This window comes from Ptychodera flava, chromosome 16, assembly GCF_041260155.1.
Source record: "Ptychodera flava strain L36383 chromosome 16, AS_Pfla_20210202, whole genome shotgun sequence".
In the NCBI taxonomy this organism is placed as follows: Eukaryota; Metazoa; Hemichordata; class Enteropneusta; family Ptychoderidae; genus Ptychodera; species Ptychodera flava.
Window position 1 is genome coordinate 26,489,442 of NC_091943.1, and position 60,948 is coordinate 26,550,389.

General features: G+C 39.1%; 4 protein-coding genes across 13 annotated transcripts in view; 2 read left to right on the plus strand and 2 right to left on the minus strand.

The window, feature by feature from the left end:
* LOC139114430 (GTPase-activating Rap/Ran-GAP domain-like protein 3) overlaps positions 1-1,837 on the plus strand; it is a 288,529-nt gene extending 286,692 nt beyond the window's left edge. For all 8 annotated transcript variants that reach the window (XM_070676162.1, XM_070676161.1, XM_070676168.1 and 5 more), the window contains exon 27: positions 1-1,837. This exon is cut by the window's left edge and continues 2,554 nt beyond it. The gene's annotated coding sequence lies outside the window, so the exon portion shown is untranslated.
* A 4,393-nt stretch (positions 1,838-6,230) lies between these two features.
* Positions 6,231-39,477, minus strand: LOC139114431 (protein transport protein Sec16A-like). 2 transcript variants are annotated; one of them, XM_070676169.1, is made up of 24 exons: positions 39,227-39,477; positions 37,093-37,140; positions 34,518-35,957; positions 29,497-32,094; positions 28,680-28,908; positions 27,874-28,082; positions 27,211-27,359; positions 26,610-26,671; positions 25,496-25,634; positions 24,173-24,595; positions 23,625-23,739; positions 23,180-23,291; positions 22,437-22,596; positions 21,709-21,795; positions 21,181-21,285; positions 20,258-20,498; positions 19,390-19,806; positions 18,928-19,212; positions 18,253-18,457; positions 17,504-17,641; positions 17,021-17,163; positions 15,902-16,303; positions 13,674-13,748; positions 6,231-9,300 (listed from the first exon to the last, which is right to left on the minus strand). In XM_070676169.1, exons 2-17 carry the CDS (start codon positions 37,127-37,129, stop codon positions 19,571-19,573), a joined length of 6,342 nt encoding a protein of 2,113 aa, XP_070532270.1. In that variant the 5' UTR covers positions 37,130-37,140; positions 39,227-39,477; the 3' UTR covers positions 6,231-9,300; positions 13,674-13,748; positions 15,902-16,303; positions 17,021-17,163; positions 17,504-17,641; positions 18,253-18,457; positions 18,928-19,212; positions 19,390-19,570. The 2 variants fall into 2 exon arrangements, with proteins under 2 accessions (XP_070532270.1, XP_070532271.1); XM_070676170.1 differs by lacking the exon at positions 13,674-13,748.
* Positions 9,124-19,569, minus strand: LOC139113960 (mastermind-like protein 2). The gene is made up of 7 exons (XM_070675434.1): positions 19,390-19,569; positions 18,928-19,212; positions 18,253-18,457; positions 17,504-17,641; positions 17,021-17,163; positions 15,902-16,303; positions 9,124-9,300 (listed from the first exon to the last, which is right to left on the minus strand). The coding sequence occupies exons 1-7, from the start codon at positions 19,567-19,569 to the stop codon at positions 9,124-9,126; spliced, it is 1,530 nt and encodes a 509-aa protein (XP_070531535.1).
* Positions 39,478-39,690: 213 nt separating the features above from the next.
* Positions 39,691-58,223, plus strand: LOC139114432 (vesicle-trafficking protein SEC22b-like). 2 transcript variants are annotated; one of them, XM_070676171.1, is made up of 6 exons: positions 39,736-39,959; positions 44,629-44,757; positions 46,925-47,031; positions 53,663-53,823; positions 54,732-54,878; positions 55,717-58,223. In XM_070676171.1, exons 1-6 carry the CDS (start codon positions 39,882-39,884, stop codon positions 55,869-55,871), a joined length of 777 nt encoding a protein of 258 aa, XP_070532272.1. In that variant the 5' UTR covers positions 39,736-39,881; the 3' UTR covers positions 55,872-58,223. The 2 variants fall into 2 exon arrangements, with proteins under 2 accessions (XP_070532273.1, XP_070532272.1); XM_070676172.1 differs by lacking the exon at positions 44,629-44,757 and having other exon boundaries at positions 39,691-39,959.
* Positions 58,224-60,948: the final 2,725 nt, after the last annotated feature.

Here is a 60,948-nt window from a genome sequence, read left to right on the forward strand (position 1 = left end):
TCCACTCGTTACTGGCAACTTGAAGCTTTCTTAAATTAGGAAAACTTTAAATATTGTAAGGGGGAAATCGAAAGACAAGCTCACTCTTTCGATACTCTGCTCAAATCTTAGGTACCGCAATAAGTATACGTCTGCCCTTTCGTAAATCAGCTGGGGTCAAAGTTCGCGATTCTGCTCCAAGTTTAGCGGTTACCGCGAATTTGCATCTTGTCTATACATGGTTAAAAAGGCATTTTGGCCTTGTTTATTTAATCACGTTAATGAAGATGTCAGTAGCGATGTACAGTCTTAGCGCCCGCTTTTTCATGCGTGGCTCCCAAATGAAAATCAATATTTGGCTACTGTTTAACGTCAGGTTGTGTCCAGAAACGTATCCATGTTGACCCCGATTTTCCATGAGTCATATGAGGCCAAATGTTGTACCGTTTTTCAAACAAAGATTTTTTTAAGTGTACATCAATATTAATCCATTTGCTTTACATATGTAGTCATAATTATAGCAACGTTAAAAAAGTTAAAAACATATCCTTGAGCATATGATCGTATCGGTTATCCCTGAACGATAACAAAGAAACAAGAAACGGGCTGTATACGTATTTTCTTCTTTGAAGTGTGGATATTAAGGCATGTTAATTTGCTGTTAAGGGAATCTTGTTTCCCCTGAACGATAACAGATGGAAGAATTGCACCTCGTTTCATTTCATAAGCGGGTGAAGTTGTTTCGTACAAAATACAGCCAAACCTTTTCACCAAAAAATAATATTTGTACGTACGAAACAAAATGGGTTTTTACTGTAGGAAGGAGAGTGCAACTCGATACTTCGTTTTGGAGAGGCACTTTTGTGTACAATTCAATTAAGGTGATTTATTCAGAAGTGTAAAGATATTTTTATGAGTACAATATCATGTTTCCTTGTCGTATTGTTTGTGGTGACAATTATCTCTTGCTAACTTGTATATGTCACCGAATAAAGTTTTGTAGGAGTAATTTTACATGTATCCGGAAAAGGAAAAGGGTTTACAGAAAACGTTGCCAATCGAGGGAGGATTCGAGTTTTTACTCGAGTTTTTACTCATTGCCTGTCAGTTAAACTTCGAGAACATTGTGAAAAGACGTTCATTTTGCACCTACTGTAACACTCCCTCCCTGAAATTTCCAGTGTAAAAGTCTAGCCTCACGTACAGGTTGTGAAAGATGAAACCAAAACTTGTAGAACACAAAGTCACAGAAAAAAAAAACTTTTAAAACTCGAATTTGGCAATTTCCTCTGCGTAATCGGGTTTGTTTCCATGGACCGGCGCTCTGCATACATTTAGATTTAATTTATAAAGATCTCCCTTCCGGGAAAAAATTCTGTAAATACAGTTACTTATGTTCCGTGTTGTTTTATCAGAGGTATTCGTGATGTTTTTTGTTTTGTTCTCGGCTTTGATCAAGCCCGTAATCACATCGGTAAAATGCCTTTTGGGGTTTTTCTATCTACCAGAGCGTCCTCCAGGGCTTTGTTCAAGAGAACAGACCTGATTTTGGATGGCACAAACCAGTTCCAAAAAAAATGGGTGCTCATTCTGAATCAACACTGCATAATATCTGTTTTACATTTCGAGTGCATAGAAGAAACAAAGACAGCAATCGGTTTGCCCGTTGATGGCGCTCTAGTACTATCAGTTGTATATTTTTTGGTTTTTCGTTACATATTGACGTATTTCAGAGACCCTTTATCATCACAACTATGGATATTTGTTGAATTTATTACGTAATATTTGTGTTGTCGAGATCTGTTAAGTTTAAGTTGTCGAATTTGGAGTCGAAATAAATGTGCCTTTTACTCCCAAATAGTCTTTGTGACCGATTCTTTTAGTAACATATCCCTTGTTTCCAACGTTTTGTCTCAGCTCCTCACTACCTCGTAAACTTATTCTGTCAATTACTCCATAGTAATTTTAGAGTAATTTTTAGAACAATAAATCAAGATTTTGTAAGAAAGGAACTTTTGTCGATAGCGTGCTTGGGTCAATCTCCACCATGACTCAAAATATCTATTGATCGACGTTTTTGTCCTTCTGTGATCTTTGTCGACTTCTTACACGTGGTGTAATTCAGAGTACACGTACTAGATAAGACTGAAGAACGCTAGGCTGTAGTAAGCTGGAGTAAAGTTAAACACTATTCTAGGGAGTATGCCTGCATTCATTCATCACTTTAGGAGGACGCCCTCAGACCAGTTACATCATAAGGATAGAGTCGCCCATCGTTTTTCAGGTACGAGGTGTGTAAAACGTCTTTGTCACGTACAAAAAGCGTGGCCGTGGCCGTTTATCTTGTCTCTGACCTAAAAACATTTTGCCCACGTAAACTTTGTTCGGCACACGCCATTCTCTCACACACTAGAAAACATTTCAGTGCACCGTGACGCTTACCAAGCTTTCATTCGCATTATAAAAGCCGTGACCTGGCTTTAATAGTAACTTTAAACCAACTATTTACTTGTTTTTGCCGTACAGAGGAGTGCTGAATTTAAAAAACTACTCAAATAATGGCGACAAAAATTTGCCCCAATATTATCATTGAGAAGATCATACAGAGGGTATAACGGGCACCGGAAATGTCGCACTGACTGTGACAGTTATACTTTGTACTTTAACATACATTTTAACCCTTTGAGCGCTGTAATTCTTCCCACCAAAATTTTAGTGCAACATTTTACCAAATTTTAGGAATTTTTCTGTAATGTTTTTGATAATTTTGGACCAAATGGAAATCACATTTCCTTGACTACAGTTCCTTATCAAAATTTTGGCAAAAATCTGAGAAAAATTGACTGTGAAGGCATCAAAAATTGGTGCTCAAAGGGTTAACTTATTATTTGCGCATGCATTCAATTTAAATGACATGTTACAGCTGATTGGGTATGAGAGTAAAGTTCATCCTGAAGTCGCTTAAACATTTGCACATATTTTTGAGAGGAGCGATCACATTAAACTGGAAAAGCTATATACACTGGAGTTTGCAACCACTAGGTTATCACTAGGTCGATGAAATTACAACTTGTAAACTCAGTTTGAAAAACGACCATTCATTGGACGCGTGTACTTAATAGTCTAAGTGTTATTTTCACGGTTGATAGCACGTGCCATGTGAGTTATCATTGCAGAATAAGATGAATTTATATTAACATTATAGTGAACATGATTGGAACTAATTTGGGATAATTGGATGGTGAAGTAATGTCGATTTCATCCACAAATGTAATCTCATCTACTTTTCTTTTTACACTACACACTTGTTTTTATGAGTAATTTGTAATATTGCGACATTCAACTAAAGGGCACCTAACATTTTTGCGAAATTTGAAAAATATGAAAATCCAATTATCCAAAATTAGTTCCAATCGCGTTAATGATAGCCGTATATCGACGATGTCTTCTTCATTCGCGATGAAATGTACACAAATTTTCGAAAAAGCTCTCTCGAATGCTCTTGGAATACATCTACAGTTATGCACATAGCCTGGTATCAAAACTTTGCAAAGAGTCTGACATACTGGATCTTACGGTTATCTTAATCTCGGTGAAAAGATTACGTGTACACGGGGTAGCAGTTCAAAAGAAGAGTTTTCAAAGGCGATTTCTAGACGGGTAACTTTTTCTCGTACTAGTATCATGGGGAGGCAATGGGCCTACGGCTCATATTTTATCACTTTTGTGCGGGATTCATTAGCTTCGAGGGTAATTTTCGGAAACCAAATGGTAGGAAAGAGAGTAAAATTCGGTTGTCTTGCAGGGTTTGTTGGTGGTTAATATTTATTTGCCGGTGGGAAGAGAAATATCGAAAGAGGACATTGGAGAGGTGTTGTACGGGGAAGCTTCTGTTACAGGGATTTCCCTGATGGACTATGGGACTGCAAAATACTAGATTTCGAGTTTTCGAACTGGCGGGAACAGTCATGATCTGCTTCAACTTTCCCTGGGTCCCTCTAAATGTAGTTTAATATACTTAGAACTAGATCTACATGTAAGTTTGTAGACTGAAAGATCCGTCGCTCGAGGGCGCCCTCTACGCTCCCCCCCCTTCACGAGAGAGCGCCCTCGAGCGACGGATCTTTCAGTCTAGTAGATGGCACCCGAGTAAGCTGTGTTGTTGGATGCATACACAATTCAATGACCGGGATGCAATCAAGTTACTGAATTCACGGTCACCTTTTCAAGCTTTTACTGATCTCCATCTTTCAGAAAAATTTGCGATATATAATTTCTATAAGGTAAAATGCGCCTGGGGATAGATATTTGGACTCAAACTTTTACAATATTCATTTGGCCTACCATTTGGAGGGGGGGGGGGGGTCATTTTGAAGCTTACGATGAACATACAGGTTAATTTGGCTTAGTTTTCATGTGAATTCCTTTCTTCATTCATTTGTAGCAATAAAAATACCGTCAAGGACACTATGTGCTCACATTCGGTTTGAATTGGTCCATTCAAGAAATATTTAAACCAGGAAAACAAGAATGACAAAAGCAAATAAGGTCTGCAACTTAGGTACTGGAGGTCATCTTTAGGAACATGCATATCAACTTCTATAGCAATAGGACAAGCAGATCCTAAATACATAGGCAAATGTCAACAAAAAAAATCAGCCAGAGAAGGTTTGACAAAAATAGAAAGGTGGGAGAGTGGGGAAAAATAAAGAGTTGAGAAAAATGTACAAAGGGTCTGGTAAAAAATAATGCTACCTCATCAATCTTCTAGACCCTACCACCTCCTGAATATCAAATGTTTCACCCCTTGGTATTGACCATGTTTACATAAGGAGCTACAATAGCCAGATGGCAGGAAATGTATTTACAACCTTGGGAATTTTTTAATTAATGCTATAAGTGCTATCATTCAAATGTAAACTGCTCTTAAGTTAGTTACAGATAGTCATGCCTTCCACTGTGGGGGGTGATTACGACATCTGGAATTATCCTGGATCCAAATTTCTCACCAGTTCTTGTGTGTCTTACATGGAAAAGTTGCAAAATTTGGTCCGCAATGAAAAAATTAACCTCAGCTTTGTTTTCTGGATCAAATTTTACTACAAACTGATACCAAATATGACAAAATTATGTTCACAGCCTTTGAAACTGTCTCACAACATATCCTGGGTTGGTGTACATTATTTAAGGTCACAAACTGAGAAAATTCCCTAAAATATACAAATATGGGGGTTTCCCAACACTTTGAGCAGAAAATTTATCTAATAACATCCCTCGGGACTTTTTACAAAATTACAAAGCTATCAGATGAGCAATTTTGAGAACAAGTTTGCTTGACCAAAATTGACAAAATTGTCATAAAAATACAAATTTGTTATTTCAGGACAATTTCCACATATCTAACTATTGTCATCCCTGGACATCTGTACACCAAATATAAAAGCTGTTTGTCCAGCGGCTTTAAAAAGAAAATATTTTTTAAAGATTTTTTGACCAAAAGTGACAAAATTGCCATAAAACAGTAATTTTTCCAATTTTATCCTAATTTCAACAAATTCAAAGTGTTGCACCCTTGCAAACATCCAACCCAAATTTGAGAGCAATTGGGCGGGTGATTTCCGAGAAGAATAATTTTTACTTAAGATGAGAAAAATAACCACAAAATTCAGCAAAAAATACAAAATTCAAGTTATATTCACAATATTCATCAAACTGTATAAGGTTCACCTCAGGTACTTGCACACAAATTTTCAAAGCAATCAAAACAGCGGTTTTTGAGTTATTAATTCTTGACCATTTTCACATTTTTTGAGCTCATTTGCATAATTTTGGCAATGCAAACTTCATTTGAACAAAATCCCATCCATAGCCCATGAAAAATTGCAGTGGTTCGCGAGTTTTTGATGTTGACGGACATGTTATACGTACACACACACACATACTTACATATATACATACATACATACATACACACACAAATACATACAGACGCCACCGACTTCACCTTATACGAAAACCTCACATTGGTATACCAAATGTGAGCTAAAAACAGCCTTATAAGTTCTATTTCCAAGCGTATGTGTCAACAGCATTGCATGCATTGTTCAGGATGGCAAGTCATTCCATACACAGGAAGATCTGTCACTTGAGGGCGCTCTGTGTGCCCCGGTGGGCAGGGGGGCATAGGGAGTACCATCGAGTGACCGATCTTCAAGTCTAGATATTCCACTAACAAGAATAACGCTCGAGCATTCCATTTATAAGTGACATCTTTATTTCAGGAAATCTGTCGATACAGATATCAAAGGATCACGCTCACAAAAAAAGAGAGGCTAAAAATTTTGAGAAAAATCTGCCCCTTTTTTTTCTTCAATAAATAGACATCCAGTTTGTGTCTGAGCACAGTACTGTGTGTCTCTCTGTAAAAGTCAGTAATCTGACCAATCAATTATTCTTTAGGCTAAATTACACTGAGATAGTATGAATGGATACCTGGAATTCTCAGAGAAAAAAAGGAAAAGAAAGATCTTGCAGAAAATTGACTGTTTAACTACACATTGTTAGTTCACAATCACAGACTGGCATTTGTGTTGTTGATGCAAAGCCATGTTAGAATACAAAATCACACGTAGTTTATGTACTTTGTTTCTTGTCAAAGAAGGTATCTATGACATAGAAAGGACAGAATTAGCACAAAAATTCTTGAAAATTACACAAGACTGTAAAAATATCATATGTTGTGGTGCACAGAGAGAATTATTTCCTTTGATATTGTGGCATCGAGGAGGGTGGTTATAAGATATTTATGTGATAAAATATCAGGAAAAGAAGCGTTCTTGGTCTATGATATACAAACACAGAGCAAGCAATTACAAGCAATGCAGATTATTAAAGACACAGTGTTACTCTCTAGCCTCGTAAGTAACTTATCTGTCATGAAATGTACATTCTATGTTCACTTTAGTATTATGCAGACTTTTCACATATGAATTTTTTCTTCTGTTACCTTAAGGATTTATGTACGTGCATTTGAAAACTGTGCTACATGGTCCTGATAAAGAATACCCCCTAGCATGGGTAACATTGACTTGTCATGCCTTTGATGACTTGCCTGCAGTTTTAAAAGCTAGCACACCTACGTTCATTGGCCTAGGCAAATCACATCTCCTCCTCCCCCTCCCTCAATGAACTGGTTATGAGAACAAAAATAAATCCATTTAATATCAGAACTTCAGTAACATTATAGAAATTTCACACAAGGCAATAATATCTCAATATTCATTTTGTTTGACCAGTTTGAGATCCCTATTTTCATCCATCTTTCACTGTGAATAACACTAAAAATACCCGGACACTCGGCACATTCACAATCTGTGCCTGACCATACCAAGTATCGACCAAACACAGGGGTGTACGACAAGAGCATGAAATGAACACGGCATTTTCAACCCTTGTAAAAAGAGTGTGAATCAGATGTATGTGCATCACACATTGTAATATGAAAGGTTACAAAGCAAAAGAAATCATACATGTTTCCGTTTTTCTAAGTCACAGTGATCGTCTGGTGGTGAAAAACTCCAGAACAGTCCCGTTTTCTCTATGAAAAGGTACGTGGTGACATAGACATTGATATCTTTGACAGCAAAGACACAAAATCAAAACATTATTTATATATAAAAGTATAGTATTGGTAATTACAATGTAGCACAAAAAATTAACAATTTCATCTTTAATGTATCTTGCTACAGTTCACAACACATGGCACTCTTGCTGAAATCTCAATAAATTAAACGCACGTTCCATGAATCCGGAGGAAACTCTAAAATAAAATTTTACAAAGCAGTTTCACAAAAATAGGAATTTTTATAAATTATTTGACTGACATTTAGTGAGAAAAAGAAATCTTCACATTGTCACTCAGACATGGGGCTCTTTTAAAGCTAGGTTTGTTGTAAACATACCTAAGTTCTGGTTAGGCCCCAAAATTAAGCACAGATAATCAAAGTATTCTATTAGACATTATAAATCTGAATATTGTAGCTCTGGAATATTCATCATTTTTTACATTCACAGTGAGTCAAGTCACTTATGACCATATGAATAATTGTGCTTTGATTCCCCTACCCAACCACCACTCCCATTCAAGTGTACAGATCCAAATTTCATACGTATGACGACAAGGTTGCACAACAAGCTTGCTTGTTCAATTTCTCTCTGACAAATGAGCACCATGTGAATGTCGTGGACTCAGAAATGACCTTTTACTGACCTGAAACTCTCCTTAAGAATACATTGCCACTCACCATTGCATAGCAATGGGGGCATGCAAATAAGGTTGTAGTCACGTTCTGCCATTGAGGGCGCTAACAAAAGTTGGGCATCGACATGAAACAGAGAGAGAGGCTAAAGCACATTGGCTTGGACACTTCTCAGGTCTACAACCATGATGAAATTTTATATGAACACGAAATGTCGAAATAATGTGCATTTTTCCTACATTCCATAAGTACAGGTTACAGATGCAGCACTTTGGCACGCAAAGCACAAAAGGCAAAGCTACACAGTTACAAGCTGTGAAAATAAATCACACAAATTTTTTAGCTAACATACTGAAGCAGTTTCATTTGAAAAGGAAATTTCTGCAGAAAAAAAGAAGTTATTCTAGATATCAGAGTGTTGTAAATTAGGCATTTATTATTGTGCACACACATAAAGAACAGAATTTTCAATGTAAATTGGATGTCTTGAAAGGCAAAAGTTTGCCAGGATAATGAAAGCATTTAGGCTGCCAATGGGGAATTAGGGTTTTCAGATGCCATCTTTAAACTCACCATTTGACAGCCACATACTTAAGGGATGCTATCATAAGAAAGTGCTATCTGGCTTTTAAACGTGAAAAAAAAACTCAACAGTGATCAAACAAAGATTTTCTTTCAGTATGGATTTGCCAGTAAATTGACCTGTCCACATAGATTGCTGTTTCTTTCAAACAATTAAATTACAATGACAACTTCACCAAGTCTCTACGTTCAGGTGCCTGATTTGAACAATCACGCTTTGAATTTACAATTTTCTCTCGATAAGACTACATGTCTCCGATCTTATATTTGATATACTTTCCTCTATTCCCTTCACAATATACGACTATCTCTGGGTAGGGTATTTCCTCCTGGCCGTCATACTGTAGCCTCTACGAGCCGCTGGAGCACCTTGCTGGCCGGCTGAAGGCTGAGACGGAGGTCCTGCAAACTGGGATGGGTTGTACATGACAGGTCCTGATGGGACAGGCTCCGGCTGTTGCCAGCTGGACTGGTTTGCAGACTGTATGGAAAGGATAAAATGACCGAGTTATCTGACTGAATATCATAAATCTGGTATCCTAAGAAAATATGCCTTCTTTTTGTTTCCTAAATTTTCTATAGGTGTCACCAATAGGCATGGTCAAAAACTTCAACTTTGCTCTCTTTCAAAATACATTGCCCAAACAAAGACACATAAATCAAATACTGATTATGACAATATGGAAAAGAGCAGATGTTTATGGTTATAGAGAGTGGTTTAGGCCATACTAACTTCTACATTGACATCGTCTGATTTAGTCATTCAGAATACCATCTTTTTTTCCTATTAGGAAAATGTTCATAACACCCACCCATAAAAGAATAGTGAAAATTATACCAATAATGATTTTAAAATATCGCAACATCACAACCCCTTAGAGCTGCATATTGGTATAGGTTTACCAACAGCACCCCCCCCCCCCCCCCCCCGCCCCCCCATGACATCAAACAAAAATATTGTTCCCATGACTGTTAAACCCAGATAGAGTAATGAGGGGTTACTCAAGATGATATGTTAGTGATTTGGAAGTGGTTTAAAAGGTATAGTACACAGAGTTTTAGAAAACAGCACTGAAGTAAGTGTCAACACCACCAAAGCTTACAGGTACATAACGATGACAGTAATCAGTGTATGTGTGATCCTACTACCCAATAGAGGACTGTTTTAACAATTATAGCATTTTGTCCAGTTATTATTTATGAGTCGTGTTGTATTATTAGGGCAGCTTCTGTCAAAACATAAACTGTAGTGTGAACTAAAACTGCTGGTTCTGGCTGAAGAATGAAACAAAATTCATCTACAAGAGACAATCCTAACAATTATCCTAGTCTACATGTACATGAAGAATATGCAGTAATGGTTAGTGAACATTTTGCTACATCTATCTCTAAATAAAGCCAGTCTTGAAAAATGTGGCTCAATGCAAGAATAATTTCAAAGGACAGACGATTAAACCTTTGCCGCGAGATCTTGACAATTTAGACAGCATATTGGCCTTCACGTGTTCATTGATGAAGTGCGAAATACTGCGGGTTATTTGGCTTTCATGTAAACAAACCAGTAATCACTTCTCTGTAAGTTTTTATCTTCCCTTGTATGGGGAGGTTTTGAAAATCATTGCTGTGGAGTGGTTGGGAATGTACTGTGATTCAATGACCAACTGACGAAACTACTGAGTGCAAGACTGTAAATGTAAATATAGTGATTGGACAACTTTGAGGATAGTTTAAACACCGTTGAGAGCAGAAGTGGACAGTAAATGGAGTCAGTTTTGAGTACATAACAATATCAAGATCATGTTAAGATGTAATGCAACATGAATACCTGTGATTTCGTGATCCTAAGACTGCGTGTGTGTGTGGTTAACAAAAATACTTGCAAATACGCCCTAGTATTATTTTTTTCCCCTTCACAATATAACAAGACTGTTTCATGACTGTCACACCACATAAGATATTATATCAGGACAATGTTGCACTACAGAAGATCACACTTCAAAACAGTACATAACATTACTATGTCAGCACAGAGCTACAAGCCACATCACAATTACAACACAGATATTGGGAAAGAGAATTTTGTTTTTTATCACCACATACTGCGGAGAAATCCAACAGGGTGGAAAGCTTCCCAGAATGATTTTTCTAAATAGACAAAAACACAGCGTTAGTATTTTTCGGAGAGGACGTCAAAGCGGTTAAAAAATATCGCTAGACTGCAGAAACGCAATGCATGCACGTTTACTTTGCATAATCAGTACATCTATAAAACCAGCCATCATGCACATCGTCTCTTTATGAAGATTTTCCAATTCTCACTTCCTGATGTACACTGCCCCTATCACCACCTGGTACACTGTTTAAACACTGCTCACATTCAGAAGGTGAACCTCATGCAGGATAAGAAAGGGTAAGCACCACAAGTTTAATCTGTTGCTACATCTGCTCTGACTTGCCTCCTTCAAATTTCACAAACATTCAAACGCTCAGCAGAGTTTGGAATCTTATTTTCTGTTACCGGTAATACATCGAGCAGTTCCCGGGAGTGTCAAAAGCACTATCATATCGAAACAGAAACCACTGCTTTTCACTACATCTCATGGCTGAATCAGTATGACACAAAGAGGACATTCTTGTTTTATTATGAGATTGTCACGGAATGTAATAGTCACAGCGCCCTCTACATGGTAAATCAACTTGCCACGCCTTCACATGTATGCCCTCACATTTGATGAAGTCAGTTTGCTTTCAGGGTGATCTTCTTACTGATATTACAGTTACATGTAAACAAACACCTTACTGACTCTGCTGAAAGCTTTCCTCTACAATGAAATAGCAAGTTAAGGTAGGATGCACCTCAGGGTCAGATATTTGGATACTAAAATTTTTTAAAATTCTTTTCAAATATAGTACTTGTGGCAGCTCATTTTAAAGCTCTTGGAGTAAAAAGGAAACTTTACAGTCATAGTTTTTTTAAAATCAAACAGATTTTTACCAACAGAGTAATAAAGATAAGTAGCCATTTTGAATTTCAAATACCTCTAAATGCTAGGTATTACCGTAATTTGTTTCTCCAGTACCAAAATGTCCAAGGTGACCCTTGATTTTCATTTTTGATTTTGTACGAGAATGGTTTAAACACAAATCAGAGGCACATACTACCTTGAGCAGATATGAGCAGAACAAGTTCAAGGGAAAGTATGGGGGAATTATGCTGGTAGAGTGCGCACAATCTAATGTACAGATCCCAACCCTTGCAATTGATACATAAACCCCTGCCCTGACAGGTGCAAGTCTGTATGATGTAACTTGTATAGACAAGAACTTTGAACAAGCCTAACATCTTGAGTAAAGACAAACCAGCTGTACGTCACATACCCTTTAACATGCATATACTTTTATTACCATATCAGTAAACCCAATCCACCCAGCTAGCAGTCTGTCACTTGAATCAGGCATAGAAATGTCAAGAGATTTTTTGACTACCATAGTTTCAGAGCGCTTCAGTGAAGATGGCAAAGTCACCGCAGTCATATATATGCTATAACAGTCACAATGACCCAAGGTTTCAGCTACCTATGCAATTCTGGAGATGGTATGGGAGGGCAAGCATGAACACTACACCTGGTTACTTGGTTTGAAATGAGTAAACACCCCATATCCTCTCAATGGCAAAACTACCAAATGGAAACACCAATTACTTCTTAGAAGTCTTCACAAACCCTTTCACCCCTCATGTTTTTTCTACAAGTCCGAAATGACCAGGAACAACAAGGAGACCAAGAACAAATCATTGAGTGAAAAGGTACGTGAAAATGAACGTTACCCCTGGCTGCAGCATAAACTCTGCCATACATGGACATTTCTCTCTTGTCATTCCTACTTGTTATTTCTACATTTCAAAACATGAAGGATTTACATTTGATTATCATGCTGAGGAAGAACTTGTAGACAAGTTACATTGTCTGGGCATGCTATGCTTTTACCGCTTTTCAGCAACTTGACCTGATAACAACAGATAAACCAAACAGGGATGGGGATGATATATAATTCAATCTCAAAAACACACATGGAGCCAGTCATATACACTTAGCGATGACATGGTACTATATATCACACATGCGAGTCTCCCTGAACTGTATATTACATGTGTTAACATTGTTTGTAGCGTGTTAAAACTACATGTATTTTCATTTTAATTTACATTTGTATCAAAATTATCCGAGTTTCAAGACATCCTGAGAAACACTTGTCTGAGTCAAAAGAACAGCTTTAAACTGTGACGCAAGGCAGGGCGTACACATACACAGTGCCCTCAACCAGCAAACCCCTACCCATCCTAAATATAGAACAAACCATACCACCCCCTTTACACGATGGCTTAAACCTCTGAGAGGGAAAGAATACGTATGCATAAAAGGTGAAATAGATATACTGCTGAGGAACAGTCTCTACCACTGTTTTACATTCTAAACCCTCCATAAGAATGATTTGTTCCATTTCAATGATTTTCAAAACGGTAGGAAGGATCCATTTGCTGGCAAATAGGGGTGAAAAGGTAACAGACTATACCAAGACAGACAGTCACTCTACTTTCTTACAACTGATGCACATACAGTAGAGCTTATACATGAACACACATGAACATCAAATGTTAGTTTTGAAAAGATGAAAAGTGCCATTAATTTGTTAGTTCCACATTACAAACAAGCTAGGCATACCAGGCTTGGCTTAGCCAATGGCCAAATAGGATATACAATGATACAAGACACAGGGTGAAGAGCAAAGCTGTGAATAAAGGAAGACAAAAACAGAGGACGATACAAGACAAAACAATTTGATATATGCATATACCTGTTCATAGTTGCTGTTACTGAAATGTTGGCTGACTTCATATGAGAGAGAGCTAAGGGAACTGGATCTTGACAGCTATGAAGACGAAAAACCACATACCCCATTAAAAATAAATAAATAAATAAAAACAAAAATAAAAACAAAAACAAACATAGGAGAGACAAAAACATGGTGGTTTTAAAACTGATGAATTAAGAAACTACTGTTGATATCAGAATGATGTGGGTTTTTTGTTCATTCAGAGTGCAATGCACCATGTGACATGCTCACTACAGTGAAATATACATGCCAAGTAAAATCTACATGCATTCGTGCATTTAATTTCCAGTACAAAAAATAGCAACGGTTTCACAGATTTGTAGCTTTGCCATTATTATCTACATATTAAAGTTACTGCGAAGGCAAAGGGGGATACATGTACAAATACTGCAAATATGGCGTATGCTCTTTGTCCGAATTCCCCTTTCAAAACAAGGCTACAGTCCAACTTTGCCACGCCCTATCATGAGGTACGAGCAACATCAACCCTTTCACCACCAAGGTTCAACCTAAAAGGGGTTTGTGGATCTGTTTACAGCAAATTGGGGTGAACAGGTTAAAGAGTTCAAATGGTACTTTGTCTATAAAAATATTCTGAAAGAGTTTGCATAGCATTCAATAGACAAATGGAAATTTACTGTGTACAACAGTATCTGTGGCAAATATCATTTGTAGCCGTTTTTTTCTAAACATGTACTACATGTACTTGCTATCAGTGTGGCATACACACCATCTTTGCAATGCTGCTTTTGCCTGGCAACTGATCATCTATTTTTATAGGCAAACAATTTAAACCAAATAATGTTCTCATACATTTATATGATCATCTTGAGAGCTTTTCCCACAATAGCTGTACTTCTAGCCATGGCAACTGATGCAGCTATATTACCACAGTATTTAAATATATGTCCCTGTCCTCAAACATGGATAGTCAAATGTGTAGTGTGTCTAGAATCAATGAATGTTGACTTTTTCCAGGGGCCATGGGTCATAAAAACATGCACATTATAAATGAAACATACTCCAGGGGTGGAGGGGGTTTAAGCTGTATTCTGATTTTTTGTGCAATTCAGTCTAACTGTATGCTAAGTGACTCTTACACCATGGAAACCATGATGCTGAACAACAATTCAGATTTTGTATCGAAATGATTGCTGTTCAAAAATCTGCCAACAGTTCAAACTTCTAAGCAAACTATTTCAGCAGTTGACTGCGTTTGAAGAAAGTTCAAATAGCAATTCCAACATCAGATTTTTTGCACTTCAAAACTTCTGTTTATAGGGCAAGGGGGGACAGAGGGCTTTGAGGTCAAATGTAACAAGTCTCATTGATAATGTGCATCTTTCATTATCCGTGGTCCCTAACATAATGCTGTACACTGCTTCAGCTTGGATCACAAAACACACACTGCACAATGCAATTCTATATACATTATACAAATATGCAGCATACCGCCAAACAGCCACAATACAACACTACTGACATCTATACACGTACACTATAACCTAAAACATTTAGTTACTAAGACAGACAACTACACATATAGAAAAACACAATCTACATTTCATATGGACACCTTTTAAATTTCCGAAAGATTATTTCTATACTGCATTGGCTCCCTCTGTTCAGGAATTTTATTATTCTACATGAGAAGTTGCATGCATACTACAAGTACTGGGTATTTGAGATTATCCAATGGAACCCCCCCCTCCCCTTCCTCCCACTTCGCTATACTGTCAAACCTAGGAAAAGTCACCAATTCACACTGGACAAAAACAACACTAGAATTTGCAAGAAAATAACCACTCACACTGTCATGTGTGCTAAAGTATGTGACACGTGAATGTTTGTACACTGCTCAAACACCCAACACATATATATCTACCATTCTTTACCAAAAACCTACATGCCAATAAACCATTTTTTGCCCAAACCTACACTAGTCTAGCACAATAAAAATGATGCATTTGTCAAGCCAAAACCCTCTTCTATTCTACTATCCAACAACTGTGATTGCCTCACATAAAACGGGATCTTGTCCAATCCTGGGGCATTAAAATGTATTCACAACAGGAAATGATGAAAAACTTCAAATTGTCACAATATGACAAAATCTCACAATATGTGCACATGCACCCTATGGAAAAACATCAAGTCAATCAACAGTTGATTGGCTATTGTATGCTTACATTGGTTTCCCTTTCCCCGTTCTGTTGAGGTGGCCCTGCATTCTGATCAAACTGCGGTTGTTGTTGCTGCTGTTGAGGCAACGGTTGTTGCTGATGGCCTACAGGTTGCTGCACTGGTTGCTGAGTTGCTTGCTGTTGCTGGGGATCATACTGTGGGGTAAGCTGCTGCTGCTGCTGCTGCTGCTGCTGTTGTTGTTGTTGTTGTTGTTGTTGGCCTACAGGTTGCAGGAGTGGTTGCTGTTGGTTGGGATCGTAGAATGGAGTTTGCTGTGGCTGCTGTTGTTGCTGCGGCAGCTGTTGTTCCCCATGTTGTTGTTGTTGTTGTTGTTGTTGTTGTTGTTGTTGGTAACTAACATTCTGGTCCCATGTCTGTCCTTGATTGAACGTTGTTGGATTGAAAAACTGAAAAAGAAGTTGGTAGGGAGATGAAGACATCACTAACAAAATTTATTGGCTGAGTGAAGACTTCCACAGGATGTCACTGAAGAGTCATCTTGAAGTATGGCAATTAATGATAGGACTCTATGCTGAAGTGAACAAGATAATTGGTATGCAGGAGGAGGCATAACCAGTAATTGGATGTCTCAAACAGCAATTTTATCTGTGCAAGCTGATTAATTTGCCATACACCAGGTTTTGACACCTAGAGCATACTAAAGGTTTGTATAGGTTGCAGCATATTTGACACATTTGCCAACACATTAGCCTGCGTTCATTGACACTACTGGTAATATGGTCCAACACATGGACTTGTTCACCAGAAGTCACCAAATAGCTGTACTGTAAGAAATCTCTCCATTTATCCATTAACCTGTTCACCCCTAATTCAATGTTAACAGGTCTACATTAAGTACTCAAAACAATGGATTTGGGCCAAACCATGGTGGTAAAAGCGTTAAATCATTTGTCATGATTCTAACCATAATGTCTCACCACTTTATTGAGTGCAAATGTATTGGCCATTTAGATGTTCATTTCAGTGTACTGTGGAGGTGGAAGCAATAAGGGCAATGGTGATTTATAATACACTCTGTATATATGTACAAATTTGTAAAATTTACTGACAGAGAAAATATTAGAAAGTATATTCTCACATTAATAAGTAAAATTTGTCTTTACCTGTGGTTTTGATTCAGTTGGTGACGATTCATCTGGGCTAGAAGGTGTGTGTGGCCGTGACCCTGGATTTCCTATTTTGGGTTGCTGGTTATCAGTAACGGTTCCTGATGGGTCTCCCTGGCCCTGCTCTGAGGGCTCTGCCACTGTGTTCATTAGGAGAGATAAGAAACAATATACCTCAATATCTTGATATGCGAATAGTATGATCAATGGACAAATTAAATTCATGCGAGAATTTTCAAAAAGAAGAACTTTCAATATATGTGTGAACAGGGTTCCAACACAGAGGCGAGATATTATCTTGCAAACATACCAGAGTTGTTCTAACTGGCAATATGAAAGGAAATTTTCCAATCAGTGGCGAGAAAGGTATTCAAATCTTTGAAATACCACACTTCGAGCAAAGAAGTAAACATGAGGCACTTGAAGTAATTCAACGTTGCACGGAGCAATATTGTCAGGTCTATGCAAACTTTTACGTACCAGGTTCTGGAATGAAGTAATTGACCGGTGCCGTATTTGAAGTTGGCATCATTGGGAACAGATCAGTTGGTGGCGCTACAGCTGGGGTTGACTTTGTACCACCTGGGTTCATCACATCAACATAATTACCTCGTCCACCTGTGAAGAATAAGTAAAATGTCAAAAACACCAATGCCATCATTTTTATCAACTCCTAATGTCACAGATTATGCTACACGCGTAAGATAAATCTCACTAAATCTTTGATTTATGTAATAACCCTTTGCAGTATCACTGCTACTGTTGTACCATAGACCGTAATGTTATACCCTGAGTGAGATTTCCGTTATATTCAAACAACCACTACACTGTTTCACTACATGTATGTGTCCACTTACGACTGACCAAGTGTTTTTCCCCGACATGATGAAAATTTTGACTGAAATGTGTTTCCTGGTTTCACTGCAAGTTTAAGGTTTTAAACTTCTCTTCTTTCAGTTTTACATGCGGAAACTGAATACAGGCATTCAAATAGAAATTATATTTCTATAAAAGTTGGAATATAAATGCTCTTCAGATTCAGCCATCACATCTAAACAAGTCTGTGCGTGACATGAATTTTTTTCCACAAAAAGACACACTCTCTGCATTTCTAACATGCACTGAAGGTATCACTTTGTATGATAGAGTTGAGATCATTCATTACCCATATTCCAGGCCACACTGCATGGTAGTAGGACACAATCAAAGTTAGGCCCAGGGGTATTTACCTAGTTTTGTCTTCTGTCTCTGAAACCTATTAACTCCTGAAGGAGGTGCTGCTGCCCCTGGCTTGTTGACAGCTGGAGGGTTTGCAGCCGATGAGAAGGACTGACTCAGTTCCAGATCTGTCGGAGGAGGTGCAACGTTAGCGCTATCTTCTTCTCCGTCGTCATCTTCATTCACCCATTTCTTCTTGTCTGGATCCCACTGTATCTGCAGGAATTGAAGAGAGCGCGAGTTGAACGGACAACTGGCAACCTTTCATTATATTCTTTGCAAAGACTGTTGTAGTAATTGATTGTTTGCAAAAGGACCAAACATAGTACGAGGAGAATAAAAGCCGCAGTTTCATTTTGGCAACTTTTTGAAAACCCTTTGGCTACCATCCTTGAGTGCGCATCCTGTTGATAATGTTGATACATGTATACAGAAATGTCGGGAAATCTTATGTTACAAACACCCAACTGACAGTGTGTCTTCAGGTCTCAACATAGATGTGGATTCTATCAGGAATTCATGGTTGTCACATGATACTGGAATAAAAATGTGATGTTTCTCTACTTTTCTATTTTAACAGATATCTGAATATTGTCTTAAACTGAAATCTCAGATTTAACATTTGAAATCAGAACGATTGGATCAAGTCTACGTGTCATAATACAAGGATCTGACTTTGAACTTACAGACTTGTTGGTGTCATCTGGTAGATGTACTTCATTTTTAGCTCTGGGTCTCAATTTACTAAATATACCACCAAACCAACTGGAGCTGCCAGCTGCCTTTACAGTTTTCACTTTCTTCTCTGGTTTTTTCTCCTCTGGCTTGGGTACTGCGACAGGCTGCTTGGCTGGTTCAGGAATTTTTGCCGGTGGTGCAGTCTCTTTGGGAGATTCCGGGGGAGTGAAAGGTGAGTTGGGACTAGATGGTTGGGCTACCGGTGTGGAGTCTCCATCCTGGGTCACTTGGCCCTGAAAAGTGAAAGAAACGGTCAAATTTAGAAATGCACTCAGGGGAAAAAAAAGGTTGCCAGCTACCTGAATTGGACATTGCTCAGTTTAATTGATGAGGGTGCACTTACACTAAGATGGATAGGGCCTAATCGTGTAGCTGAAAACAGATATGTGAGGAAAGTCTGAGAGACTCACATGTTGAACACTGGCAGCATAATAATCAAACTTGGATGAAGCGCCACTCTCTGTAAGCTCTGTGTCCTCTCCGGAGTCTGCAGTACCATCTGTAGTACTGTATTCAGTAATGTTGCTGTTCATTGATGCACCAAGGTCCTGTATCGGCTGATGTGGGTAGTTCTGAAACTGCTGGTACATGTCACCCTGTTGCTGTGGCGGCTGTTGTTGATATTGTTGTCGGCTGCTGCAGCTGCTGATACTGTTGCGGTTGCTGCTGACCTGCTGCATCTGTGGGAATGTACTGCTGTGGTGTTGACTGGTCTGCGGGTGCAGGGACCATGTTGGGATCCTGCTGGTATCCATAGGTGGCCATTCCAGCTGGCGTCTGGCCCCCTGCTGGGGAGTTGCTACTTGCTGTCATGGTAAATCCTGCACCTGTAAAAATTGTTAACGCCAGTCATTATTTTGCCTGAACTTGAACTTTTCAATCTGTTCACCTTAATTTCGTATAAACAGGTCAACTATGACCATTTATGACAACAACCAGGCCAAAACAATGATCATCATGGTGAAAAGGTATTTTAGAGTAAACCAAGGATGTAACAATACAACCACAGAAAACAGTATATAGCCACAGGAAATTACAAGCAAATATGCACAGCACGCTTGTTTAACATAACAGTGTAAAGCAAACGTTTTTGAGCCTAGATAATTTCAAGATTTTGTCAAGCACAACTGTTTTGCAATAATTAATTTGCAAAGTCTCCATCTACATTCTCTTGTCCACATTCACATTTGAATAATCTTGACTGCTATTCAGTTTCCTAACACCTCCAAAAAATTCTCAATCTACTGATCCTGGCCACTTTTCACATATGCAACTGACCTGTCCCCAGCTGATCGGCTGCAAACTGTTGTAAGTCACTCATTCGCTGATTGGCTCTCTGCTGGTTGCCGATGTCAGACATATCAAAGGTGTTGACATAGTCCTGCAGGTTGGCATAGGAGTTGTCCACTGACATGCCGATGATAGGGGTGTCCAGGCTCTCACGACCACTCAGATTGGAGGAAGAGTACACCCATGGCATAGGGGTGTCTGAGGCAGATGGCAACTGGATCAAACCCTCCTGCATTACAAGAGACCGTCGGTCAAAGGTTATGAGTGTTTTCAATGGGGAGTCTACCAAAGTTGACTGGGTAGACAATAACTTAGATCCTCGCAAGGTAAACTAAGATTTATATGTCTCCCTGGCTTTGTTGAAACCAGAATAGATTTTCACCAACAGCTACATCCAGATACTGGTACCACACTGAGCTCAAAGTTTTGTTACTCTGCGTCAGAATTACAAGTTATAATCTCTCAGTACTTTTCATGACAACATGATCATACATTTCATCTGCTTTAGTTGTTTTATTTGCACTTTCTGTCTCACTCTCAGATTGACCCTGAAACTGAGACTGTGCACTACGAGCCAGTTTGCTCTGAGTCTGCAAAAAGAGTCTAGGATAAAATTCCGACAAGTTCGCCCTTGCAATAAATGTATTAAATTGAATTTTCCATGATATATGTACATACATATCTCAATAGAACATGTCACAATCTCACATTTTGCAACCCACAACTCATCCAGTCGTGATGACGTGACCACCCAAACAATTTCGGAAAATTTCTTTATTTTCTCTTACACCTGAACAGGAAGAATCAGCATTATAGGGTTAGACACTGTCTGTAGCGATTGCTCAAGTAATCTTCCAGGATTGTCCCGGATGTTTCTGAAGTAGATGACAACAATGCACCAGTTGTCTTACCTTGATTTGTTGTTGAATCATGCTGAGTTTGAAGAGCCACTGAGGTTCACTGATGTCATTGCCACTGTAGTACTGGGGGTCATGATACTTCAACCGATTACCGAGCTGCAAGGGAGGAGTGGGGAGCACAAATTGAAAAGACACTACTGGTATATATCATTGACGGAAATAATGTTTTGCTTTTGGTGTGGTGTACACAAACAGCAAAGTAGTGGGACTCATTCTTTGAACCTCTGAATTCAGTAATAATCAAGTAATACTGTCCTACAGCATGTGAAAACTGCAATAAGCAAGACTTGATACACATGTATTTTATTGTCAAAATCTCACGATAACAATTACAGCAGATGTTGACATCACAACCAGTGGCATTATATGGAAACAGAAAGCACTTTTAATAGTGAATGTCATTTTTCCGCTGGTATAACATACTATCGGACATCTATGGGACAGCTCTGTGTTTTATTGCATTCAACAAAACTAGACCTGTTTGTCTTGACACTATCCGCAAAGAACAAATTCCCTTACCTCATACAACTGTTCAATAAGCGTCTGGCTAAACATCTGTGGTGCCAGCGTAATAGTGTTGCTGATGGTTTCGCAGTAGTACAAGGACTAAAATACAAATGAAGTAGAAGAAGAAGGGGATTTTGTTTAATACTAGTGTATTAGCACACAAGATTTTCAGAACTTGGGTTGATATACTGAAATTTCATAGGTGAAGAATAAGTGCATCACAGAGACACAATGCCTCAATGACTGCATGTATGATCTGCATCATGCAAAGATATTTGGTACTGCCATTTCATGTACTGAACAGGTTATTACTGTAAACCATTACACACATTTCCCTGTGTATATCCCCTACCACTCTTTAGAAAACTATTGGATTAACCAAAGTTTAGTGGTGAAAGTGTTGACCTGTTCAACCTGCGTCCCAGTGAACAGGTCCATGATCACTGTTGAAAACATTGGGTTTGGGCTGAACCATAGTACTGAAAGGGTTTATGATGTAAGGCTTTTGTGATTAAATAAGACATCCTTTATACTTTTCCTTGCAAAGCAGTCCTTAATATTGCGTAACATCCTGAAATCCTTTTTTTTTTCGTTCTGATTCGTACAGCATGTATAGCCACAGCTGGAAGTCACAGTTTATTTTTTCTCTCTGGCAACAACCATGTCAATAAAAAGATCTCCCTAAACTTCACTTCATAACCATATGCTGAATAGAAACAACCTCTTTGCAATTCACTCACCTGCACAGCAAAGCCGTAGTCAGCCAGCTGAGCCGCATACATGAACTTGTACGCCTGGAAGTTGGGTAGGAGGTAATGCTTGTTGGCCAGCAGCTGGCAGTATTCGTAGACCTCTGTGTGCTGGATTGCGTCATTGGACGCAAACTGTTTGAATGGTTGGCTGCAAGAATGGGTAGGAACAAAGAAGTATATTTTAATACACCCTAAAACCACCAGTAGTTGGTGTAGTCTACATCAATTACAACTGCATGACTGGACCTGCCTGCAGAATTGAAGGAGAGTAAAGTATGTTGGTTGGCTTAGCTTATTTTATATAGAGTTTTCCTATAGTTTCAACTTACTCAACTCCAAACTCTGTCAAACATAGCAATATTTGATCATTGTAGTTTGTCAAATAATGCTACGTATTGTTACTTGTACTTTACAGGATATCATGTTATTGCTTACAAAAATACAGAGTTCTATTTTTCATAGTATTTGAGAAATGAACTACTGAACTTTTAAACTTCCCATTCATACAGAGAATAAAAACTGAGTTCTATTTTTCATAGTATTTGAGAAATGAACTACTGAACTTTTAAACTTCCCATTCATACAGAGAATATATTTTGTTTTCAAATCTTACTCATTCAATCTTTTCACACTCACTAGTACAGGATTTAAATCATAATTCAAAACTGCAATACTGCCATTGGGAAAGCTAAAAGCAAATTCAATGAAATATTTCACTCATTGAGCATTACCTGTGACTTGATCCTAGGAGTACCATCTTGGTGCTTTTCCTGGTGTAGGCACCCAGACCAACTTGAGCCATGATGTAACAGAACTGGGCGGCATGAAGTAAACCTTTAGCACCTGTAAAGAGATATTACACTTATATATTACCCACATGATCAAACTAACTACATGTATCTATCCGCAGGAAAATTTCTCAGAAAACTTCAGACCACATTGACTTAATTTGAAAGAACCAAGATAGACTGAACGTTGGCAATCAGAATTCCCATCCTCTTTTGACAGCTATTTATGTATACAATCTAAATGTTTACATCTATGTAAGCTTGAGTAAGTCTACGAGGAAAAATATTCTATTTGCTACCAAAGGTTGGACTTAGTGGATTTGACGGGGTGGTGAGAAAAAATGAGGGCATAATGAATTCATTGCCGAGTGAGATGAGATTTGCTTACCGAGAGTGTCACCCATTGTCGTGATGGTCTTCCTGTCTACATCACCTTTCTGTATGTTGGAGACAATCATTGCCAGATGAGGTATCCAGTCGCCCCATTTCTCATCAGCACAGCTCTGCAAGTCAAATAAACAGTTAAAAGACAGGCAAATTTTTGGCTTTTCCTTTCATTTTCTGATGTTTTTGTAACATCTGAAACCTGTCATTGCCGGTGACCTCTAATTTGCTAAAATAAAGTGGCATTGAAGATAGGGCGAGTGAGTTCTTTTTGTCGTGAGATTTGCTAATGATAGAAAAAGAAATTTCTAAATCTCAGCAGTGCAAAGGATAACCAGTTCACACAAACACAGCGTACTATGAGCTTTTAACTCTCTGCTGACGTGGCATGACAAACACCATAAATCATCCAGCTAGTTACAGTAAGCATGCCTCTGCCTGCTCTGTGAATCACAAATACACATGACCTCTGCCCTTTGAGCGCTCTCCTTAACAGTGGTAATGGTTCAAATTATGAGCTAGAAAACAGACTTGAAGTAATCTTAAACCTACCGTAGCGGCAGCTGGTTGCCTTCCAGACATCATCTGATACAGAGTCTGCAGTGGGTCATTGATGGGAAGGCTATTGGCAAATCTTGTCATGACATTGGCGTACGTCCTTGAGTCCATCTTGCTGGCTAGCAGCAATGCATGGCCCCACAGGCCACCTCTCATGGCAGACTCCAGGGCGTCCTTCTTCCTGCCGAACAGCAGCACTTCACGGAACCTGCGGATTTCCCTCTCCATGTCCACTCCGCTGGTGGCCAGCTTTGTTCCTGGTTTTGCCGTTGGTATCACGGATGTCTCCAGAGTGGGCAAGGATTCTTGGTTCTCCTCTTCCTCAGTGGGACTGTGTTTCTCCGGACTGTTGTACCCAGACTCCACCATAGGGTGGTCTTTCATCAGTAGTTCTGCTATGTCTGTGCCGTCCACACTCTACAGAATTGAAGAGCACACAGAAATCCTTAAAAATTTTAGGCGGAGCCTCCCTTTAAAAGGACGCCAAGTTATGGCGGCGTTCATTGTGTAAGTGGACACCAAACAGGCAACACGCAGGCACACGCTCCAGAAAATGCAACTTTTTAGTTTTCCCCAGCCGCAAAAACACAGACAGACTGCCAAGCGGTCAGCGCGAAGTTGCTGCCGATCGAACTCTGTGGTTATATTCAAAGTCTAACGCGACTGGAAGACAATTTTTTAGGAAATTCAAGTGTTTGTGGTGGGGAATCAATGACCGTTGGCGATTTGAACCGACCGTCAATCAAAAGCTTGCATAAACTCTGTTTGCAGGATTAGCAAAATGTGACAAAAGGTTGAGATCAGTTTGTGTAATCAATGTTATAGAAATCAAACATCGTACTGGCCAAGCGTTTGACTGGGAGGAGAACTCCACTAATGCGAGAACCTGGGATTGAAAAGTGCGGCTTTAAAAATTTTATACAAAATGAACAATGAGCAAGTATCCCTGTTTTCAGCTACTTTGCCACAGCTAAGTATCTTGCTGATGAACAAGGCGGCAAAAATCAACTGCAAAAATTGATATTTCAATCTGTCTCATGGCTAAGGCACTGATTCAATTCATATTAAACTATACATAACTTCTGCTGGTCATCTATTCCAGTATCCAGGAAGTTTAAATGTGTCTGCCATGGGGTTTAGTGTATCCAAACTTCTGTATTCTCTACAAACCATCCTCGCTGTATAGGACTTACAAATGATATCTTTGCTGTACTTCAAATCAGTTCAAAGCTTTGGGTATGTTCCTCAATCTTGGAATCTTTGTGGATCTACATAAACATAAGAATTTCTGAAGTGAAGCGCATGTATTTGCCTTACCCCATTCTGTCTGCACAGCAGTACCATGAGTTCCCATAGCAGGGCGGCTGAATTCTTGTCTGCGTAGCCTGTGCTGCTCCGACAGGCGGCCGCTTTGTCAGCGGCAAACCTAATCACATCACTCTTGTGGGTGTCATTCCTGTGAACAACAGCAAACAGACAGTGAATTCACTTTAACGACAATGTGTATATCACTGGGATAATGATGTAGACTGAAAGATTCAGTTGTGTATGGGTCTCCGTCAAATCCAACCCAAAGACTGACAGAAAACCCAGTGTTGAATATCTGTTCTCTCACAACTTCTTGTTGGAATCAACCATATCGTATGCTTGAGTTTATTGACAGCACATTGGGTAGGAAGACTGCCTACACAGCTCCTGGAGGAGATAATAGCACTCCTTGTTATTGTGTGACTAGGCTTGATAACTATTCAAATTAAGCCAAAACTTCATTTTGCATGTTTGAGAAGCTTGTTGTGTCAGTTGTGGCCAGCATTTCATTTCTTGGAGTTCACCACAGTAAGCTACACTGCGCCTTCAGTCGTTGTTTGAACTAAGAGTTTGTGCCAGAGTTTTATGGAGACCCACATATGACTGAATCTGTCAGTCTAAGAATGATGCAATAGAAGGCAATCTCTTTATGGAACTAATATACCATATCATAAATATGAGTAGAATGCATTCTCTGAAAATAGAATTTAGCTTCATCTCCCAACTCCATGTCCTTTATGTAAAGAGTGGTTAAGTGCTGTCATAGAACACATTGGAGTTATACTAAACCATAGAAAGGTTGATGATAAAATTATTGCGAAGCAGACTTGAAATATTCACATGTTTCACATCCCTATTGTGACCTTTCAACAATCATGTAAAATGAATGTACAAAAAACTTGGGACAACTCTTAAAAATCAACAAACATGCTTTGTTAAATTAAAATCATCTTTCTACCAGGCTCCACAGACAAACCATGGAAATAAATACCACTTGGGGGAAAGAGAATTAAGAAAGCCATTAACCTCCCCCACCCCCCATTTCAACCTAAATAGGTCCTTATTCACCATTGTAACGGAAAGAGATGGGCTGAACCACTCTCATGAAAGGGTTGACACTCACCTGACTAGAGGGCCTGGGAATGCCTTGAGTTGCTGAGTTTCATCAGTATCTTCTAGCATCACCTACATGAGGAATGAATAAAATGATTTCAAATAACTTAGTCATTTTCATCAAACATGTTGTTTGAGTCAGACAATAAAGTGCAGCAATTTTGGTCAACCCATCAGATTCTATACTTAGGTTGCAAATGACACCCATGATAAACTCTCTGTAAATTAATCTAAAGTCATAGAAAGCGACTGCCTTACATCCTTTCAGAAGTTGACCAACTTTTATATATATTTTGTCCTAATACAGTAAAGGTTTGACCTACAGATTCCTTTGATCACATTTTTGTCAATATATTCCTCTCTTTCAACCTCTAATCTTCTCCTTTTTTTTCAATGGAAACAAAGTTGGAAACATGTCACATGGTAATGGCAAACAGTATATGTATAAGTGTGAGTTTTTTCACAAAAACACCCATGAAACAAAATTAAACTTGCATGCCTAGGCACGTTGTATGTCTTAATTATCAATGAATGGAATAATAAGGAATTCACAGAAATGATAAGATGCAACATTTCACTTTCAGGAATTGTTACTGGGTGAGTGTGGTTACCTCTATTGAGTGCATTTCCACAGTGGCTGTCATGCCATCAGCCGGGTTGTTGGGTAAAACTTTGATCAGGTGACCACTGGAACTGAATCTGGCGACCACATGAGGTATTGCATGCTTCTCTGGGGTCATCCTACCAGGCGCAGGAACCTCTGCAAAAAATGAGAATCAATATAAGTGCACCACATGTTGTCAATGTTTGTACAACAGAAACATTGAAGGGTATTATTCCATATGTCTACCAAACATACACCAGTCATTTGAGCATTGGCTTTACCGGTCCATACAACATGTACATGTATGCATGATATTTAAACGGATAACATAGTACTTCTACACAGAACGTTTCTCAGTAACTACAAAATTGTAAAAGTTTTTCCTTGAGACTTCGCTCTCTCTTTCAAATTTGACCTTCAGTACCACATGGCTGTACATACAAAATTTTGAAATGTCACCAGTTTTTGAAAAGTCAAGTCGCACTATGCTAAAAATCGGAAAGGATATAAACTACATCATCGTGAGAGTGTTTTAAAACAAATGCATTCTTATATTTCTCTTCACTGAACTCGCCTGTCTTCATATTTTCAATGTTTACGAGATCTGCACAGATGAACATTGTGTTGATTATCTCTCTCATTGAGTATTATTATGTCCCCAATGACATACCTTCTGGTTGTGCTTCAGCAGGCCATGATTGTTCGTTAGCACCGTAGCCATACCCTGTAAATGAATCGTATCCGCTTTGTTCCTGCTGTTGTTGCTGTTGCTGTTCGGGTCTGATTTGATTGCCGTACTCGTCGTACAATGGCGCGTACTGGCTACTCTGGTCTCCGCCGTAACTTTCTCCCGTCTGCTGTAAATAAGTCTGTTGCTGACTGAAATACAAATAAGATATCAAAATTCAAAGATAAAAAATTTAGTAGAGGTATGGATTTTCATTGTATCAGGTGTAGGTGGCGCAAGCTTACAGTATATGAAATCCCTAGCTGGTTACAAGAGTGCAGCCTTCACGTCAAACCATGATTTACTTCCATTGCAAAAAGACACGTGGCTAGGTTGTACTAGGGTAGTAAATTGTCAGTTTGGGTGACTCAGTCTTCATACACCATATATATTTACTATTCAAACGACTCATTCTAGAACATGTACTCTTACCGAAGATTGATAAGAATCCAATAAATTTAGGTTTCATGAATAAAGACAAGTGATGTATTTTACAAACTCAGTTCAACCTTGAGTGACAGTCCATGCTGGTTTGACCTTGGTAAAACAGTGGAAGGAAAGGATGCAAGTATCACCCATATACCAACCAAGTGATAATACCTCCAGTTTGACCATTGTAAAACAGTGGAAGGAAAGGATGCAAGTATCACCCATATACCAACCAAGTGATAATACCTCCAGTTTGACCATTGTAAAACAACGGGGAGGGAAGGTCGATTATCACTTACACACTAACCAAGAGATCTTACCTGCCATCAGTGACATCTCCAGACCGATCATGAGACTCTCCATACGACTGTGAATGGTCACCCTGTCTATCATAGCCTTCGTACAGTTCTCTGCTGACATAGCCTGTTTGGGGGTCATAGTATTGCCTCCTATACTCATCCCTATAGGCCTCAGTGTATCTGTAGTCATCGTAGTACCTTCTGTCGTAATAATCCCTAGTCCTATACCCTCGGTAGTAGTCATCATAGTCTGACGAAAGTAAAATAAAGATATAAACTTCCTAATATTTCTTTACATATGTTGGCAAGCTCTTCCAGGGAAGCAAATAATATACTTGTTACTGTACAAAGTATACTATGTATAGGTCGCAACACTGTGATTTACACAAAACAAATGCTTTTGAAATTATTGATAACCGTTGGGTCATCCTATGACTGTGTTAGCCAAATTTGGCTTGTCATTTCAAAAATTGAATCATACATGTAAGTCAACAAAGGACACAGAACTAGCATTGTATTGTGAATGAAGAAACTGGTTCTAAACTTTCTTAAATGGTGATATATTTTATTAATACGTTTAAATGTACTTGACAAACACCTTAGCTTTCAGAATCAACAGTAATTATGAACTAACTACGGTACATGTAAGTATGTTTGAATAAAAATTTTTTTATGATCAATTCACTACAAGTTACCAATTTTATGGCAGTAACTGATTGGGTTCATATTTAAATATATATAGAAATCAGAAGTGAGCATTAACATCCTTCCACTCTGCTAATATTAATGTTACACCTCATGATTGGATATTGACTCAGAAATGAATGGGAAAACTTACCATAGTAACCTCCTCTACCATAGTAATCTCTACCATATGATCTGTTGTAATCTTCATATCCATATCCATAATCACGTCCACCTCGTCCATACCTATCCTGGTCATAGCCTTGCCGTGAGTGGGGCCTATCATATTCCATGCCCTGTCTGGAATACGGCCTGTCTGGATCTCTCCGGCCATACTGGTCATACTGCATTCCGTAACGGTCATCGTAAGGGTCTCTCCTCTGCCTTGAGGGTGGCCTATCATAGCTAGGGTCGTAGTCCTGATGATGGGGCTGGGGATAGCGTCTGTCATCTGGGTACTGCACCGAGCCAGTGGGCGACCCTGTTCTTTCACGTTGGTATGGGGGATATTGTTGATTCCTCACCTCGCGGGATGGAGTTTGATCTTGTTGGGCCTGGGGTTGCTGTGTATTTTGTTGCTGTTGCTGCTGCTGTGGTTGTGCTGGTGGTTGTTGTATGGTTGGTTGAGTTACTTGCTGCTGCTGCTGCTGCTGCTGCTGCTGCGGCTCCGGCTGCTGTTGCAGTTTATTAGTCTCTACTGGTTGCTGCAATGGAATGTTCTGACCCTGTACCGAAGACGGCAATTCTGGTTTCACCTCTGGCACTGCAGGAGCTTGCTTAGCTGGCTGCTGTTGCTGTGTAAATAGAGGCTGTTGCTGTTGCGGCTGCTGCATGGCTTCGGCTGCACCTTTCTGAACAGAACTAGCCGACTGAGATGTTGGCATCTGCATGTGATTGGCACTGCTCAAACTTTCCAAAGGCAAACTGCTGGGTTTATTCATAGTGTTCAGGTTGAGATTTTCAAGTTTTGATGCTGTCTGGTTGACTACACTGTTAGAGGGACCCTGACTGGTCTGTGGCAGTGGCGGCTGAGTAACACCACTGGTTTTGGGAGTCGACGGAGCGCCACTGCTGGCTTGAGAAGTGGAGGATACCGGATTAACTAGAGGACTTCCTAATTCTTTGGTAGAAGGAATGACAGGGAGAATGGGAACTCGGGCTGCAAGGGGTTGTGGCTGTACCTGTGGTGTCTGAGAGGCTGGGAGGAGCAGGAGAGGTCTGGTTTGAGGAAAAGCTTGCACCGCTGTAGGAACCTGTATCCCTTGGTTGTTGGCCAAGGTTGACGCTGCAGGAGGTGCTAGAACAATGGTGCTAGGAAGCGACGGCACATCATCTGTGGCCCAGAGACTTGTTGGTGGAGAGGGAGCCACTGTGGCTCTCAGATTACTTTGTCTGATCTTCTCTGAGGCCGAGGTGGCCGGATGGTGCGGCTTTTCGTGAAAAGACACAGTTGTAGGTGTATGAGTTGTAGGTGGCTGTGATGCAGCTTCTGCTACTGTCTGTTGTGATGTGACATTCTCAAGATTTTCATTACTTGGCTCTGGAGGCGGAATAGGAGGGCTTTCTGTGTTCTGTGGTTGGGTTCCTGAGGAGGGCTGAGTAAGCTGTCTTTGCCCGTGTGAAGTGGGGGGCGGCTGGCCTGGAGGTCCACCTAGAGAGTCCCTCTGGACGTACTGCTCACTTGAATGTAAATTATAGCTTTGAGAAGGCATACCAGGGTGTATGCTCTGTTCAGTTAGAGCTGTACGGCTTTGGTTCACAGGGTATCCAGGCCCAAAAGGCGGCTGGAATGGACTGACAACCCTATTGTGGTTGATGTTCTGGGGTACGTCTCCTCCCAGGGACCTTGGGGTTCCTGGATTCGAGAGTGGCTCACCAGGGACAGCAGTTGCAGTCACTGCTTTCTCAACAGGAATGCTACCAGGCGGTTCCATGCCAGAGACGCTGTGCTCGGAAGTTCCCCCCTGGTTAGCCGTCGGAGGTGGTTGTTGGGCATTTTCTTGTAGAACTGGCTGGGTTTGATCATGAAATGGCTGACGTTCAGGCTGCTGCAAGACAGGTTGTTGCTCCAGCTGCTGCTGCAGAGGCTGAAGTTCCGGATGCTGTAGATGAGGTTCCTCTTGCTGCTGAATGGGATGCTGTTTCTGCGGTTCAAGATCAAGGTTTGGCGGCTGCTGTTCAACTTGTTCAAGTACCGCAGGATGACCTCTCTGTAGCGGATCAGCTGGGTGTATCTCCGCGGGATGGAATGTTTCTTGTTTAGGCTGAAGATCCTGTGGGGCAGGCAGCACTTCTTGATTGGGAAGGGGTGGACACCATGGGCTGATGCGCTGGTGTGGCTGCTGCTGACCTGGGGGTTGTCCTCCAATGAAACTGAGATTCTGCGGCTGATGTCCTGCTCTCGCTTCACCAACAGATAAAGGTGAATCCCTCTGAGCCTGCAGCCTATGACCACTGCCTGTGCTGTGTCCGCTCCTGCTAGAATCAACAGACGAAGTTCTACCATGCCTGAGGACTTGTTCTCCACTTGAGGGGATGATGTCCGCCACTGCCGGACTACTCCTGCTGTGGGATTCCGATGCAGTAAAAGTCACTGGGCCGGTGGAGCTACCAATGCTGCCTGAATCTGAGTGGCCTCCACTCGGGATGCTGTGGTCTCCCTTGGAGTCAACATGCTGAGGAACTTGATTGGGTATGCCTAGGATGAGATCTGGGTTGTAGTACTGAGCTGACTGGGGTGAACTTGGATCATCTATCAATGGAACAACAGTGTCAAAAGTTAATGTGATGGGAAAAAAGTTGGAATATGTTTCAAACGTATGCATGCTGTACTGTTTGTATTCATGAGGAGAGAGGAAATACACATTGCATAACAGCTCTAAAAGGATATCATTTGTCAAATATGTAAAATTTTAAAAACAGCTCTTTTATGATTTATTTAACAGCACACAAACATGTACGAATGGTAGTCTCAAGAAGTTAGCATAACCAAGGTCATTTATCTAAGTTTATTATCAAGTGGAGTTATTATATTCATAACAGATTACCTTGGTCTATCTATGAGTGGGTAAGTACACTGTACTACTGTGTTCCCACTAGCCAACCAACGCCGCCGGTAACTAACGGTTTTGATTGGTAAACACCTGTGGATTAACCCTTAATCTCTACTTATGTCCATACACGGAATTTCCTCCGGTGTTTTGAGGAAAACACCGGTGTTTTGCGCCCTCTACGTTCAATATATGTCTATAGTACAGGTTGGATATAAACAACAATGGCGGATGTCCAGGACGCAACTGTAGCAGCGTGTCTCCTGTATTTTCACCTTCATATGCGATCCAGATGGATTCAACAGTTCAATCGTCGCCTCAGGAATGCCCAGCAACATGGACACAACGTACTTCAGTTTGACCATGACGAGTACGCAAGAATTTTCAAGAACGCCGTAGGCGATCGACCATGCGTTTCATGTAGGCCTACATGCTGCTTCAGGAGGAAATCAGGAGGGCTACTTCATCTTCCGACCAGTTATTTCCCCTGAAAGCTGGAGGGCATTGAACGGGGGCGAGAGATCTGTTGTCTTCCATTGTTCGTGTCGAGTCCAGCTATGCGTACTGTGCACTCGAGCTGATAGGTCAGAGGTAATGTTTTGGACAAAAGTCGTCGCGAGAGGGCGTTTACACCGTCGTTAACCGTTCTGACACACAATTTGCATCGGCGCGCCGTTGCAGGTCTGACAAAATTCGACGCTGTAGATCGACGCCGTCGCAGCACCGTCGTTAACTGTTCTCACACGTGGTTTTCGTCGTTGTTTACCATAACAACGGCGTTCACAACGTTGTTAAATGCTGTGTCAGAACGGCCCTTGGGTAAGTAAAGCCCACAGTCAACTATGCATACGCATGCACCTGCGTGTCCCAGTAGATTGAGCTCTATTAAGTAGTACCTCTCACCAAGCAAACTACAAATTTTATAGAAATGTGAGTGCCACTCCTTGACTCGTACACATACTAATAATATGGGACATAGAACTGAACATCCTTTTGCTGACAGAATTCTCTGTCAAATCACATGAAAAGAATGTTTAATTCCATTTCCTGCCTTGAAATTCTTAAAGGTATTAGTGAAACAAGCATTACTGTGGTGCAACTATTTTCTCTACCAGTGTACCCTCTATCGAACATGACTTCTGGAAACTTTGTGTCAATTTGGGGAAACGTGGAAATTTTTCTGTATCAACCCTACATCTTAACATGAAGCAAGACATTTTGCTTGTATCACAGGCAATGTTTTTGCATCATGGCTCTTCATATTGACTTAAAAGGCACACTGTTCACCATTACATATTTACAACTTTCAGGCACTTCAAATTTTTTTAGGCTACAGAATATTGACCTGACTTTTACAAACTTTCATGTTACTTTTTTATTTTTTGTTCATCGCTTACAACAATGTACTTAAAATTATGGCACATACAATTGTTTGAAATGTTGTTGCAATTTGTTTGCAACTTTGTTTTCCAAAATGTTGGAGAAATCATGAACTATGGGTACAGGTCAGTTACCTAAAAGTAATATTACCAGTTCATTATGATACAGAAACATGTGTATCTCTTCTGTCAGATATTTTAATCTAAAGTTGAACAGTCCACAAAAAGTAATCTCTTGATAAGACAGCACACATACTATCTAAAAGCTAATGCTTATCTTCAAGTTTCTGATTCACTTGCAGATTCCAGAATCAGCCAGAGTAATAAACAGGGCAGTCGTTCACATCATCAACTTTGCAAAGAAGTAGTCTACAACCAAAGACTTCATGATCGATGTACTTCTTCTGTTAAATCTCTTTTGTCATCAGTGGTTTTGTTAAGAGCGGTACCTACCTTTAGGTAAATTTTACCAGGGTTCCCTTGTCATGGTACCAGGGTTCGCTCAGAATATCAATGCAATGAGATTAGGGACTACAGAAATGGTACCAGGGTTCCCAAACCATTTAAATATGTACCAAAACCTTAGCAAAACCACTGATCATATTTAGTGTTGTCAAAGTCAAAGTTTTGTAAAATCAGTACAAAGCAACACTAGTGGATTAGGCCCCTGAATGCACATACAAACAACTTTTAAACACTCAAGCAATTTTTGGCTGAACTCCAGATAAAAATTTGAAATACCTCACCTATCACTTCTTTTCCTGCACCGAGCTCTGCAGCGAGGTCTTCTGGACTACGGTGCTGCGCCAAAGGTTGCCCGCCTTGTGCAAACTGGAGTGTGGCATTTCCTGTCCCTGGTCCGGCAATCTCAGGCTCAGATGGCTCCCCTCTTGCAATTTGAGAATTCTCCATAATCCCCGGAGCTCCTACCTCTCCGGCTTCAAATGGCTGCATATGCTGAGTATTGAAAGCCATATCATTCGGTCCTGGCATCACATTTTGTGGTTCCGAAATCGAAGGTTCCGTCACCAGTGTATTGAATGCAGAATTTGGATTCACGACTTCTTCTTGGTTAAAGGGAAATCCGTCAGTCCTTTCACTATCGTCTACTCCTTTAGGATAATTCACATAGTTGTCGTCTTGGACAACCTGATGGAAATTAGAATTTTGTTCACTGTTATTAAATGGTTCCTGTTGGTTTTCTGACACACCTACTGGCAGTGATCCAAACTGAGGTGATCTGGGATGAGGGTCCCCTACACTTGACAGAGTCTCTACGCCGGGCTGCTGCTTGTTTTCCGGTTCAGACTGAGACTCTGGCTGCAGCGGCTGGGGGGAGGCATGCCCCCAGCTCTGACTGTCAGGATTTGGTGATAGAGTTTGATTTGGGAAGATTGCACTGCTGCCACTTGCACTGAGAGATTCACTGACGGGACTCTGACGGTCGCTCTTGTTGTGACTGAAATTGAGACTGCTCTGTCCGCTTGACGCAAGGAAACCCCCATCATCCTCAAAAAATGCTGCTAGGACCCCTGCTGAGCTGGACCTTGACATTGCGTCTTGACCCTCTTGCAGAAAGTGGGGTTTACTATTATCAGCCTCTCGTTGCGGCCATGAGTGATTCAAGTTTGATACTCCAGCTTGGTTGAAATTTGCTGGTTGCTCTGGGCTTTGCACAGAGCTGTCATAGCCAAACCCTGGCTGATTATACATTGTAGTTTGTTGGTTGGGTTCATGCAAATTGCTATTCTGTTGTAAATACTGTGAATTTTGAGGTATATTTCCTCCTTGTTCTCCCGAGCTGTGTTGGTTCTGATACACATTTTGTTGAGAGTAATCCCATGGTTGTCCCCACTGTTGGTGATATTCCGGCTGCGGCTGCTGGTAAACTTCATCCTGTTTGGGGTACGATGCCTGTCGTTCAAATTCAGGCTGATGGTGTTGCTGCGGCTGTTGCTGCTGCTGCTGCTGTGGTGGTAGGTGTCCTTGTTTTTGATCTGGGCCAGGCGGTACAAACATCGATGGTTGTGCTGGAGTTGCAAATTGAGACGGGTTGAAGAACTGCATAGGAGGGGGCTGTGCTGGAGACTGAGAAAAGTCCTGTGTGTTCCCGCCATCGTTCTGGCCATCATTCCAAGTTTGTCCATTTTGCTGTCCATAAAAAGGCGACTGCTGTCCCACACCGTCTGAAAATATTTCACAAAAACACAACACTTTTAATTCAAGTATGTTTTGAATTACGTGAGATCAAAGTGGCAGGTACATGTAGACTTGTCTGTTACGCTGGCTGTAGTTTGCAAAGTATACCTCCATTAAAAAAAATTTCAAGGTGATCTACAGCGATCTTAACTGCATTTTTTACAGATCATGGGATATAACCATAGATGTTGATTATTTTCAAAAATGTGATGTCACACATTTACAAACAGATACAAAAGGCTGACATTTTGCTGACATAGGCTTTACTCCACTTGCTTTATATGACATTACACATACACATAGCAATACAACTTGTGGATGTAAAGTAGAGTCAAATAGAAATATTAACTATGATGATAGACCCATCAAGGACTACCAATACTCCCACAATCGACAGAAACACTGAAGCAAACTATACAGAAATCATTTAAATTTTCATATCGTACATACAGCCAATAATGTTGCTTCTTATGGACAACATTTGGATCAACAAGTAAGCTTGTCATGCGCAGAAAATACAAATGTTGATTAAAGGTTACACAGCACAGGTAATAGGTAATATAAGGATATGTAAGCAGCTTTGCAGTTAGGTCCAAATCACTGAATTTCATGTTTGAGATCTAGTTGACTATAATACACAACACTATATAATGCAGCTACTGTAACAATGTGAAGTTTAGAGACCCATACATAGACAGAAAAGTGCAATTTACATCACAGTCCTTTCACTCACAGACTGACTGTGGGTGCATGCTTGGATGTCCATGGTGCATGTAACTGTTGATTCTAAATGGTAACTTCAGCAAAGGGTCAGAGCTGTCAGACATGGCCTATTGTACAGTCATGAATGAGGTGTGAAGTACCTATCTATTGAGATGCCCACAGCATCATATGTCTCACCACAGTCCCTCCACCCACACTTTCAACCACAACATGTCTTCCATACACATGATTCTCTCGGTGAGTTTGCACATTGTATTTCAACATGAAATTACGTATCATCAACACAAAACACAAGCATTACTTTTTATAGAACAATTCTGAGCATTTGTCATTATGTTAATTTACAGGCTTGGAATTAACTTAAAAAAATATAGCTATGTAATATGCATATGTGCCTACCTCCATACACGTAGCCACTCTGGTTTTCCCCAGACATTGTTTCTTCACCTACAAATAAAATAAAATAAAAATAAAATGTACATAAGAAAATGGATTCACTCTACAAGGTATTACGACAAATCTTTGTACTTAATAATAATGTGTGGTCTCATAGCAGTGCAAGTATAAGATGTCTAAATCAGTAAATGCACCACAGTGCCATTACCATGGTGTATTATTTTTGACAAGGAATCCACTCTTGAATCTTCAGCCAAATTACAAAATTACTCTTCCTATCATACGGTTAACAGTGTCTAAAGAGTAACACTCAAAACACTACAGAATAATAGAAGAGAGTGATTAAAAGCTTTGGGGTTTTTTAAAGCCTGTAAATTTTTCTTTAATCTGTATGCTGAGAACAGTGGCAATGTACTCTAAACACTCATGGAGAGTAAATGGGGTAGCGTGTACAGGTTTCTGAACTTTACTGGTATAGTGTGGGGAGAAAATGAACCACACTATTGACAAGGTACAAAAATGTGATACATGGCGGTGTTACCGGTTACTGATATTATAAAAACATATTCTCACTCAAAGTGTAAATAGTTAAATAAAATTTTGGACATTAAAAAAGGCTGTGTTAGCCAGGTGACATCAGAATAGTATGCAAATCATTGTTCATCTCTCAGAAAGAAAAGCAGACTCTTCAGAGCACTGTGCCATCATTTACAGTACAGTAGTCAGGCTTTGATGAGATTAGGCCTGGCAGCTACAATTAAATGGTACTAGGGTTAGTTCAACAATAGCAACCACGTGGTGTGAATTAGATAACAACTGCCGCCATGGTGATTTTAATCCAGAAACCTCTTGCATTGTTGGTAATCTGTTGCATAATTGTCTTCATCCCTTTTTTAAATATTTCACCTCATCTTTGTGAAGTGTGCCTTTTGAAAGAAGTCTTTTGAATGGCACCCTTTTAGAAATGATCCAAAAAATACTTACTTTGACCTTATTTCTTAAGGTCATTCACACTACAGATGAAGGACAATTACAAGTTTTGGACTGGTAGAATAGCAAGCTGTTAGCAAATCATTGAAAAGTAGTTTTAAAAAAGCCTATTCTGTGAGCTTGTTGCCTTTTTCACTGGATACAGAAAACTGATGTAAAGAAGACAATAGACTCAATCAATACCAATACGTTTACAGATACAAAGGCATGGAAAACATATTTGGAAGATGCTTGGCACCAACAATACATTCTTCACTGTATTGTTTTTGAATTACTTAACACAAAACAACACAATAGTCAATTTAAGTACACACAAAGTACAAAGGAAGTGTTAAAATTCTGCTGATTGGGGAAAAAAGAGGTCACCACGAATACAGCTGTATCTCAAGTCACAATGTATAGTTTCCTATTCACCTGAAAATTTTCTTGCATCACAGAGAATATTCACGAGTCAAATAGGCTTAAAGGGCTTATTGATTATGTCATAATAATTTATGATTTACATTTTTGAACTCCATCACGGTCCCTCCACAGTGACTCCATGTAGGAGAACTTCATCAAATCAAAAAAATAAAGATAATCACGGAACGCCGTTTCTGTTTCGAATTTTGGCGATGAAAAAAAACAGAACTTGGCCAAGGTCGATGCCACAAATGTGTGAACATCGTCTACATTAACATGGCAACAATGAACAAAAAATAAGATCATCCGATGATCCTCAAAATCTAAATGACGTCGACGGGTTTACAGTTTTATTATCCGCCCATATTCCTTGTCCACTAATATGGGGTCAAGGGTACTATAGGCCATCATATTTCTTTGGATAACGGCAATCACAATAATCGTGTTGAAACGAAATACCGTCTCATTATATGTCTTGTTCCAAGAAATTAAGGTCAAAACCGGATGGTAGATGTCGACTAGTGAGGAGAACATGATTGATTATTTTCTCGATATTTTACAAACCCAAGAATAAAGATAGCATATGGTTTGGAAACCCAAGAACAGGAATTCACATAACTGAAGAGAAAGATAAATCAAATAAGTCGTTTGAAAAAGCATATTACAGAGATAGTTAGTAAATCTGTTTATGTCTAAGTTTACCTATGTAAACAACTGGTCAGGAGTGCAATTGAAGTCGACATACCTGTGTACCGACGATTCACCGCAAACAGGAACTAGCGTGATGCAGTTCTTCACGTTAATTATATATCCGTATTTTAGTTGTTTTATGTCAAAAACAGTCGACTGAGATGATACTTAAATACTAGAATCTTCCTATGCTATGCTTTGAATTACTATATTGCGTTAGAGTTGACAACTTTGACGAAAATCTAGTGAAAATCTTGCATCGTTCTTCACAGACGAGTAAAGGCAGCCATTTTGTTTTAGCGACGTGTCCGTACGCTTGCGCACCAGAATGTGACCTTTAACCGCTGAGTGCATATACAATATTATTCAAATTGTACATTTGAATCTGGCTTGAGAAAATTTTGTACAAAATCTTCCTTATAAAACATTCGATTCGATTTTAGACTCGGTATCTAATCATAAAAACTGAAAGTCCAAACTGTTGTTTGCGATAATGATGAACTCGGTATATTTCGGAAGAGTTCGGTCAGCCGTTTCCGTACATGCGCAAACTGCCACGTTTGCGTCGTCGTGTATTTTATATTCGTAGAAGTTACCACTCATTCGATTGATGTAAGCTGCGAAATTTATTGAGTGTTTCCCCTCTGTGTACACGTCGACGATCGGGAGGTTTACATTCCGACTGCTACAGAGCCGCGACGCCTTAAAAAATGGTTCTTCTAACGATGATCGCCCGCGTGAAAGACGGGCTTATTCTTACAGCATCAATCGTACAAGAGAATGAACAGGTACCCCATTGGTTCCATTTTATTACATGTAAATTGACAATGCTCTTCAGGAACCGTATGTTCACCTTCACTAAATGAAACGCAACACTTACCATAGCCACGTCAGCGTTAGTCGGGTAGCCCTGATAGCGTTTGTTGATATTAGAAACATGGCTCTAATAAGTTAAATAACGTTTGCAAACAAAAAACCAGATTTAGATCTGGTCTCATGGTATGGTGTACTGACTCCCACTACCATGATGACAACAGGGAACTGTTTTCTTGACGTAACTGCAGTCTGTATAGAGAGATATCTGCTACCTCCATGGTATGAAAATATATTGCATTCGTACAGTTATGATGGTTTGCGCAGGTGTGCATTGCATGAAGGCAATGTTAAGAAACTGAAACAACAGTGGTAGTGCTATTTGTGAAGAAATAAATAAACTACTTATTTAGTTAATGATCCATGGATGTACAAAAATACATTGTATATCCATGGTTATTGATTATCAGGGACATCTGTGTTAATAGCATCAATCAGACACTTAGATCAAACTGCTTCCTAAATGAACCAGAATGTGAACTATCTGCCAGTGTAAAGACAGAGCTGTCACTGGTGCATTGTTCGCTTGTTTAATTGTCTCCAGGTACTCCATACTGGCTGAGTGTAAGCTACAGAGTACATATCCACAGTGTGCATCACATAATTTATTATTAAAAACTATCTACTGTTGATTGACCAATCAGAGTGCTCAATTCAGGGTGTTTTATTTACTCATAAAGCCTTGGTCACCAAATTCCAGAAATGAATGACAGCGCCGTAGTAAAGTACTGTCCAATCAAAAGTGAACATGTCATATTCTGTAGACATCTGGTACATTTTAATATTCAAATTTGGTAACACAGCGGAAACCAGCTGCAACACAAAATCTGCTGTGCCCTAGGGTATTTATATAATGTGCCCTAGGGCAGTTATAGGATGTTCCATTAAATTGGAAGGCTATTTCACAAATAAAAGTTTTACTTCATATCCTAAACATGTTACATTGACAAAGGGGACGGTTGACGTAAACACATTGAAAACGAAAATATATCAGTTAGGGGCGATAGTTTTTAAGTCGGATAAAACCCTCGTACTCGGGCTCTTCTGGTATATAAAGTCCAACCCTACGATAAAATGTCTCGGCCTGCGGCCTCGACATTTTATCGTTGGGTTGGACTTTATATACCAGAAGAGCCCTCGTACTCGGGCTTTATCCTATACATAGTTTTTAGGAAACCCAGCTGTTTATGTCACTATGGAAGAGTGGTACATATTGTTCTGTTCCTGTATAACGTACCTATATACCATACATGGAAAACATTTGTTTTTCTATTGCATTTAAATCTATTTAAGGATGTATGATTGGTAAAATTAAAAGTAATGTTATTTCTCTTAATTGTCAATTTTTGGATTCTCCTTTGTAACTTATCAAAATTTGTGATAAATATAGGGGTTACCGCGCTTGTTTGTGAGATACTTGACCATGAATTTTGCCATTTATGAGAAAAAATGCTGAATCAGCATTTCACACCAATGCATTTTCTATGGGCGAAATAATTCAATTCTGTTTATCTCAAAATTTGGCCCAGTGACTGTATCATTTTATTTGATCACTTTTGTTTATTTCTCTAGACTGAGCTTTATGCAAATTTTCATGAAAATGACAATAGTAGAAATTGATTTTGCAGCAAATTTTAATGTAATCCTATAGGAAGTGACAAATTCCATGTGCGCGTACAGCTCATACATCCTTAAATAGTTTGTGATCTCAACTCCTGTCAGGCCTCTTGAAATGAAAGTTCTCGTCCTCGCTAGCAATGTCGTAGACCAGAGCCCTGTCACTGATAGTCTGTTGGCATATACACGCGTACGGGTAAGTGTTTAGCTCCATAGCTAGAGCGAGCCCCATTCAACTGATTATAGAAAATCATGATCAAATGTGATCTCAATCCAGCGTGTAATTACTGTTCAATATTCAGCAGATATTTAACTTAGATTAATTGACCTTTTATTGCGTGTTAGATTTGGTATGTTGGTTTGCTTGTGACAAATCAGCCGCCATATCAGCGGCAATATCACAAACATAATAATCAACCCGTAACCTCATGCGGCATTCTCGGATATGTTGTCAGCAAGGGGGGACCCCCTCAGGAGCATGCGCAGCACAACGACCACTGCGCTTTAAGTACAAGGACATATTGCTGATAAGGTTTAAACAGAAAGGGAATATTTTCAATGATTTTGAAATTAAACAGAAATGAAAACAGGCCCTGAAAAGTAATCACTTAAAACAATTAGTTAATTAATTAAAAATGCACCTATTTGTGGAAGTTAGTATAGTATACCATTGACCTTAGTGAAGTTTTTCTATAGGGTCTGTGGGCACACAATTGTTCATGTGTGATTGGTACATGTACATAGTTTATACTAGCTTACTTGACACTTTGCCAGCATTTGCTGTTATTTCATTTTAAACCCATTGAAAGGTATGTTTTTATATACTATAGACTATAGTCTATAGAAGCTATTGGGATGGGTATCCGTCCGGCGTCAGTCTGTATGTATGTATGTATGTATGTATGTATGTATGTCCGTTTGTGAGGCGTCCATCCACTCAAATATCTTGAGAACCGCAGTACTTACTGATTTGATATTTGTTGTGTAGATGAAAAATATGATTTTGAGAAACTAATTTTTTTAATTTTTTGATATTGTTGAAAATAGGCAAATTAATGCCAAAAAAGGTGTTTTTGGTAAAAAATTTTCTTCTTCATAACCGCTGGTCAGACAGCTTTGTTATTTGGTATACAGGTCCCTAGGGGTAACCCAACTTAGATTTGTTCAAATTGTGATGAAATATGCAAATGTGTATTTTTAAGGAATTTTTTTGTCATTTTTGGTCAAATTACATTGTATGTAATTCTTGTACTGTGTAAACCCTATCAATTCACCCAGAAAAAAATAATTAATGTGATTTTAAATAATTGAATTAATTGAATCATCAAAGCCAAAATAATTTTAGTGTAGAATTATCAGAAAATTCAACTTTTTTTTACAGTTCATACTAGTGAAATGCTTATCATCTTGGAGGATTAAAACATGTAAAGGCAACTTTCCTGAATCCCAACTTTGACATATTCTGTACCGTCATTTATTGTGCCCTGTATGTTATCTAAAAGAAATTGCTCAAAATAGTCAATAGAGATAGAGATAGAGAAAGTTCTAATTTCCATTTATGGTTGACTTGGTAAGGATAAATTACTTTTTGAGGAAAAAAATAGAGTGGTCAATTAAAAGAGTGGTCAAAGTGATAGGGTTTTTATGGTAAAGCTGGGCTGTAAGATTCCTCATGTGCTATTTATAGCAATTATGCAATCTGTGTAAACAGTGCAATGAAAGTTACATGATTCCTTACAATGCTTTTGATGACCTTGAACTTCTTAAGTTTCAAACATTTGTCTCTTCAGTGTGCTTTCTCTGAGTATGTACAGTCTCAACTTATTCAACAGAACTCACTTACAATGTTAATCAAAGATATCCACCTTCTTCATCAGTACATGTGTCACAAAAGGTTATTCTCTACATAACACAGCAGAGCTCTGTCAACTGTTGAGTTGCTTGTTCTTTCAAAACTGCTGGTCAGACAGCTTTAATATTTGGTTTACAAGTCCCTAGGATGACCTAAGTGAGATAATTTCATACAGTCAGGAAATACTTAATTTTGTATCCATGTCTATAGTAGCTTCAGGGACTTTGGCCCTATGTTTATATAATCTCATCAGGTTAAATCTCATCTAGGGAATTTTCCTTTTGATGTTGTTGCTTCTCACTACATGTATAGTGTAAACACAGCCCTAACCATGGGACTGTGGTATAAGGTGCTGTCTTTTCCTGAGATAGCACCTGCGGATTTGGTGTACAGACATAAGCCATCCTCACAGGGTAATGCCACAGTGGTTTGGACTGTGACAGTCATAATACTGTATATTATTGCCTGAATACATGGTTTTTTGTGCCTGAGAGCAAATGACAATTTGCCCGCCTCCAGGAGGGCAAATTGTCTTCTGCTGCAAGGGGACACAAACCAATGTATTCAGGCAATAATATCTTTATTACATGCCTCTTCACAGTTAATGCTAGATGATATTGAGTGACATGCAGGGCATTTTCAAACAATTCGACCATAATCAACCAGTATCGAACAGAGTTTAACAAAAGTCAAAATAGCAGTGCGCGCATGGATATGTTGCATTAGTGTTAAGCGCCTACTTGATGTCGAAAACGCAGAAGGGCTTCACTGGAACCAGGTTACCATGGAAACTGGTCAGTACATCTTTCTCTGGCCTGCTAACTCCAAATGTTCCTAATCAAATTAATGCACTGAATTGCGATCACAGTAAGGCTGTAATAAATGATAATAAGGTTACTTGATGGAATGTGTCAAGACACAGCAAGTCACAGGTGCTGCTCTCAATGTGTGCAGATTAGAGTTTGTTCACATTTTTCCCCAGCTACTTTTAATGTTATTACCGGTAGATTATTTTTATAGACCTATTAATTTCGGGATTGCACTGTCACTTGTTAAATACATGTAGTGTGATTGGCTAATGGAGATGCCTATGGTGTTATCTTTGTTACGAGCAGGGTGATTGGTTTGATTGGTATGAACGTGATCTTAGGTCATCTTTGACGATGACGTCAAAAAGAAATGTAGAGTCAGCCACTGGGACCTTGCTGATGGAATATTTTTCCCAAAGAAAGCCTGTTCAAAAGGTATACTTGATTCCAACAATACATTTAGTTTATGCGTGATAAACTTCAATTTCGCTGAATTTGTGAGAGAAAAGCACCAAAAGATGTGATTTTGATCGACGATTCGAAGTTCACTAGAGTGCAGCTAGTTTTCCCCCGCCGCGCCGGCTGCCAATGTCACTACAAGTATGATAATCTTCTCAACAAATCAAGTTATTCTCAGAGCAATACCGACGCATTTTCTAGATTTTAAAAAATGAGCTAGAACTGAATTTTTTTTTTTAGAACCAACTGTTTTAAATTTGAATGGGCATTTTATTTTCATTGATTATTACGTACTAGAATCCACGGTCACAGGCATGTGTGTTGCTATCGTTACTTACAGTCACCGGCAGTTGAGTTTCCGACCGTTTTACACTGTTCTCTCCGACAGCCTTGTCTACCTACTGATATGCTATACGTGTCTGCGTGTATACACACTGTTAAAATTAAGGGTATGGTATATCAGGATATTTCATTTTATTGGGTGTCATTTTTAGCTCACATTTGGTATACCAATGTGAGGTTATCGTATAAGCTGAAGCAGTTCATTTGCATCTGATTTGCATGTCTGTATATTTGTGGGTATGTGCGGATGTATGTCCGTCACACACCGGCTCCCATACCGCCAAAGCTACCGTCTCAGTATTTGGTGTACAGGTAGATGTAGGGGTTGAGATGTGAATTTGTTCAAATGAACACATCAGTGTCAAAAATGTGCAAATGAGGTAAGAAAAAGTGAAATCCTGCAAATGTGCAGGCCAGTAAGAAACAGGCCAACTCCACTGATCTTGAATCATTTCCTGTCATTGTTTATGAACTGTTACATATTAACAGACCTGATGAAACAATAGACAGTAGAGGGGGCGAAGACCATCTATACTCAAACTAAGAGGGGCTTGTTTCTGCTATGTATGTTGCTAAAGTTGACCTCCAGTACCTAAAGTTTCAGACCTTAATTACTTTTGTCATTCCTATTTTTCTAGTTTAAATATTTCTTGTTGTTTTTCTGGTTGTACTGTGCAGAAATTATTGTCATAACATCAACATAGAATTTTCCTCCACTGAACAGATAGAAACAACATTTATTGTTGATCATTGGTAACCCATACTGGTATATACCAATTCTGATCAAATTTGAGCGACACCATATAATTGCGGTATTTTTAGATAATAAGGGCCATCAATAGAATATGTTACTAAAGGACCACGTCATAAGGTCGATGTTGGACAGATACAAATTTAAATCTAAATCTTTTGAAAAGTTTTTCATCCAACAAAGACGGTGTTATAGTTTGATTTGGTTGAGGATTCTTATGAAACAATGATGTAATTACATCTTTTTACTCCTTACATTGCCGTAATTGCAACAGGAAAACTTATTTTTCTTCTAGTTGTCTGAAATAGACATTTTTATATTGGTGCATGTGTTTACATTACATTGAATTATCTTACCGATAAGTTTTTTAACAAAAGTAAATGTGTTTTTCATTAGAATACTGTCGTTATTTTCAATTTTCCATCCTGATTGTGTTTAAGTGCAATTGGAATTATCACAGTAAAGAAATAATGGGAACATATGATAAATATTCATCAATTAAGTTTCAAAGAGTGGGACAAAACTTAAAGAATTAAGTTTTTTATTCGACATCCATCTTTTGACGTGGTCCCAAAGTTAATTAACTCTTTTCTGATTGAATTGAATATGAACCACGTCTAAGACACACAACAAAAGTACTGTTTCAGTCTCAGCTAAATGTTCAATGAATTAGTCAAACGTCACCTCAGATGCCACCAGAGAACACCATGTCCACTCCAAAATTTCATTTTTCGTCTTTCCCTCTCGCGCTCTCCCCCCTCGTTCGCTACGCTCACTCGCCACTCGGTCACTTTGTTGCCTCGCTGTCCACCAGTCTACTTTCTTAAATTAGCTGGCTACTTTTAAATATAAGGACAACACTGGATATGTGATCAGTATGTAAATGGTTTACCAAGTATCTGAACAACAAAGTTCATAAATACCTCACCTTTCAAAAGCCAGCACACGCCTGAGAAAAGTAATTTACTTGCTCACTCACTGAATAAAGAACACCCTGGCTTTTGTTCTCTTTTTTTTCACTACTTCAACTGTTCTTTTTGTATTTTTCAGAACCTGAATATCACAGATTATCAAAACCAAGCAAAGATGCTGTTCAGGAAGTTAGATGATAACTCACCAATTAGATGTAGCATTGAAACAGGATCAATGATGTTCCAGTGAGTAACCACACTTCCATTCTCCCTATCATCAATGATCATCATGCCTTGAGGTAGTTCACACTTCAAAAATGAAAGACTTACAAATCTTGCTCAAACTTTCCTAAAGCAAACTTACAAGATTCTCTTTCAAAATCAACAATAAAAATCAGGGGTCACCATGCAAATTTTAGTACTACAGAAACAAATTGCCCAATATTTACTGATATTTGAAATTTTAAATTGCTCAGATCCCAGTGTATGTTATCTCTGTTGAGGAAAATAAAGTTTCCAATTTTCACAAAATTAAGCCATTGGAAACTTTATTTACTCCTTTTATAGCTTCAAAATGAGCCCCCACAAGTGGTAGGCCAATAGCTGTAACTTTTCATGATATTTGTAATATTTTTGTTCCCCAGAACATATACATCTTATTATTATCCACAAGTACCATATGTTGATGCAATGCATTGTGTTCAATATGTAATATACATGTAATTTGTTGGCAAAGAAAATGTAGTTAGGACTTGGATTTTGTAAGCCATTGATGATAAAATTAGACAATACATATACATATATTGGCTGTTTCATCAAGTTGAACATTTGGCTTTCTGACATAATATTGGAAGTAGAACAAGAATTACAGTACATGTATTTGCAAAACAAGTATTAATAATATTAAAAAATGCATCAAAAATTACAGCTGTCAGAGCTCTAGAGCAGTGAGAGATTCCACGTTACAAGCTGACTAGAATTTTTTTAGTCATCAGTCAATTGAGCAGGTTGAAGTTCCTAAGGTTCTGCGTGTCCTTTTTCCTGCCAGACAGTATCACTAACCAATCAGCCAACAAAGTGAAAAGTAGTATTGAGCCAAAACCATAATTATGTATTTCCACCCATTTGGCTTAGCCTGTTCCAACAGCTTTAGTCCATAAAATTTTAGTGTTTACAGTATCTGCAATTTCAGGGGCCTTCAAATGTACAATTTTTTCGTTAAAATGCACCGAATGGGACATATTGTGCTTCAATAGTGCAAACGAACTTAGCCTGATGGTAAAATATGAACTTGGCAAGAAAAGGGGTATTCCACAGATAATTACAGTGTGTTAAATTGTAGGACACCATCATCCCATTTCTCAGTATTCAAGCAAGATTCACTGCAAGCTGCTTCAACCTTTCACAAATCAAGTGTAACAAACTGATACAAGCCCGCCTCGATCCTACAGTAAATGGGAATTTACATGTATTTGTACACATGGTAAAAACTATATAAGAATTATGATAAATTCATTTGTAGGTTGAAAAGTAGCTGATCTCACCCTTTGAGCGCTGTAATTTTCTCCCGCCAAAATTTCTGTGCAAAACTTTACCAGTTTTATGAATTTTTCTGTTATTTTTCGATAATTGTGGACCAAAAAGGACGTCACATTTCATTTGCTACAGTATTTGGTCCCCATGGACGAAGTCCGGGGGACTTACCGGTATAGATTGGGTCATTTATGTCCGTCTGTCCGTCCGTTCACGCAGATATCTCAGACATGCCCAGGTCAATTTCTTTCAAACTTTGCACAAGGATAGTACCCTACCCCATACAGATGTACGTTGATTTGTTTCACAATGCTATCAAATTTGGCTGTGTTAGTGGACTTTTTAGTTTACACCTCCATAGACTCCCATGTATAAGGCAGTTCTCCATAGGCTCCCATGTGTAAGGCAGTTCTCCTTAGACTCCCATGTATATTGGCCAAGAAAAGGAAAAATTTAGTTTCTCATCGTATTCATATTGCAAAAAGTATGCAGTGACAGTTTTTAGTCCCTACGGATGAAGTCTGGGGGGCTTATAGATTGGGTCAAGTCCGTTGGTTCGTCCATCCGTTCATCCATCTGTTCACGCAGATATCTCAGACATGCCAAAGTCAATTTCTTTCAAACTTTGCACAAGGATAGTACCCTACCCCATACAGATGTACGTTGATTTTTTTCACAATGTGATCAAATTTGGCCGTGTTAGAGGACTTTTAATTTACACCTCCATAGACTCCCATGTACGGTATAAGGCAGTTCTCCATAGACTTCCATGTATAAGGCAGTTCTCGATAGACTCCCATGTATAAGTCAGTTCTCCATAGACTCCCATTTAAAAGGCCAAGAAAAATAAAAAATTAGTTTCTCATCGTATTCATATTGCAAAAAGGATGGAGTGACACAGTCTTTAGCCCCACAGATGAAGTCCAGGGGGCTTATAGATTGGGTCATGTCCCTCTGTTAACACAGATATCTCAGATATTTTGACAAGATGTCACGTGACAACGTGACCTTTGACCTCATATATACATATTTGTCCATAACTCAGTAACCACAAGTGCTACACCCTTCATGTATAGTATGATAGGACACCTTATGACGCCACATATTGTACCTCATTAATTATGCACATATCTAATTTTGAGCGAGCAAATAGAGCTAGAGGTCTGATTTTTGGTATATAGAGATGACTTGAAGCAATACAATTTTTTTGACAAAATGTCACGTGACCTCAATGACCTTTGACCTGAAATATACATATTTGTCCTTAACTCAGTAACCACAAGTGGTACACCCTTCATATTTGGTATGATGAAAGACCTAATGACGCCACATACTGTACCTCATTAATTATGCACATATCTAATTCTTAGCAAGCCAATAGAGCTGGATTTCTGATTTTTGGTATATAGGGATAACTATAGGATAGAAATTTTTTGACCAAATGTCATGTGACCTCGATAACCTTTTACCTAAAATATATCTTTATGTCAATAAATAAGTAACCACAAGTGCTATGTCCTTTATATTTAGTAGGATGGGAGACCTTATGACAACACACGCTTTACCTCATTAATTATGCACATATCTAATTCTGGGCAAGCGAATAGAGCTAGAGGTCTGATTTTTGGCATAGAGGGATTAATTAGCAATACAATTTTTTTTTTCAAAATGTCACGTGACCTTTGACCTTGATTATACATATATATGTATAACTCAGTAACCACAAGTTCTATACTCTCCAATTTTGATAGGATATTAGACCTTAAGATGTCACATCTTGTACCTCATTTATTATGCGCATATGTATTTCTTGGCTGGCCAATACAGCTAGAGGTCTGATCTTTTTTCCCAATTTAGAACCATAACTTGGATATGTCTCATGTGTTTCAAATTGGGAACAACGACATAGACCTATGTGCCCATAGATCTCACCATATACACTCCAGTGATACTTCTTAATGGCCACATTTCCCTGCCCCATCAAGACTAATACTCCTTTTACAAGTGGGGACAATTTCATCATCAATGACTTGTTTAATCACGGACCTAATTAATAAAGAGGACTCTTTCCTCTCTGAGAACTTGTAATTAACCCTTTTCCTGCCAAGTCGGTGAAAATCCGCTTGAAATTCGGTGTAGCCAGAATCTAAGCTCTGGTGACCGTTATTCTCCCAACCCGGTGGAAATCGGGCCCTTTTTGGGTACCCCCTTTCCTGCCAAGTCGACGGCACTACGTTTTGCTATCCCCTGTGCGTTTAGGGGTCATCCGAGGAGAGGTTTTCTGACAAGGAACGCCTTTTCCCCTCGAAATGGGTTCGCAGGGAGTCGATAGACAGGGAAAGGTGCAGAAACCTGTCCGCCAGTCCCCCACACCCGAGGGGGGCTGGGTTTTTTTACCGCTTTTAGCGGACTTGGCAGGATAGCATGGTGACGTTTTCTGGCGGAGTTGGACGTACTTGGCTGCCTGGCATTATAGAGATTGCTGCCGAACTTGACCAACTCGGCAATGCTAATCTAGAAGGCTACCTCTTGCAAACGACTTGGCAGATGGTGCCGATGGTGCGAGACGAAAGTCACTTATTCAGTTGTGCGTGACTGAAAATGAGAACGTATTTTTGACGGGACGGCTCGACTTGTTCCTCCTATGGAACGGATATGAACGACTCGGAAATACCATTACAAACTGGTGTCCGACGTACTAGGCTGGGCTTCAGCTCTGCAAGTTCAAGCCAGGCAACGTCCTTCACCGCCTTGGCCGTGCCATTCAATGGACGTAGCTTTGGATTTTTATTTATTCCATCGTCCGAAGTATTGGCTCTGGTTTGCAGGCAAACGTATCCTTTTGCCGACGCATTAGTAACTACGTACGCTGTTTGCGTACAGAGAATTCAAAGGTGACATAAGGTCAATAAGCTACGGGGATACCGCCTGCACTGAGCAGGGACTGCTTTTGTTATGCAAACCAGCTAGCAGTACAATATGGCTGCCAGGCATGTGGACACGTCGATGGCTAGAACAATGGAAGCATATTGCGTTGCACCCGTGCATCGCAAAAGTGAACTAAAGACTTGGGTGTAGTGACTGGTTATCACTGGTTAGCTGCAGCCCAAGCCATGTCGGTACAACCCGTACCTGACTGAGGACCACTTGATTAAGTCAGTAATGAACGGTAACACTCGTAAACCAACTCCCAACTGAGCTGGCTAAACTACGTGGAGCTGTGCTTCAATGGCTCAGCCATGTCGTTAATACAACGGCAAAAACGTAGTTTTGTGCTACACTGCCAAGTCGTTGAAGGTACGTATTCAATTGACCCTACCCTGGGGAAACAGGACAGGTTTGCCGGTGCCGCCACACCCCTAGCACGACCCCCAGGGTCTCTGACTAACAGACGAGTGAGGTGATGTTTGTGCCTAGCGGATGTGCGCAATACTGAAGGAGTTTATTTCCGAAAAAATAAACATGAAACGGCAATAAAATAACGCACTCCCAGGGGCAAACAAAGCCGTGACCTCAATTTTTTTCTGCAGTAACCCTTGAGCTCCTTCCCCTGTCTACGGGCATGTAGAAATTATCGAAGTCTAACACGTATAAGTACAGCTAAAACTACCCTGAAAATGGGCAATTTCTGCCAAAATGGCTGGCAGGATAACGTGCGGGAGAGCCAATCTTTTGCAGGCACATATTATGGGGCGGTTTTCTACTGACTTGGCAGGATAACGGACAAGGACGCTCGGCAGGAAAAGGGTTAAAGTACCCATGAACAAGTGGGGACTGTGTCATTGTCAATGACTTGTTTCTAATAATTTTGGCAAAAATCTGAGAAAAATTGACTGGGGTCTATGTTATAAAGGGGACAAAAATAGACTTTGGCACTCAAAGGGTTAATCTTCAATGTAGGAGTAATATACTTGTCTTACTGAAGTTTTCCAAATGGTAAATAATTATGCTCCCTAGGATCATGTTTAACTATAATATGATATAATATGAGCCAAGTGTACTCTAATTCTGTGTCAGCCTTTCGTTGAACTAGGTAATTCCCATAGGATGTACATGTCTTCTCAACCATATTTGAAATCAATACAACCAACTACATGTAAAACCCCTTTCCAGTCAATGACTGTTGATTGTACAATATCAGGTGTCAAAATGTAATTTTTTGCCAACACATACACTGTACATGTCAGGTTTTGAATCGGCAAGCGCCAGCTTTTTGGTACCTGCACAATGTCAGATTTCACCAGTACCATAAGAAAAAGATATTAATTTCCCCTGCGATCTTATGCAGTCTTTATTTCAGATCCATGGAGTATGGCCCATGACATGTTGGTAATATTTACTTTTAGGCCAGGTCAGACTCTCTCACAGCCCCTCGACAGCTACGCCTCAAACCTTGCAAGTGCTGTCAGCAGGTGAGCCTAGAGCAGCTCGGCTTTGAGCTGATGAAGCTGGAGAGGCAAAGTCTCTCAACGAGTTAGCCAAGCTGGCTCAGCGAGCCTCACTTGCTATGAAGACCGTTGAGGGGCGCATCACCATATGCTTCAAGATACGAGTTGTGTGGTGAACTGTACAAGGGGCTGTGAGAGAGTCAAAGGTTAGGCATTGTCAAACAGAATATTGTGTTTCGCAAGACTTCTTCATCTGGAATGACATGTGGCTTCATGCTTTCAGTCAGTTAATTTATTTTGATTTGTAATAAATTATGTAAATTTTGCCAATTTACATAACTAAATTTACAGAATGATTCAATGATTAGGTAGTATTATTTTCAACATGCACAGTGTGCAAGTTGGTCTTGAAATCTACTTGCACCAAGCTCATATGGGCATATGTGCAGTGTGCATGTGGAACATAGAAATAATTAGACATTGATTAGGATTACCTACCGTACAGCTCATATGAAGCCTGCAGTAGTGTGCTACATGTATGTGCTGGTACTTGCCAATCTTTAAAATTAGAATATAATTTCCAAGCCTTTTGTCTCTTTTGTTTCAAGACTTTGCATGTCTACTGGGTTTTAATGGTCTGTTTGCTATTTCTGTCTGTTTTTTCTGTCAGAAAAAATAGGCCAGCCAAAAGCAGAGTTATGGCACCACACAGGGACTATGATAGTCTGTGTGATTGGAGGGGACTGGTGTTACAGTCTGCCCTCTTATGCTAATGGCAGGCGACAATACAAACCTGCTTTTCTTTGTGCACTTGTTATAAATAAATAAACTAAAATAAAATTCTGAAATAGAATGTTTGCTACTAAGATCTGTTTGTTTTGGTAACATTTGTACATTCAGTACAAATATTTTAGTCAAACTTGACTCTCACCACCATTATCTTTCTTCTTTTTCAGCTATCTCATAGACAAAGCAGTTTGTTATCTGGTTCTATGTGAGAGAGCTTACCCCAAAAAGTTAGCCTATACATATTTAGATGACCTACAGAATGAATTTCACGCACAGTATGGACGGCGGGTCAGCATGGTATCTAGGCCATACGGTTTCATTGAATTTGGTAAGCTACAGTGAACACCCAGTATCAAAGCAGTTGAGACCATGTATACATACTTCTGTTATGTCAATTGAAGTGATAGATACTCTTTTCAAGATTTTTGCTGCAGTTTTGTCACAGTGTACTATTTCCAGTTGTAGCTGTGAAGCCAGTGCAGTTTCAACTGCAGAATAGTAGATTGTCTAGGATCTTTGGGTAATTTTTCAGCTCTAAAGGTTTAACCCTTTTCCTGCCAGACAGTATCACTTCCCCATCAGCCAAGTCAGTAAAAAGCTGTATTGAGCCAAAACATGACATATTTTCACCCACTTGGCTTGGTCTGTTATAGCATCTTTAGTCCAAAAAAATCAAGTTTACAGTATTTATGTTTTCAACAGCTTTCAAATGTACAGTATTATGTTGAAATACACCATATGGAATATGTTGTGTTTCATTAATTTTAACCATCTTGACCTGATGGTGAAATATGGACTTGGCAGGAAAAGGGGTATAGTAGTTCACTATGGCCATTCACAGTGACCAAGCGGTGAAACATGCAGTGTTTGTATTCAGAAGAATGTTAACATTGGCTCTTCACAATCAGTGACTCGTATGTAAATTAACGTCTACGGCAGGCAGAGGAAATGTCGTGCACAAAGGTTACTGTGCTCAATCAGTCTTCCTCAATGTCTATAGTCATAAATAATGATCAAGTGCCCAAACAGGAAAAAATGTGAATCGTCAAAAAGTTGCAATCTGCAGAAAAATGTCAGCTCCAGTGAGATAAATTACACAAATGCTGTAAATTTGGTTAAGGTTTAATAAAGCATGCTATCCGTCGATTCTAAATTTATTGAGAATTACACACATTTGTCAATGGGGATTCTTTCCCAGTGGACTGAAACACTCTGGACTTGACTTTCCTTCCTCAGACGCTTGCATACAGAGAATAAAGAAGCCGTACATGGATGCAAGGTCAAGGAGACATGTCAACGTCCTCAACAGTGAACTTCAAGATGTGCAAAGGATCATGGTACAGAATATTGATGATGTGTTAGCCAGGGGTGTAGCTTTATCTGGTAAGTGAATGGGTACTAATTGACCCTGAGAGCTGATTGTGCATCTAATCTGTTGCCCGTTTTTCTTTTTCTTTGGCCGATATAGGCATTCTTGTTTCTATGCATGCCTTTTGCAATGAGAAAGTCCACCTGATTAGGTTATATATATACTTCAAACAGGCAAAATACGGTAATCATTCGTTCCTTGGTGAACATTGAAATGGTGTAGTGTACCTTTCTGTGTGTCTGTGTGTGTGTGTGTGTGTGTGTGTGTGTGTGTGTGTGTGTGTGTGTGTGTGCAAGTATTGCAGATCCTTGAGTGAAACATCGTGTGTGTGAGTAGGGAAAAACATATTTTACTTACAAAATGTTACGTCGCACTGTCTGTCTGTCTGTCAGCTCAACCCTTTCACCCCATTTCCCTGTATAGATGTCCAGCTTTACAATGGAAAACAAAGGATTGGACCAAACCACTATGGTTGAAGGGGTTAAATTGTCACATATGTGATTTAAATGTGTGGAGTCAAGCTTACTACATGTATATCACAAAAAGCCATTGTTTTGCTGATGTTTTGTTTGTCACGAATGAACAAGACTAAAAAGTGTTCTAGCTTTTCAAAAATATGTAAATGTTTTCCATAGTTCTATATGTCAATTAAATAATATACAGAGCGTGTACACCTCGTGAAAGCCTGCTATGCATTGGAGTAGAGGTCTATATATGCAATAAATACACGAGAGTCATCTCTCGTTCATATATGCATTGGAGTAGAGGTCTATGCATGAAGTGCACTTTGAGAATGTAGACAGCAACAAACTTAGGCCATCCATTATCTAATTTTTTTCCCTTTCATTGCAGTTCTTGATGACAAAGCCAGCAATCTTTCAACTTTATCCAAGAAGTACAGACAAGACGCCAAATATTTGAACCTCAGATCAACGCACGCAAAAATCGCTGCCATAGTCGTTATCATCATCATGCTCCTCGTGTACATCAGATACTGGTGGTTCTGAGCAGTCTTCACAAACCACATCAAGAAATGCATTTTTCTCCTCAGTTCTGTATGTGTCCTGTATGTTTTGTTTGCAGGATGTATACAGCTTGAATGAATTCTTTCACTCCCAGAGTCTCTGTATATTGATTCACCCACCTTATTGAAAACTGAAAACAATACATCATGGCGAAATGGTTCAATTCACCCTGTGCAAGCAAATCTCACTACAGGGGTGAATGAAGTGGGCTGACCATACACATGACTGTTTCAAGCTTTTTTGTTCGCCTGTTCATGAATTTCCCTGTTCACATTCACTACTTTGTTTAATTCAAGACAACATAATGTCCCTGTAGTCCATCAGTTTCTTATTTGCTCTCCTACATGTATACAGTTGACATGTTGTGTAACTTCAAACTGTAATATGTACAGGGTTACATGTTCATTCTGTTTTTCAAGTGGCCATCTTTATCAATCATTTATCTGAGAGCTGCTGATCTTAATTATTATAGATTAATAAAAGACAAATTAATTTTGTATCTGCTGACGTGTTACAGTGATATTTTGCAGCATTTTGCCCAGCTGGCCATTATTTTTTTCAATTGAAATTCAAGCTATTTATATGATATGTTCCTCTTCCAGGCCAAGTTCAACATTTCAGTGTAATGTGGTGTTGCCGAGCAGTAGGAAAATATTTGCTAAAAGCAGAAATATTAAATCTGTGGCCGAGGAATATGAATGGTTTCATGAAAAATCGTACTCCTAACATTGTGTAACTTGGAACCACAGCCCAGAACCACAGTGACTATTTTTAGAAAGCTGTTGTTCCTCTTATCCTTTAGAGTATAGTTTTTGAAACAATCAATTTTTTTCAGTGTTAATTTTCTGACATTTAGCAATCAAAGTGTTCACAGTCATTACCATTATAAATAATTTGACAACAGTAGTAAAATTTTTACAGGTATTGTCTTTCAGAAATTTTACAAAGTTTAAGTATCTGGCTGAGCAGCAGTTTACGGAATTAAACAATACATCGTAAGAGTTTTGATAGCTCTCATAAAGTTTGATAAACCAGTTGGTTTCATTTCCCACTTTTTTGTGTCTTAGTCCAAACTGACATTGTATATAATGAACAAATTATTCATTAGTATAAACCAACTGCTGTAAAATATGTGCTGTAACTGTCTCCAGCTGTAGATTTGACCACAGAGTACAATAATAGCAGATGTTTCTCCTTTGTCGCAAACTTGGATTTTTGCTTCTCCTGTTACCTCTGAGCAGTTGTACTAGCCTTGCTATCTTCCTACTGTAGACAAAAAATTGTGGGTGTCAGCGTTATGTGTGACCTTTTTATTCACATTTCGGCAAGACCGAACAATGCTGGGCCCTTCTGAGCAATTTCAAAAATCACTATAATCCTGGGGGGTCAGGTTGCTTCATAAAGCAACAGAGGGCCCCCTAAGGAAACCTAATTATTTCCACAATTCTGTTTGGGAACAGTGATCTTCAGTTGTGCCCACATTTCCTGATACAGAGAAACAGTAGTGTGTCCCAAATTTCCATATAAACAATCATTTTGGTTAACCTTGATCCTGCCAAGTTCATATGTCACCATCCAGTCAAGTCTGTAAAACCCAATGAGGTGTAACAGGTCCCATATGTTGCACTTAATAAAAACTATAATATTTAAAGGCCCTTGAATACCTAGATTCTGGAAATTTAACTTTTTACTGACCAAACCTGCTGGAATAGTATACCATACCACCACAAGTAGGTGAAAATATGTATGGAGTTGGCCCAATACCACTATGCTTACTTGGTAGATGGGAAACAGTACTGCCTGGCAGGATTGGGGTTAGATAAGGAGAAAGTTTGCAGAGGGTACAACATTTGCCAGTGTTCTAAAACACAGTTGTTAAGAAAATGAGTGAAACTGGCATGCAATGCCTTGTGCATTGTAATGACATCAGGTACTGGTTTATGTTATGCAAATTGACTGCTTACTGTCATTATGGTGCCTTATAAATGAGCGACAGTTGTCACGTTTTAACGATATGCAGTATTGGAATTGTTTTAATCAGCAGCAAATCAGTTTGTCACTTCAAATGGCCAAACCCAGTTTGACCAACTCTCCATAAAAAATCTGAGCCGCTCAAAGTCCTCAATCTAAATAGATATGTGTATTATTATATAATTATGTCACCTTCAGTCGACTAATATTTTTTTCTCAATATTAAGAGAGTATGTATAATTATGATGATATTTTTCAGAGTTTTCACCATGGATTTTTTGCTATCTCAGATGTTTTAATTCTACCAGAGAATTTTTTCAGTTGTTGATTTTAAAATAAACAATGTCAGTATGTTCTACCATATGTTGTGCATCTGCTTGTCATTTTGTTCGACCAATAGACAACGAACAGTTTGCATTAAATTTGTACTTGACTGCAAGTAACCTAGTACCAAAGTCAGGAGATCATCAAGAATAGATTGAGAGCAGGCCCATTTTTCTAGATTAGAATAAAAAGATCGGTCTCCATGAATCAAACCTTTCTTCAAATTCAAGAAGCAAACTGCACAAAATTAAACTACAAGATTTCAAAAATTTTGGCAATTGTGGTAATTTTACAGGAGGGGAGAGTAATTTTCCATGCAAGTAAAATAGTCTTACAACCATAAAAGAATATAAGTGGGCTGTGGTTTTAAGAGTGTTTTTGTGAAAGTCCAGACTTCCCTAAAAGTTCAACACTTTACTGAATCAGGAATTAAACTATTTATCAAATGAAATTATCTAACACGCCACTCCACGTGGTAATGTCCAATGGCAGTTTCGAGAGAGGAGCAGAATTGTTGGCATGCTCCATCAAACGGGCAAGTCATGATGCACTTTTTGAAGGGGCAGGATTTTCATCAGCTTGTATCCGCTACCACTATATGGTAGCTCTATGGATGAATTGAAATCGTATTTTCATTGAAAAAAGGGTAGAAACTTATTTGCTCAACACAGGCTTCTAAATGATGAGTCGTCACAAGCAGATAGCTCAGATCAGAAAAGTGGAAAAGTTTTTTGTGTTGGAAAAACTATCCCTAAGACATATTCTGCCTCAAAGTTGGTGACAATCCCTGGTACCAGAAATAAAGATTTGCTCGCAACAGACAAGCTCATAACACATTTATACTATATGTCATAGGGAATAATTGTGCATAATAGTCTTATTGACCAGCTAAAGTCATGTGACATGGCAAAGTTACACAATCAACCAGAAATCACTGAGAATTTACAGTATATGATCTCCATAGAAATGAAAACCCCTGGTGAAGTTAAAGACACAAAATGAAACTATGTTTTACACTTTCCGTTTTGTTAGAACTCGAAAAATGTGATATTGGAATAGTTCTCAGAGAAAAATTACAGTGGAGATATATTTGCTGCCAAACCGGATTTGAATTTCTGAACTTGTATATGTGAAAAGAGATCAATGCGCCATGAAATTTCTACATATAAGCTAAATATCCAGTTAACATCTTTTTACTAGTTCCGATGTCATCAATCCCTCATACTGCATTAACGACTCATTAAATGTCAGCTCAAACATTTTCGAGAGCACACCGCCATTCGGTGATGTTATTAGGGGCCCAAGCGGACCGGCTGGGACCCTATTGTTATTGCTCAAGTTCTACTGACTTCCTCTTCTTCTTCTTCTGCCGTTTCTTTGCTCACCTAGATCTCTCGAACGGCTGAACGAAAACTTCTCAAAATTGCAGGGCTAATAGGAGCCAATTAGTACTCGTGCACCTGACCCTTGAAATTTTGATTGGTCACGTGACCTGGCGGCCATATTGGATTTTCCAAAAACCTAAAAATGGCTTCTGCAGAAGACGTAGGGGTCTAGTCGATTTGAAATTTTTTGTATAGCAAGCATGACCTAAGGTCTTTACAATTTGCAAATAAAATCGCATGCGGTCACGTGACCTTGGCCGCCATATTGGATACTCTAAAATACTCATTTAATCTTTAAAAATCTTCTTCTCCAGAACCAAAACACTAATTGAGCTCAAATTTTACTCATGTTATCATTACAGTGATCTCTTTCAAGTTTGCAAAAATCATTTTGATCGGTCACGTGGTTTGGCCGCCATATTGGATTTTGCAAAAAATCGTTATTTAATCTTTAAAAATCTTCTCCTCCAGAACCAAAACACCGATTAAGCTGAAATTTTACTCATGTCATCCTTACAGTGATCTCTTTCAAGTTTGCAAAAAAACATTTTGATCGGTCACGCGGTTTGGCCGCCATATTGGATTTTGCGAAATCACAATTTAATATTTAAAAATCTTCTTCTCCAGAACCGATTCACCGATTGAACTAAAATTTTACGTCTATCATCTAAAGTGTGATCTCTTTCAAGTTTGCAAAAGGCGTTTGGATCGGTCACGTGGTTTGGCCGCCATATTGGATTTTGCAAAAAATCGTTATTTAATCTTTAAAAATATTCTTCTCCAGAACCACAACACCGATTAAGCTCAAATTTTACTCATGTCATCCTTACAGTGATCTCTTTCAAGTTTGCATAAAAACATTTCGATCGGTCACGTGGTTTGGCCGCCATATTGGATTTTGTGAAATCACAATTTAATCTTTAAAAATCTTCTTCTCCAGAACCAAAACACCGATTAAGCTGAAATTATACTCATGTCATCCTTACAGTGATGTCTTTCAAGTTTGCAAAAAAACATTTTGATCGGTCACGCGGTTTGGCCGCCATATTGGATTTTGCGAAATCACAATTTAATATTTAAAAATCTTCTTCTCCAGAACCGATTCACCGATTGAACTAAAATTTTACGTCTATCATCTAAAGTGTGATCTCTTTCAAGTTTGCAAATGGCGTTTGGATCGGTCACGTGGTTTGGCCGCCATATTGGATTTTGCAAAAAATCGTTATTTAATCTTTAAAAATATTCTTCTCCAGAACAACAACACCGATTAAGCTCAAATTTTACTCATGTCATCCTTACAGTGATCTCTTTCAAGTTTGCATAAAAACATTTCGATCGGTCACGTGGTTTGGCCGCCATGTTGGATTTTGTGAAATCAC

Bases quoted from the DNA above. Each gene is read 5' to 3' on its own strand.
- LOC139114431 (XM_070676170.1), bottom strand. From the start codon at position 37,129: ATGTCTGGGGAAAACCAGAGTGGCTACGTGTATGGAG. The intron at 28,909-29,496 runs GTAAGTTTTCCC...TACTTTCGTCAG, and splicing joins TGGTAGAGGAGGTTACTATG to ACTATGATGACTACTACCGA. The intron at 24,596-25,495 runs GTAAGGCAAATA...TCAATTCTGTAG, and splicing joins TGCTGTGCAGACAGAATGGG to AGTGTGGACGGCACAGACAT.
- LOC139114432 (XM_070676171.1), top strand. From the start codon at position 39,882: ATGGTTCTTCTAACGATGATCGCCCGCGTGAAAGACGGGCTTATTCTT. The intron at 44,758-46,924 runs GTATACTTGATT...TGTATTTTTCAG, and splicing joins AAAGAAAGCCTGTTCAAAAG to AACCTGAATATCACAGATTA. The intron at 47,032-53,662 runs GTGAGTAACCAC...CTTCTTTTTCAG, and splicing joins ACAGGATCAATGATGTTCCA to CTATCTCATAGACAAAGCAG.
- LOC139113960 (XM_070675434.1), bottom strand. From the start codon at position 19,569: ATGTACCAGCAGTTTCAGAACTACCCACATCAGCCGATACAGGACCTT. The intron at 19,213-19,389 runs GTGAGTCTCTCA...TTCACTTTTCAG, and splicing joins ATGCTGCCAGTGTTCAACAT to GGCCAAGTGACCCAGGATGG. The intron at 17,642-18,252 runs GTAAATACCCCT...TATTCTTCACAG, and splicing joins GAGACAGAAGACAAAACTAG to GTGGACGAGGTAATTATGTT.